This window comes from Vulpes lagopus, chromosome 6 (genome assembly GCF_018345385.1).
Source record: "Vulpes lagopus strain Blue_001 chromosome 6, ASM1834538v1, whole genome shotgun sequence".
Classification (NCBI taxonomy): Eukaryota; Metazoa; Chordata; class Mammalia; order Carnivora; family Canidae; genus Vulpes; species Vulpes lagopus.
In genome coordinates, this window is record NC_054829.1 from 56367180 (window position 1) to 56428127 (window position 60948).

The 60948-nt window shown below is 38.2% G+C and overlaps 3 protein-coding genes, 1 long non-coding RNA gene and 1 pseudogene across 8 annotated transcripts in view; 1 reads left to right on the plus strand and 4 right to left on the minus strand.

The window, feature by feature from the left end:
* The window catches only part of PNN (pinin, desmosome associated protein), a 7518-nt gene extending 37 nt beyond the window's left edge, over positions 1-7481 (minus strand). Inside the window, exons 1-9 of the mRNA XM_041759615.1 lie at positions 7311-7481; positions 6557-6628; positions 6091-6159; positions 5513-5585; positions 5300-5394; positions 5004-5079; positions 3461-3616; positions 3240-3378; positions 1-2554 (exon numbers count right to left, since the gene is read on the minus strand). The exon at positions 1-2554 is cut by the window's left edge and continues 37 nt beyond it. Of these exons, the coding sequence (XP_041615549.1) occupies positions 1050-2554; positions 3240-3378; positions 3461-3616; positions 5004-5079; positions 5300-5394; positions 5513-5585; positions 6091-6159; positions 6557-6628; positions 7311-7423 (2298 nt within the window). The 5' untranslated portion in view covers positions 7424-7481 and the 3' untranslated portion in view covers positions 1-1049. The remainder of the gene's footprint in view (positions 2555-3239; positions 3379-3460; positions 3617-5003; positions 5080-5299; positions 5395-5512; positions 5586-6090; positions 6160-6556; positions 6629-7310) is intronic.
* Positions 7482-9719: 2238 nt separating this feature from the next.
* LOC121493671 lies at positions 9720-10887 on the minus strand. The gene is made up of 3 exons (XR_005988525.1): positions 10446-10887; positions 9943-10106; positions 9720-9777 (listed from the first exon to the last, which is right to left on the minus strand). It is a non-coding gene; the product is annotated as an uncharacterized LOC121493671 (long non-coding RNA).
* A 144-nt stretch (positions 10888-11031) lies between these two features.
* On the plus strand, positions 11032-25820 carry TRAPPC6B (trafficking protein particle complex subunit 6B). The gene is made up of 6 exons (XM_041760004.1): positions 11032-11382; positions 19698-19765; positions 20509-20626; positions 21809-21892; positions 23419-23512; positions 24629-25820. The coding sequence occupies exons 1-6, from the start codon at positions 11302-11304 to the stop codon at positions 24658-24660; spliced, it is 477 nt and encodes a 158-aa protein (XP_041615938.1). The 5' UTR covers positions 11032-11301; the 3' UTR covers positions 24661-25820.
* An 8609-nt stretch (positions 25821-34429) lies between these two features.
* On the minus strand, positions 34430-56651 carry GEMIN2 (gem nuclear organelle associated protein 2). Of its 5 annotated transcripts, XM_041759558.1 has the most exons (10): positions 56480-56651; positions 55998-56082; positions 54329-54418; positions 53222-53281; positions 50081-50194; positions 48119-48163; positions 46484-46552; positions 42289-42399; positions 40060-40118; positions 34430-34839 (listed from the first exon to the last, which is right to left on the minus strand). In XM_041759558.1, exons 1-10 carry the CDS (start codon positions 56647-56649, stop codon positions 34800-34802), a joined length of 843 nt encoding a protein of 280 aa, XP_041615492.1. In that variant the 5' UTR covers positions 56650-56651; the 3' UTR covers positions 34430-34799. The 5 variants fall into 5 exon arrangements, with proteins under 5 accessions (XP_041615492.1, XP_041615494.1, XP_041615493.1 ...); XM_041759560.1 differs by lacking the exon at positions 53222-53281; XM_041759559.1 differs by lacking the exon at positions 48119-48163.
* LOC121493573 lies at positions 34846-38181 on the minus strand (annotated as a pseudogene).
* Positions 56652-60948: the final 4297 nt, after the last annotated feature.

The window sequence follows — 60948 nt, forward strand, 5'->3', positions numbered from 1 at the left end:
TGGCAACAGATACTCCAAATTCATACAAATTTATAAAACAACAAAGTTAATAATCACTTGGTACACTTGTGTGTTATCTTGCTTACAGATTCAAGTGTAGATGAACTTCCTTCATTCTGTAAACTTTCATACAATACTTAACAAAAACTCTTGAGAACACATATATTGGCATGTTTCAGTTAGAGCCAACACAAAAGTTAAGACAAGACCACAAACTCAAAAACCCAAGTTTAGAATATACTTTTCTACCTCCCTCCCCTAGAGAGTGATTATTTTCTTCAATGGATGTATATGCTATATCACACAAGTAGCCCTGAAGACAAACGAATGATGCTCCTATAATCATGAAGAAAATGCCAACCAAATCATACTGTTTTATCTACCAAATATGACTTATATATGAGAAACAGGGGGAAATGCTTAGATTAAAATAACAAGGGAGATTAGAAAAAAATAGTAAATGATTGTGAGAACAAACTATGTTCCCTGAAAGCTGCAAAGATCTGACTATGACAACTCCAAATAATTGCCTAAGGCAAATAAAAGTGAAGAAACCTTCAAAGACATTCTAATCACGTTCAGTATCTAGTGATAAAAGCTGAAAATGATATCAAGAGGGTAATTTATTATACAAGTGTCAACGAGGACATTCCAAAACTAATGAAAGAAATGCACATTTATTTCTACAAAAGCAATGTATGATACAGAATTTGAAGGGAACAGACTTAAAGATTTACCTATTAAAATATACAGATTCTTACTGAAGTGTATAGGATATTTAAAAAAGATGACAAGGGATGTTAATCTTTTTTTATTATTATAATTTTTACATATTTTGGAACCTCACATAATTTTGATAAATAACTCTTACAAAATTATGCAAAAAGTACAAGAATGTCTGGTAAACAAACAGTCTGTATTTTCCAAAAAGATTTTTTACAACATGCAATTCTTAAGGCAGCATCCTCCTTACAAGGAAAGGTAATCCTTTTACTCATCAAGAAATCTTCTGCTGCAAAGAATAGGCTAAGAAAGCCTGGCTTCTTCCATTAACGCCTTTTGTCTTTCCTGTCTGATTTTCGGTCTCTTTCACTTCTTGAAGATCTTTTGCCTGATCGACTACTCTCTGATATAGACCTCTTTCTGTCGGACCGGGAATTCTTATCCTTTGATCCTTTTGTATCTCTACTACTACCACCTTTTGAAGATTTGTGACTTCTTTCTAATCCTGATGTATCCCTTCGTTTCCGATCCACGCTCCTTCTGTGCTTTCTATCTCTGTTATGTCCCCGGCCCCTACTCCGACTTCTACTCTCGCTGCTACTAGTAGTGCTGCTGCTACTATCTCTGCTGCTGCTGCCACTTGTGCTGGAGCTGCTACTGGAACTACTTCGACTACTACTGCTGCCACTGCTGGAACTGCTTCCACTGCTGCTACTGGTTGAGCTGCTACTAGAACTACTACTGCTACTGCTGCGACTTCTACTCTTGCTGGTTTTATTTCTAGCTCGACCTCTACTTCTGCTCCTGGTTTTGGTTTTGCTTTTGCTATCTGAATGTACTATCAAGACTGGCTCTACTGTCACCTCAGTGAGTTTTACAGATTCCACAGGAAATTCCTTCCTCTCAGGTAGTAAATGCCCTTGCTCTTGAATAACCTGAACTGGTGGCTGTAGAACAGCTAATGGCAAAGTCTCAGGTTGAGAGACAGGCTGGGGTTGGAGTACTGCTTGGGGCTGGGACTGGGCCTGGGCCTGGGGCTGGGGCTGAAGTGGAAGCGGAAGCGGAAGCTGAGGTTGTGGCTGGGACTGGGATTGGGGCTGGGGCTGGAGCTGGGGCTGTAACTGTGGCTCAGGTTGTAGCTGAGGCTGTGGCTCAGGCTGTAGCTCAGGCTCAGGCTCAGGCTGAGGCAAGGGCTGGAGGTGAGCCACAGGCTCAGGCTGGGGCTCAGATTCTCTCTCTTCTTTTTCCTCAGGCTCATTTTCCATTTCTAGAGCACTGGCATTCTCTCTCACAGGAGAAAGAGATTTACATTCTTTATCTGGCTCAACTTCAAATTCCATCTCTGGCTCCAGTTCTTTGCTAGTTTCATTTTCTGAAGGTTCTACACTTTCAACTTGATTGGTTTCCATTACCTCCTGCTCAGCAATTACATTTTTGACACTCTCAACCATCTCTAGCACATCCATAACTTCTTCCGGTTGACTATCCTGCTGCTTCTCACTTTCCCTTACCTCAGTTTCCTCCTCCATCTTGACCTCCATTTCCTGTTTTTGTTCCTCCTCCTCCTGCTCTTTCTCTGCATCACTATGAACTATACCTATTTCCTTTTCCTCTTCCTCTCCTGCTTCCTCTATTTCTACATCATTGTGCTGATTACCTGTCTCCTCCAACTCTTCCTCTCGCTGAGCCACCTTACCCTCTTCTTGTTCCGCCTTCTGTTCTTCATTACGCACCACCTGATGCTCTTTTTCCTTCATTGATTGTCTTCTAGGCCTAGCCTCCATTTTATTTATTTGTTCTGCAAATTCGATGCGTCTACCTTCAAATAAAGCTAAAGGATAAAAATTTACACATGTAAATAACACTTAAACTCAGGATTTGACAGTCACAAATTGTCATCAAACTTTATCTAAATGTATTTTTGTAAACAGATGATGACACAACACTGATTATGGCAAATAATTACAAATTGAAATAAAATGACAGAAACAAAGATCCCCCCGAAACCTATATTCTAAGATATTAGTAGCAGGCAACTGTACCACATTAACTGATGGAAAAACAGGACTTTTTTCTTGCCATTTTACTTCATACTGGATGAGAAAGAATAAAACTTTTGAAATAAAATCATTCTTATCATGCCATGCATTAATTTTTCTGATCTCTGAAAGACTAATCATCTAATCACCATCTCAGCAGTGTCTACTCTTCCAAGTGTACTCATTCTATTGATTTATATCAATGTCCACTTTTTTTTGCTTCATTAGCATTTATGTCTGGCTAAAAAGTCATCTTATTTAAACAGGAAATACATATGCATTAAGCACTACCTACATCATGGTTAGATTTCAAGTTAAATTCTACCATCAATCAAATGCCCTTACACTCCTAACTCATTAGCACCTTAGGATATCTTTTTAAAAATCAACTGTTGAAAGAAACACAATTACAGTAAACAAACATGCATGTGTATTTTACCTTACCCAATTTCACTGGATCTCTTCATGTCCACTTACCATTCATTTTTCTCTGTGACTCTTCTATTAATTTTTGGGTAGCTGGACACATTCTTCCGGGAATATAGAACAAATGGGGCTTTGTCTTAGTTCTTATGTATTTAATTATCTTGGCATTATGTTCATTCCATTCTTCTTGCTAAAGAAGAGATAAAAGGTCAGGATTTTGTAAACATGAAGGATTACCAATCTTAGAATTCCAATTCCAAACTACTACTCACCAGCTGCGCAAGCTCAACCTTCTGTTCTAAAAGCCGCAGTTCTGTCTGTTTAGCACGCCTCTCTTCAAACAGTTCTCTCCTCTCATTTTCAACCTGCTTTCTTTCTTCTTCCGCCTGCACTTCAAGTTTTTGTTCAATTTCCTGGCGCCTCTTTTGCTGAAGATAAACAATTATCTTTAAAAACTTATTATACATCCTGATTGCATGTGAAAACATTACAATTTTATATGTTACCTTTATAGGTTGCATATTTGCAATTCAGGATACCAGCTAATTCAAACAAAGTACTAATTCAACCTTAGTACTTAGCATTTGAGGCTAATTGCAACTTTTCTTTCAAGAAACAGGGACTAAAAAGCTTTTCCATGTAAAAATCTAAATAGCAAGGACATTACCCATATTAATATAAGTTTTAGGCAAGGTTCTTTCATAAAACCTAAAAAAAGAAGAGCACTGTCTTTGTTATTTCCACAGTTACTGTTTCTTTTAAATCAAAGATTCTGACAATTAACATCTAATTTTCAAACACTATGCTTTGAAGCCTTTTACACTCCCTAGGAAAGTTAACATAAAAGATGTAATAAAACTTTATTAATCTATAAATTTCCACCACAGTTCTCCTTTGAGAAGCAGTAACTTGATGTTCAACACAAAGGACACAATTTTGTGGCTTTAATAAAAAACCTTTAGAAAGATTGCAGTTAAATAAACTGTGGAAAGCAGGGAAATGTTTAGGTTTTTGCTTCCAGAGTGACAATTATTGTCTGCGTGTATAAATATCTTAAAAGGTATAATCACTGAACTAGTTACAATTCTGAGTTCAACTCCTTTGTTTGAAAGAAAGGATTCTGAAGCCTAAAGAAATGAAGAGTCTTGCCCAAAACCACAAAATTAGGTTGTTGTAGAGCTCAAATAGGAACGCAGGTTCTCCTGACCAGGCTTTTTGCACTGAAAGAGAAGTTCATCCAGTTACTTCACAGGACCTCAAAAACACACCCGCTAAAAATTGAACAAGTTCAGGAAATTTTCTTAAGTTTTTTCTTGGCTTCATTATTTAGGCCTGCAACTCAGTTTTGTTTCTGTTTTTTAAGATTTTTAATTTATTTATTTGTGAGAGACACAGAGAGCGGCAGAGACACAGGCAGAGGGAGAAGCAGGTTCCCTGCGGAGAGCCTGATGTGGGACTTGACTCCGGGATCATGACCTGAGCTGAAGGCAGACACTTAACCACTGAGCCAGCCAGGCATCCCACTACTCAGTTTTGAGAGGTTTTTTTTTTAAATAAGTATTTTTTTAAAATTTATTTATTGAGAGAGAGAGAGAAAGACTGAGAGGCAGAGACACAGGCAGAGGGAGAAGCGGGCTCCATGCAGGGTGCCTGACGCAGAACTGATCCTGGGTCTCCAGGATCAGACCCCAGGCTGCAGGCAGCGCTAAACCGCTGCGCCACTGGGGGTGCCCTTGAGAGCTTTTTAATTCTTTTCAAAGACATGTAATAAACTACTTCGAATACTTAAAGGAAGCAAAGGAAACTATAAAATACCCTTTCAGTAGCAACAGTGGATTCTTGTTTAAATTTCTGAAGAGTGCCCATCAATAAGCCAAATATTCGTCGGTTCCTAAAGAACAGAAAGAGAAAATTACTGGAGTAGGTTCCACTTCCTCTAAGCTCACCACTTCCTAAAAGAAACATACTACAAAATTTAAAAAATGAAAAAAAAAAAAAGAAAAAAAAGAAAAGAAACATACTACAGGCACTTGGACAAGTCTTACGTATAAATTTTCCTAAAATTGCATTATTTGACAAACTTTTTTTCCCCAATAAAAAACTAAAGATACCTTTGCTTTCCCTTTTCATCCATATTTTGATCCTGGATAAGGTCTCTACGTGTGCGCTCTTTGGAGGTAGCTACAACTGAAGACTGCAAAGCTGGCTGCAAGAGAAAACAGATCTTAGTAATTTAACAGGCACATGAAAAGGTAGCACTCCTAAATGTAGGAAGATGGAAACACTGGATTCATCCTGTAACTAGTTATTTTCATCTCAATTACCTTTTTAACATCATCATCCTCTGGGTCGCTTTCTTGGCGTGATTCTCTCCTTGTCCGACGCTCCCCGCCCAGCCTGACGTAGAAAAAGAATTTAAAAGACCACGTAAAATCTGACTTAAGTGCCTACCAAGGACAAATGTTTACTCTTACTATGACTTATTTCCAGAAGTCTCACTTTATCACTCTCTATCCCATATTTCTCTTTCTTCTGGTAGGAAAGGGATAAAATCTGTCACCAATGACCAAATCCTGATCTCTTATTTTCCTCAAGCGGTTAAGTTTCTACCGTACAACACAGAGTAGTAGTACAGACTATTGTTTTTTTTTTTTTCAAACTATTGTTTCAATCTTATTCTTCTCATGATATTTTAGTAAAATTTGTTACTGTTAGTGAAGAACTGAGTTCTGAGGGATTACAGGCTTAGTTCAGTCAAGTACCAAGGAAAGAGACAAGTGAAGTAGTATACTACTCAATTCTAACACTGAACTCAACAATATTTATTTAATACTTGTATTTGTGGCTACCTTAGAAAACAGAGCTTAGAAGTCTATCTTCAGAAGCTTTTCCTCCAACATACCTACTGACTGCCCCTTCAAGGTCTCTCTGTTTGGCTGGGGGTCCTCCTCCACTATCTGAGAATCCACGCCTGCAATTAAAATGTGCAATATAAAGCGACTGGTATTTAAAAAATAAATGACATTTACCTTTAACAAGATAATTTAGTTGAATTTTTAGAAAACCCTTCTAATTATAACAACCTTAAATGGGCATCCACTCCAAGATGCTTTTTTTTTTTTTAGCACTTTTTAAAAAACTACAAAAATAAAGAGTAGACCAAACAAATACTTAATACATTCTTCAGTCTCTAGTTCTGCATATAAATGAAGTTCTGAGATAACTATACAGAAAACTATGGTTGTTCAGTTTTAAACAAAACAAACACAAACACATGGACTCTACTGCAAATTTTGTTTAAAACAATCCTTACTTTGTAAAAATTTCTAGGGTCTTAGCATATAAATTACGTTCTAAGAAAATCTTACCTCAGCAATAAACTACCACGTCCTCTACCTCCACCAGGACCAGAAAGGGCCAGCAATCTGGCTTGGATGGGCCTAAAAGATATTTACAAATCAGTATGAAAATCATGTGTGGACTCAATGTCACCAAATACTTCCACGGATGCGGTACATCACGGAGAGAAAAAATAACCAGAAAAGTTCTAAAAATACGAATCCGAATCCACGTGCTTGAAACACCACAGGAAGTACTATTTTGACTTCCTTGTTTTTTCAAGACCAAGATCACTGAGATCACGTTTGCTTCGTTGCCACTACACACTAACAGGCTCGGACCGGGCTCTAATTTCGCCCACTCCGAGGAAGCTGCACGTGGGCAAGGGGGCCAAAGCCTGGGGGAGAGGCGGCAGGACCGCGTCCCGGGAGGGTCTCTGGGTCAGCACCCGGCCGGGTACCCGGCGGATGGGGAAGGCGGCTTTGTGCTGCGGCTCCGGGCCTGCAGGGCCGAGGGCGGGAATGGGCAGCCCGGGCCTTCCCGCAGGCCAGGAGGACACTCCGGCACCGCCAGGAGCCACGCTCCTTCCTCGCGCGCCCGAGCTGCGAGACCTACGCCGAGGGCGTGGGAGCCTCCCCACCTCATCCAGGACGGGGTTCTACCGCCGCCGGGGGGCAGGCCCCGATGTTCTAGCCTTCTCAGGGCCAGCCGCCCTTCCCGCCCCCAATTCACCCCGGCATCAGAGCTGCCTCTTGGGGCCGGCCTTTCTCACCCGCCTCTCACCTTACGTCATTCGGATCCCGTCCGGTGAGCTTGCGAATATTCTCATCCACGTTCTTTAGGCTCTCTTTGGCCTTTTCTAGCTGCTCCTGCAAAGTTCTCACCGCGACCGCCATCTTCTCTCTGCAGCAGGCTTCGAGACTGCTCTACAGGCCGCGCCTGGCTCCGTCGCGCCGCGAGACGCGAGAAGACTGGCGGCAGGGCCCAGCCAATGGCAGTCGGCGGCGTTTGGCGGCCTCAACCACTCAGCGGCGGCCCCCGTGACTCTGGGCCAATGGAAAGTCTTCTGGGCGGTTGCCTCCCTCCCGCAACCAGCTGCGGTGGCCGGGCTCGGCTTCTAGCGCAGAGCCTCGGCGCCTGGGAGAGTCCCTGGTCCTCCGGGCGCCGGCTCCCGGGCCTGCCCTCGTGGCGCGGAGCGCGCAGCTTTCCAGCCCTTTTAACTTGCGGTGTGACGTGCCTTGTGTCTTTTTAACCACCTAATCCCATCAGAGTGGGATCATTTACCCGATCATTCCCCGGGAGATGATTAGATTAGCAAAGGGTGCGGCCGTGCTGTTGGTGCGCATGCCCAGAGAGGGGTTGGGGGGCGCAGGCGTCCCTCCATTGGGTTAAACCATAATGAACAGAGGGACTTAAAAAATGAGCAACGTGAAAAGGCATTAATCCTAATAGCCAACAATTATTTTTTTCGGTTCTGTATGAAACGTTTTATATGCCTTGACTCTCAATTCAAAGCTTGAATAGAATACTTATTAGTGGTAAGGAAATTGAATCTGGGGATAAACTGTGACTCCCTAGGTCACCCCAGCTGAGAATCACTGTCTGATCTGATGCTGTGCAAGTGTGTACTAGGTGAAAAAAGCGACGACGAGACCAGTGAGACAGGCATTTTCGTCTACACTGGCCTCTACAGCTGGTTAGTTTAAGAGGGGATCTAGAGTAGCGGCCCTATTGTGACTTGTGTGTATAAGAGTGTCCTCTAGCTTGTTATTCTGCTCTGTGTACACAGCCAACGTGTAAACAGTTTTGTTCCGGAAATACATTAGCAAATTACAGCTCACAAAGCATTTCCCCACAGAAAACGATGTTAGGAATAATCGTGGTTATCATCTGTTAGCTGGGGGTCAACCTTGTATCAAGCATTCGTGGGACAACGGTATCTAACTCGACTTAACATCTTAATTTCTCTATCTTTAAAAGTTCCTTTGTTTATCAGCAGTAATCTAGGCTCTGAGGATAAAAACTAGAACAAGAGCGCTGTGGTTCCTGCTTTTGTGGGGTTTGTAGGCTCCTCGGGGAGCAAAAATCACTCATGTACTCATTCACTCACTCACTCACTCACACACTCACTCAGTAGTATTTGCTGAGCGCTTACTACGTGCCAGGCACTTTTCTAGGTACTTGGATGGTCAGTGTGCAATAAAGATCTCTGCCTTCAAGGAGTTTGGGGGCAGGAAAAGTATGGAGACAGATGATAAATATAAGTAAATTACAGGGCATGGTAGAAATGGAGAAGTGCTACGGGGGAAAAAAAGTAAAACTGTGTAAAAGGAATAAGGGTTGATAAATAATAAATTATTACTGATTATAAGCATACCTAGTCTCACTGATCTTTAGTATAACACTATGGTCATAGACTCAACAGATGCATGAGAATGTGGTAATAGTAGATCCTAACCACCAAATGTATAACAGTTTCCAAGGAAAAATGCTTTTAGAGGCAACCAAAAATAGAGGATCTTTTTCTACTTCCATTGAACCTATTACTAGGATCCTAGGCAATTTAACATAGCTTTATGAGGGATGATTAGTGTGGGCTGTTGTGTTCAACATTTTGTAGATGCTCAATAAATATTACTTTCCCATAAATTCCAAAATATTCTAAGGATGCCATGTTATTGTTTGAGAAATCAACCTCAGTAGGTTGGTCATTTGGTTAATCTTTAACCTCAATGGCAGGCTTGGACTCCTTTTCCTTGATGGTGATGATGAAGGGAAAATGCAGTCAGGACAAAAGGGACATGATTTCACAGATGGGAAATTTTGGGTGCTTGAAAAATTAAGATTATAGTTACAAAATAATCTTTGAAATTACACTAGTGTTGTTAAATAACAAAAATTCAAAAAAAATGAAAAAACCAAATTCAACAGTAAAATTTAAAGATATAATTAGCTTTATTAATTGATTCATGAATTAGGCAGCATCTCATCCAGCAAGCAGAGGGGAGCTCCAAAAGGCTACAGAAATGGAAAGATTTTCATAGGTAGGACAAGAAGTCATAAATAGAAAAAGGAATTATTTTAGGACACCTGGGTGGTTCAGTGATTGAGCATCTGCCTTTGGCTCAGGTTGTGATGCCAGGTCCGGCGATCAAGTACCACATTGGGCTTCCTGAGAGGAGCCTGCTTCTCCCTCTGCCTATGTCTCTGCCTCTCTCTGTGTGTTTCTCATGAAAGAAATAAATAAAATCTTAAAAAAAAAAAAAAAAAAGGATTATTTCAGGTGAGGTCACTTTCCTTTGGGGATAAAAGGATCTTATTAAGTGTATTACTACCTCATCTACCTTTAGGGGTTGGAGAAGGCCTCTGGGACAGATTACCTTATTTGTACTGATCAGAAAATTTTGTGACTTACCAGCTAAGACTACATTTCTAGCGGAGGTTGGAACTGCGATTAAGTATTATGCTCCAGTTCGGTGACATGGCCTAGCAAAAATGACTCCATTTTTGGCTTGTGGTTTTCTTTTTAACAGCGTTTTCAAAGGCTTAGGTGGAACATCTGTGTGATGATCCAAAACACTGATGTAAACATCAGAAGGGGCATGTAAAAGAGAAAAGAAAAAAAGCTGCCATAATTCTAATTGTGGAAGATGATTTTAAATTTCTGTGAAAGAATATGGAGAGTTGAAAGGTTATTGTGAACAAAAGAGAAAAATCAATATGTTAACTTGGGGGAAGCATTAAATTAATTGGGAAAAAAACCTTCCTTGTAAATTACTAAGAAAAGAATTAATCACAGGCTAAGCAACATGTTTAAGCTAGAATTCGCCAAATTTAAGAGGTACATACATATGTGTTTGCATCCTTCCTTGTAGGAGTTAAATCCCAACCTGCCATACATTCTTATGAGCTACTTACCACGGTGAAGCTGCTTTTCTGATCTTTGGCACTTTTTCACGGACCTGATCATCTGGTTCTGTATTTTGTTTCAAGTGTACCTTGTTCTTTGCTTACTGCATCCCCCTTAACCCTTATGTCCCCACTCACTGCAAGCTTCTTGGTGGCCAAAATAATTAAATCTTTTTGCATACCCAGGTTTAATCCACGATGCATTGGGATGATTTCTCAACATATCTAAACTTTATAGCCTGAAAAAAAATGATTTATTCACTGTCTTTGCTCTTCATATTGAAGAACATATGGCAGAAGTGCAAGCTTTTGATGAAGCGAACCTCGCCAGGCCTAACACAGGTAGTTAACACCCAGAGGGCAGCGGGCGCGCCTTTGTCTTATTTTACCCGGCTCACACTTCCCTTCCCCCGCCCCGCCCCGCCCCGCCTGTGACGTCACTCGTAAGAGGACGCTTCTCCCGATCTGGGCGGGAGCGGTGCACCCCTACGGGGAAGTAACTCTGTGATCCTAGAGCTGGCGGAATGCCGGAGTAGACGGAACCGGAAGTTGTTTTTTTTCGCCCCACGCCCAGGGTCCGGATAGGATCTCCGCTGGCTCTGTTTGGTTCCGGCTGCTGTCAAGACTGTGTCGTCGGGCCTGAGGGCTTGGTAGCCCTGGGGTGGGCTCGCCCCGGTACCGGGCTCCGTCTTTTCCCAGCTTTGGGGGAAGCGAAGCGAATTCCTGGGTCTCCTAGCAACCAGGAACGGGCTGTGGACTGAAGGAGTCGCGGCGCTGCCGTCTAAATCGCTCAAGCGCCAGCCGGAACCTTTGAGCCCGGCCCAAACGGGAGCCGAAACCCGGCGTTTGGAAGAATAAGCAGGAAATGGCGGACGAGGCGTTGTTTTTGCTTCTCCATAACGAGATGGTGTCTGGAGTGTACAAGTCCGCGGAGCAGGGGGAGGTGGTGAGTGCTGCCACAAGCCCTTAAGGTCCTTTTGCGGTGACACTGTTTCCTCCGCTCTTTCCTTCAACTCTCGTGTCGCCACCCAAGCCCTTCTGAAGTGTGGACAAACTGGTCCACGTCCAAGCATCCCGAGCCTAGAACCTGCCGGCTGTCTTCAGCCAGTCAGCCTTTTCTCTTTCGCATCTTCTGTCTGATACTCTGTTTAAGCGTCGTCGCTACCATGATTTATGGCAGTGTTGGCTGCACAGCTGATTTTGGCGCCCCTCCCTAATTCTGTCACTCCCAGCACTGGGAGCCATCGGCCGGACAGGCCTGCGAGTCTCCCCCGCCCCCCCCGCCCCCGTAACCCTCAGTATTACTGCACGCGCCTGAGTATAGAAGGCTCATGTAGGCGTTACTATAATTAGGAAACCAATCTAATTCAAAAAATAGTTATTTAGTGCCTATGACAGAGGTAGTTTTGTGTTGCTGGGGGGGATAGTAATGAAACAGTGACTCCATTCTCCTGGGAGTTACTTCTAATACGTGGGAATTTTCACTCATTCGTTGATTCATTCAGAAAATACGTATTAATGGTGTGTTGTGAGCCTGACACTGTGCTAAATAAGTCAACCCTCCACTTCACCAGTCATTGGGGAGTAGGGGTTCGGTGAATAATGTACTGGGTAGCAATTTGGCACAGAATTAGGGAGTTGTAACGAATATTATAAACGAGATATTCCAAAGTCATGCTCAGGTCAGAAGCTCTTTTAAATGCTGTTGAGAAAGAGGGGTGGAAAGTGGGGGTAGGGAAAGCATCTTAGGCAAAGGTAAAGGCATAGGGGTATGAAAGAGTGTAATGCATTTAAATACGTTTCAGCATTTCACTGTCACTCGATTGAATGGGCAGAGAGTGAGAAGTGTTGGGAACTGAAGCTGGAAAGAGCCCTGTATGCTGTATGATTAAAGAATTTGACATTCGCAGTGGAGTTTTTTGTTTTGTTTTAGAGCGAGCGAGAGCTGGAGAGAGAAGGGCAGACGGAGAGAGAGAGAATTCTTTTTTTTTTTTAAGGATTTTATTTGTGAGAGGCACAGAGAGAGAGAGAGAGAGAGGCAGAGACACCGGCAGAGGGAGAAGCAGGCTCCATGCAGGGAGCCCAACGTGGGACTCGATCCCGGTTCCCGGGATCACGCCCCAGGCTGAAGGCAGATGCTCAACCGCTGGGCCACCCAGGCGTCCCAGAAAGAGAGAGAATCTAAGCGGGCTCCAGACTCAGTGCAGAGCCCTAGGGGCGGCTCAATCTCATGACCCTGAGATCTTTTTTTTTTTTTTTAATTTTTTGTTTATTCATGAGAAACACAGAGAGAGAGAGAGAGAGAATGGGAGACACAGGCAGAGAGAGAAGCAGGCTCCATGCAGGGAGCTGGACGTGGGACTCGATCCCGGGACTCCAGGACCACGTCCTGGGCCGAAGGCAGGCGCTCAACCCCTGAGCCACCCAGGGATCCCCACGACCCTGAGGTCTTGACCCGAACTTACTCTTAATCATCTGAGCCACCCAGGCACCCCCGTGGATAATTTTTAAAGAGGAGAATGATGTGGTCCATTTGCATTTTAGAAAGATAATCCAGTATTTAGGTTAGAGAAGACCCTTGTAGTGAGAAGATTCATTATTTCAGAAGTCGGCAGAATATGATGAAGAGCTGAATTGTGACAGAAAAGTAGAGAATTTTTTGAAAGTTAGGTGGAAACTCTGGGACCCAGGTATAGTTGTGAGAGTTGAAAATTCTCAGGTGTTTACCTTGAGCAGTTGTGTTGGACGGAGAGGGAAAAGGGGAGAAAAAGATAAAGCATGTATTTATTTTGAACATGTTGAATTTTTGAGGTGTCTGTAGGAATCTGGGAATGGTGTAAACCACAAGAAAGATAGTGTATTAGCCTATGCAGGCTCCTATAACCAAACATCATAAAGTGGGTAACTTATAAATAATAGAAATTTATTTCTAACAATTGCGAAGGGTGAAGAGTCCATGATCAAGGCACCAGAAAATTCTATGTCTAATGAGGGCCTACATCTGGCTCATAGATGGATGTCTTTTGGCTGTGTGTTCACATAGTGGAAGGGGGCTAGCTAGCTCTCTGGGGTCTCTTTTATAGTGGCATTAATCCTTTTTTTTATTTTATTATTATTATTTTTTTAATCCTTTTTTTTAAAATAAAGATTTATTTGAAAGAGTGAGTGAGAGAGAGAACATGAGCAGGGGCAGAGGCAGAAGGGAGAGGCAGGCTCTCTGCTGAGCAGGGAGACTGATGTGGGCCTTGATCCCAGAATCCTGGGATCATGACCTGAGCCAAAGGCAGGTGCTTAACCAACTGAGCCACCCAAGTGCCCCCATTAATCTTACTCTTTTTTTTTTTTAAATAAAGATTTTATTTTTTTATGAGAGACAGAAAGAGAGAGGCAGAGACATAGGCAGAGGGAGAAGCAGACTCCATGCAGGAAGCCCAATGCAGGACTTGATCCCAGGACTCTGGAATCATGCCCTGAGCCAAAGGCAGACACTCAACTACTGAGCCACCCAGCAGTCCCCCTTCATTAATCTCTTTCTTAAGGGCTCCATCGTCATGACAGAATCACCTACCAAGGTCCCTATTTCATAATACTATCACATTGGGGGTTAGGATTTCAAAATAACTTTTGAGTTGGGGGGACACAGTATGGCAGAAAGGCATAATGCATTTGGAGATACTAGAAAGATACTAGGAAGAGTATTGGAAATGAAACAAATATATTCTTATTCAGTTCCATCTGTAATAGAGATTTTTTCCAAGTTCCACACTTTTGTCTTCATTATCATCAATAACCAATAGTTTTTTTTTTTTTTAATTTTATTTATTTATGATAGTCATACAGAGAGAAAGAGAGAGGCAGAGACACAGGCGGAGGGAGAAGCAGGCTCCATGCACCGGGAGCCTGACGTGGGATTCGATCCCAGGTCTCCAGGATCGCGCCCTGAGCCAAAGGCAGGCGCCAAACCGCTGCGCCACCCAGGGATCCCTAACCAATAGTTTTTAATGTTTAGTATCTATGCTAAGTGATGCGTAGCAGGCATTTGCTCTTTATGCAAAGTTAGCCTGCCTTTTACTCTTTTCCCAGAGAATAATGACCAACACACCTCTTTTACTCTTTTATCATTAAACCCCTGCTCCCCCACTATGATGTGTACAATCAGTTCTCTTTGTTCCCGTCTCTCTACTTTCCCTCTTTCAACTTTTAGCCTGGAAAATCTTTTTTTTAATCCTTTTCTTTTCCAGTGGATTAACCAAAATACCTATCATAATCATAATTGACAATATTAGGAGATGTGCTAGTCATATAAGGAAAAGGAAATCTGTAAGTTTTGAATCATTTTATCTAAATATAACTTTTGGGAAGCCTGGCTGGCTCAGTTAGTAGAGTGTGCGACTCTCTTTTTTAAATTTCTTTAAAGATTTATGTAAAGACTGTAAGAGCATGCATAAGAGTGGGGGTAGGAGGGATGCAAAGGGAGAAGGAGAGAGACACTCAAGCAGATTCCATGCTGAGCGTGATCCCACAACCCTAAGATCATGACATGAGCTGAAACCAAGAGTCAGACACTTAACTCACTGCACCGCCCAAGTGCCCCGACTGAGCATGCCACTCTTGATCTTGGGGTTTAAGTTTGAGCTCCACACTGGGTGGAGTTTAAAAATAAATCTTTAAAACTATTTAAATAAACTAAAAATATAGTTTTTCCTATTGTACTTTGTTTACAATGGGGAATTGAAAGTGTATATAAGCAAAAAGGATTTTAAAAGGTTAATATGGGGGCACCTGGGTAGCTCAGTTGGTTAAGCATTTGCCTTTGGCTCAGGTCATGATCCCAGGGTCCTGGGATCAAGCCCCACATCTGGCTCCCTGATCAGCGGGGAGCCTGCTTCTCTCTCTCTTCCCCCTGCTTGTGCACTTACTTTCTCTCTCTCTCTCTCTCTCTCTCTCTCTCTCTCTGTCAAATAAATAAATAAAATCTTTAAAAAAATTAATATGGGAGTGTTGATTAGAATCCATTTTGGAATCTAGGTGTACAAGAGTTCATTGTATTAATGTCTCAACTTAGGTGTACTTCAGGTTTTTTGTAATAAAAAGATGTAAAAGAAAGACATAATCCTGACATTAAGCAATGGTTTTTATTTTATTTTATTTTTTTAAGATTTTATTTATCTATTAATGAGAGGCACAGAGAGAGAGCAAGAGCGGCAGACGGAGAGGGCTGGCTCCATACAGGGAGCCCGACGTGGGATTCAATCCCAGGTCTCCAGTATCAGGCCCTGGGCTGAAGGCGGTGCTAAACCGCTGAGCCACCCAGGCTGCCCAAGTAGTGGTTTTTATATGGTTTTTATATATCTTTCCAGAGATGAAGTCATAAGTTTTGTTATTTATTTATTTATTTATTTGTTTATTTATTTATTTATTTATTTATTTTAAGGTTTTATTTATTTATTCATGAGAGACACAGAGGGAGGGAGGCTGAGGGAGAAGCAGGCTCCATGCAGGGAGCCCAATGTGGGACTCGATCCTGCCACCCTGGGATCACGCCCTGAGCTGAAGGCAGAAGCCCAATCGCTGAGCCACCCAGGTGTCCTTGAAGTCATAAGTTTTAAAGTGAAGTAAAGAACCAGTATTCTCACTCTCCAAATCAATGATTTTTAAACTATGCTTGGAGAGGAATTAAATCTTTAAAAACTGAATAATTGGGCATTTACCAATTTATGGAGAATAGATTCCTTAAAAAGGTGAAAATATAAAATATTCTCAAGTTTAATTTTTCTAAAAAATGGTAGCCACTAGTGAGTATTCACAGATACCAAAGTGAGTGAACAAGTAGCAACATTGGGCTCATGTGATCAATAGTTAGGATATCAGAATGTTTATATATAATCATATTTCCTGCTGGTCAACATACTCCTGGGTGATTGTACAAAGACCGGATTGTTCCACAAAGGCTGACGGGTTACTTATTCCACCTGAGCATTTTTTTTTCCCCACCTAAGTATGTTTTGAAGTGAGCTGGAGAGTAACAGAAAAATGAATGATTGTGATAAGTACAATAATAGATTTATGGGCAGAGTGTTATGACAGCATAGGGCCCAAAGGAGTGTCAAGGAAGGCTTTTGGGGGGATATGATACTTTTTGCTGAATTTAAAGGATGTACGGTCTCTGGGGCGCCTGGATGGCACCATTGGTTGGGTATCCTACTGTTAGTTTCAGCTCAGGTCAGGATCTCAGGGTCCTGAGATAGAGTCCCATGTCAGGCTCCCAGTTTAGTGGGGAGTCAGCTTGAGATTCTTTCTATTCCTCTCCCTTTCCCTGCTGCTCTCTTTCTCAAATAAATCTTTTTAAAAATGTATAAAGTGGCACCTGGGTGGGTCAGGTCATGATCCTGGGATCAAGCCCTGTGTCAGACTTCCTGCTCAGTGGGGAGTCTGCTTCTCCCTCTGTCCCTCCCCCTGCTTGTTCACTCTCTCTCTCTCTCTCTCTCAAATAAATAAAATCTTTTTTTTTTTTTTTTTTTTTAAAAAGGGGATATATGGTCTATGGAACAGCATGTGCTAAGGCATAGGGGCAGAAGAAAGCATGGAACTCTAGAGTTTTTGCAGAAATTTCAGAGTGGTAGAAGGAGAGATGTTTGTGGATATGTGCCATTAGTGATTCTGGTTAACTAGCCAGGATCATTTAAGGAAAGGCACATGCCTACTAAGGGGTTTGAACTTTATTTTGAAGAAAGGGGGAGAGGGTGCTGAAAGGTTCAGTAGAGAAATAACATGATTTGGTTTTTAGAAAGTCTCTACCAGAAATACAGAAGATAGAAATCAAGGGAAGAAGAAACTAGAGACAAGGAGATCATTTGGAAGGCTCTAACTGAAAACCAGGAGAGAAATGAGAAGGGATGAAGAGAGAAGACAGATTTTGAAAGCATATAGATGGTAGGCTCCACAGGACTGCAGTGTGTGTGGAAGGTTGGGAAGAAAGGGGGAAAGAAAATGGAAGTTTTCTGGTTGGGATTGCCATTAAAGTTAGGGAATTTTAGAGGCCTCACAGGCGAAGGAAATTAAGATAATATCATTTTTTAAAAAGATTTCATTTATTAATTTATTTATTTGAGAGAGAGAGATTGTGGAAGTGGTGGGGGGAGGGTAGAGGGAGAGAATCTCAAGTAGACTCCCTGCTAAGCAGTGAGCCCAATGCAGGGATTGATCCCACAACCCTAAGACCACAATCTGAGCTGAAACTAAGAGTTGGTCGCTTAATTGACTAAGCCATTCAGGTGCTCATCTAATTTTTTTTTAAAGATTTTAATATTTTAAAAATTTTATTCATGAGAGACACAGGGAGACAGAGGGAGAAGGGTGCTCCCTGTGGGGAACCTGATGTGGAACTCGATCCCAGGACCCCAGGATCACAATCTGAGCCAAAGGCAGATGCTCAACCACTGAGCCACCCAGGTGCCTCTAAAATTAAGTATTGTTAAGTAATCTACTGTTAAGTAATCTCTATACCCAGTGTGGGGCTTGGATTTACAACCCTGAGATCGAGTTGCATGCTCTACTGACTGAGCCAGCCAGGTACCCTGAATATCATTTTGAATATGCCTAATTTGAGGGGGCAATGGGACCTCTTTATAGCTATGTCCAATAAAGTTTCTACTATAAAAGCACAGATTTAGTAGTCACAACCTCATTAGAATACATGGTTCCTTAGAAGAAAGTTCAGCAAATAATGAGGCCTATGGTGTATTTAATGAAGACTAACAAACTTTAGAATATATAAATATCCCTGCTATCTTGGAGCTGTATTCTAGCAGAGGGTCAGGATGGAGGGACATGGATCATGTGAAATTAGTAAAATGTATATAGTATGCTAAATGGTGAAAGAAGTTCTTTGGAGACTAATTAAGCAGGGAAATGGGATGGAGCATCAGAATGACTGTTAGGGGGCTTTTTTTTTTTTTTTTTTTTACTTTATTTTTAAGTAATCTCTATACTCAACATGGGGCTTTAGCCTAGAACCCAGAGATTGAGTTGCATGCTCTACCCAGTGAGCCAGCCAGACCTCCTACTTTTAGAGAGCTTCTAAAACATAGATTACTGACCCACACCTACAGTTCTGATTCAGTAAATTTGGTTTCAGAATTGGTGATGCTAATGTTACTGGTCTTGGAGCACAATTTGAAAATGACCAGAATAGAGAATTTCTGAAGGGGAATAATGTTGCAGTTTTAAAGAAGATAGTTAAAATGAGACCCACTGATATGGGTGGGTGGGGTGATGGGTGAAATAGATTAAGGTGATTAAGAATATACTTACTATGATGAGCACTGAATAATCTATAGAATTGTTGAATGATTTTGTACACCTGAAAAAAAAAAAGAAAGAAAGAAGATGGGCTTCACTGAGATAGTGACATGTGAGTGAAGACTTCAAGTGAGGGAGTTGGTTATGTGGATATCTGGAGGAAGAGCTGCCTGTACAGGAGCCCTGAGATTGGAGCATGCCTGGCATGTTTAACGACAGCAAGACCAGTGTTGCTAGAGCCGATGTGAGTGAAGAACAGTAGGAGATTGAGGCCTGAGAGAAGAACTCTGAATTTTACATAGCTTTGTAGGTGATCCAGAGGATTTTGAAAGTCTTCATCATATGGGTAGTATTTAAAGTCTAAAGACTGGATGAGATTGTCAAAGAAAGAGCAAACCAACTGCATAATTCCTGGCATAGGAAGATAGGGTCATCAACTAAGACACAGAACTGGAAAGCTTACATGACTCTGAAGCAAGCAACAACAGAGTTTAATAACCTCCCAAAGGGAATGACTGATGGAAAGGTGAAACTTTGACTTCGTTTTTTATAACTGAGAAGAGAAGTGCTTTATGAAATGATTAGTACTAAGAAAACTCAAATATAACTTGTAATTCACTATTTCTTAGAATGTTTTAGTGAGGGTGCCTGGGTAGCTCAGTCTGTTAAGTTTATGCCTTCGCGAAGGTCATATCATTATCCCAGGATTCTGGGGTCTAGCCCTCCATTAGGCTTCTTGCTCGGCAGGGGAGTCCACTTCTACCTCTCCCTCTGCCCCTCCCTCTGCTCCTGCTCTCTCTCTCTCTCTCAAATAAGTAAAATTTAAAAAAATTAAAAAAGAATATTTTAGTGAAAAAAGTGCAACCACTTACATTAATATTTTTAGTCAGCATCTTAAAACAATTTTTAAATATTTTCTGGCATTCTAAAAATATTCAAAACTATTATTTTTTAAAATAGGAAAATGGACGCTGTATTACTAAGCTGGAAAACATGGGGTTTCGAGTGGGACAAGGATTGATAGAAAGGTGAGCAGTATGGATTTGAAAATTTTCTTCCAGGTAGGTTATAAACAAAGGTGATCCATTTCAAAAGATTATATAAAATTTGAAATACTTTAATTTTAATTCCTAAATTTTATTTATTCTCTATTCTTTAATTCACATTAAAATTTCTTTTTAGGTCTGTTGCTATTTTAACTCAGTTACCTAACTTTCATGTTTTAATATTTGAAGAAAATGTATATATATATTTTGTATTTTAGACTTTTTTCCTAAAAACTTTGGTGTACTGAGACAACATCTAAAATTTAGTTACATTTTCTATTTGAGGTCTAGTAGGTTCTTTAACCTAAATGGATTTTTGTTTAAATGCAAGGGATGGAAATGCTTTAGAGTCTAGATTTATGCATGTAGTAATCTTCTAATTTATAGATGAATTCATAAAGTGTTCATTTCTCATTATTTGAATAGCTGAATCTGGTTATGTTTTATATAACAATACCATGATTATGCTCAGCCTTTTTTTTTTTTTTGACATGCTAGAATGAATTGTATGGTACCTAAAATTGCAGCTTATTGTTAGACTAATTTTAGCACCATAATTACATAACAATGTGAATTGAAATGGGATCTTTTTGCTTTGTTCTTATTACTTTATGACTATCAGTTAATGTTCAGTGCTGTAATGGCATTTCAAAATTAGTGAATAATGTGACCCTCCTGCTTTCTTTGGAGGAAGAATACTGATTACTTTTAGTTGGTCTTTGTAGGTTTACAAAAGATACTGCAAGGTTCAAGGATGAGTTAGATATCATGAAGTTCATTTGCAAAGATTTTTGGACTACAGTATTCAAGAAACAAATCGACAATCTAAGGACAAATCATCAGGTACTTAAACAAATTAAGGCTTATTTTTTAGGTCCTTTAACTTAATATAAATGTTCTATTTTAGTCATTTATTATATTAAACTAAAAATTTTTAGTCACCTTTGAAATGTTTCTTTTATGTGTTAATACATCATTACTTTTTTTCTGTAATAGGATATAGTGAATAAGAACTAAGAGACATTTATCAGTAATGATAGCTGTTTCTTTCTCCCAATTAAATAACTATCTTAAGTTTTAAAAAGTTGGGTAGCCTGGGTGGCTCAGTGGTTTAGCGCTGCCATCAGCCCAGTGCATGATCCTGGAGATGTGGGATTGAGTCCCATGTCAGGCTCCCTGCATGGAGCCTGCTTCTCTCTCTGCCTGTGTCTCTGCCTCTCTCTGTCTCTCTCTGGGTGTGTCTCATGAATAAATAAATAAAATCTTAAAAAAAAAAAAGTAGCAAATGTAGAATGATAAACGTCTAGGATTTGGTTCCTTAGTTATTAATGGTTCTTTTCGCAGAAACACAAATATGTCACATTTGTTTTTAGAGTAATTTCTAAAGTTTACAAAGTATATTTAACTTTTTAAGCAACTTTTGCATTATTTAGTTGCTGTCATTTTTCTCTTCTTAAAATAATTTGTTGATACAAGATTTAATAGATTACATGGAAAATTGTGCATTGAAATAAATTTAATTTGTTTTATAAAACTCAAGGAAATATTTAGAATGGATTTGGCATTTTGATTAAGTATTAGAAAATGAAAAAGATGTATTAGTAGCTACCAGTAGTTTCATCTTTTAACATAACAATATCAGTCTTTGTAAGTATTGAAATGCTAATGAGAAGTGACTGATTATTAGCTTTGTAGGTATGAGCTAATAATATATAACTGCTAATTCCACCTGGACGTGTATTTCTGATTCCTTTGCCACTAGTCTGTGGGTTCTTTAAGGGTAGGAACTATCTTAGGCATCTTTATATCTTTAGCATCTTGAAGCATTCAATAAATATTAGTGTTATAAAGTTCTGAACAACTTTTCAGCTTGAAAACTGTAAAATTCCTTCATTTAAAGAAATTTGACCATCAGAGAGTTTTAATAACTTTAAAAAAACTCTTGAATTGTTTTGAAGGGAAGAGATCATTTTTAAAGACTACAGACTACACTGACTTTGGATATGTTTTCTATTTTTCAAATAGGGCATCTATGTACTTCAGGACAACAAATTTCGTCTGCTTACTCAGATGTCTGCAGGAAAACAGTATTTAGAACATGCATCTAAGGTATTTAATGGAATAGAAGATTGGAGTTTTCTTAGGGAAAGTACAATGCCAACAACAACAGACTTTTGAATTTGGAATAGGTTTTAAAGTTGTTCTCTTTTGTTTAAGTACTTTTTTATGAAATAGGAGACGGGTGTTCATGTGTTCATCATATTAAAATAAACTGTATTAACCTATAGCTGAGTAGGTTTATGATATTATAACCAAATGCCACTGAAATGTAAATTAATGTTAGATTCTTGAATATACAGCATAGATATATCAGAAAAGATAGTCAAGTTTACAAAACTGGCATTGTGTGAAAATATTCACCTCACAGTATATTTACAATCTCCTTTAGTTAATTAAAAAACAATTTTTTAATATCGTCAACATTTTTTTTCTAATACATGTTTTGTGTTAAGTATAACACATGTTTTGTGCTCCTGGATTTTGTGTGGTTTTTGTTTTTATTTTCAGGTAGGAATCCATAAGTAGATCAGGTGTATTAAAGAAAGCTGAGGTTTTAATGTAAGGGTTTCTTTGAGGTGATTAAAATATCTGGGTCAGTATAACCTATTAGTTATCTGTAAAAATTTATCCATACCTAAATTATCTAACAAAAGCATTATTAGTGGGAAGAGCATGGGCTTCAAACCAAATAAATCTATATTTTAAACTACACAATTTACAGGTTTGTTTGACATTGGATAAGTTACATAATCCCCTCTAGACCTTAATAAGATTGGTTATCATAGCGCCTATATTATAAGTAATCTCTAAAGTCTCTTCCAGGTCAAAATTTCATGACTCCAGATCTACTTACTGATCAGTACTCATTTATGTAAATTAATTATAAACTGATAATTTGTTATTCATAGATTTATCATATTGAATATCATCTAATACAAAAATGTACATAATCAAAAATTCCTTGGATTACTTAATTTTTTACTCCTGTTCTTGGCTGGCTTTCTCTGCTGTACCTTAGTCCCTTTCCTTGTTTCCATTTGATAGGGTTTCTCAACACTTCACTGTTGATATTCTGAACTGGATGATTCTTTGTTGTAGCAGATTGGCTATAAGTCTGAAGAAATCATTATTCTTGATTGTAGAAAACAGAAACCAACTCTGTTTAGGGGAATAAACTTACAGAATTGATGGGAAGGCTCAGAAAGCAGGCAAGAACTGTAGAAGTTGACCCTTAGGGAGGGAGGGTTAGAATTCTTTGCATAGCACTGATGACAGCCACCTTTGCTGCTTCTACAACTAATTCTAATATGTTTCTAGTTTGTTTTTTCACTCTTTCTGGATTGAGAGTCCAGGGCTGGAGCACCTTAAGTCATGTGTCCATGTTTTAGTTGTCAATAAGCTGGGAAATTGTTTTAACAATCAGAATTTTCAGTAATTTGAGAAATTCTTCCACAGTCCTTTTTTAAACAGCAATGACTTATTAATACCAAGGTTTAACTAAATGTCATATTTTTCAGTAGCATTGCTATCTTAGTAGATCCTTAATATTCTTTACATTTTTTTGTTCCTTTCAGTATTTAGCATTTACATGTGGCTTAATCAGAGGTGGCTTATCAAACTTGGGAATAAAAAGTATTGTCACAGCTGAAGTATCTTCAATGCCTGCTTGTAAGTTGAATTCACATTTCTTAAAAATGTTTTTAATGGGGGATCCCTAGGTGGCTCATCAGTTTAGTGTCTGCCTTAAGCCCAGGGTGTGATCCTAGAGTCCCGGGATCGAGTCCCACATCAGGCTCCTTGCATGGAGCCTGCTTCTCCCTCTGTCTGTGCCTCTGCCTCTCTTTCTCTCTGTGTCTCTCATGAATAAATGGGTAAAATCTTAAAAAAAATGTTTTTAGTGATTATTTTTCAAGTCTGGTGTTTGTTTTTATTAACATAGAGAAAATTTAGAAAGCTAAAGCCATTTTGTTTTACTTTTATCAATTTTAACATTTAATATATGTAGTATGCTTATATTCATATTCAGACTTTTAAATTCATAATGGACAATGATTTAAGAAAGTGTGCTAACATAATCCAAATGTATAAGACAATGTAGTGATTCTTTTATGTAGGTATTTAGTTTTAAAGATTTATTTCTAAGAGGTGGGGGAAGGGCAGAGAGAGAGAGAGAGAGAGTCCCAAGTTGACTCTGTGCTCATTGGTGCTCAGTGCAGAGCCCAAAACAGGGCTCATCCCACAACCCTGAGATCACAACCTGAACCAAAACCAAGACTCAGATACTCAACTGACTGCCCCACCCAGGCACCCTGGTGATTCTTAACTTTTAAAGGAAATATTTCTGCATTACTCTTTAAGATAGCAAATTTTCCTATAGCATTGAAAATGTCTTTTTAAAAACAATTTTCTAGAATAAAGCTAGATAAAACCAACTAATCTTTTATCGCTAAACTCCTTTCCAAAGATCTTTTTACCAAAGCTACCAACCAAAAATAAAATTGACTTGAGCATCACTATATTACCTTTCTATTTACACTGATAGTCAGCGGTGAACTACACAGGTAGGAATCACAAAGAGAAGCAAAGACACCTATTCACAAAACAGATAATCATCTCATAAAAATGAAATGGACTTTGTTGAGCATTGTGAAAAGTGTGAAAAGTTGTTTGACATAGCAAGTTTCTTCATTGAAATCACTTTCTAATAGGACAGAAAAATTGATGTTTAGGCTTGTTTTCCTTGCACCTAAAATCAAGGAATGATTTTCATTTTTCTTTTTTTAGGTAAATTTCAGGTGATGATCCAGAAGCTATAAAACATACTGAAATGCAAGGCAAAGCTTCAACAGTGTAAAGAGATAAATTATTCACGTATAAAGTATATCAAGTAGCAGTGATTTAATTACAATATTGGACATTTGTATTGATATAAGCTATTTGCTAACTTATGTAATGAAAGATGCACTCTTAAGCAGGAGTAAGGTTGTATTTTATTAATTTAACACAAACCTACTTAAAGCAGATAGACATTCTAAATAACAGATTTTACTGAAACTATTCAGAATGAAAAACCTGATTTCAAATATCTAAACCCTAAGATGTAGGACCCTTATTTTAAACATTCTTATTTGCTTATAGTGGTGTGTATGTAACCACAGACAGAGAAGCAAAACTCAGGGTTTGATAAATTAGCATTAAGAAAAGTATGCATCAATCAGAATCATTTTTGTATGATTCATTTGTAAGAATGAACAAATTTTGGTTTTGCTTTATGAATTTTAGTTATTTAAGAAAAGCAAACAATACACTAAAACAATTTTTATTTTATTATAATTTATTTCTATTAAGAATTTTTATGCCTATAAGGATTTTATTATATACATTGTATATTATGTGTGTGTGATATATACATCCTATCTGCCTAAATTGCTTAAAAAGGTCATTTTACTTTAACAGAACTTAGTCCTTAATTTTATTAGAATTCAGTCCTTGAGAGCTCCATCGATGTAATAAAAGTGAAATATAGATTAATTTAAATGTGAATTCAGTGACTCCAAGGCCAAAGAATATTAGGTATTTGAGGAAGGAATTTTATACTTCTGTTACAGTCTTGACTTTCAGCCTCTCTCCCCATGTGTAGAAGGGCTGTTTGAAGGTTCCTTATCTTTATTCCCTAATTACTATTTCCTAAGAGCAGAGGGATGGGCAATTGGATTAGGCACACCAACTTTCATTAGACCATATCTTTTCAGTGGGTTGGGGTCAGTGCTCATATAGTAACATTTGTCATCTCCTCTTCCATTTGATGATAACTGAGAGAGAACAAGCATGAAGATGAAAGCCATCATACTGAGGATAGCAGGGTGCACAGATAGAAAGCACCTTAATTGTGATTCCGAATTAACCAATCCCGAACTGCTTTTCCTTTGGACTTTTTGTTACATGAGATAATAAATTCCTTAACTTGTTCAATCTACTTTTGGTTCTGTATTTTGTTACTTATAGCCAAAAAGAAATCTCTTGTAGTTGAGACAAGGGGACAGTTAGGTTATATAAGAAATAATATGGGAGAATTGAACTTTTTTTCTCAGGAGGAGGGAAGAGAAGAACTTAAAGGTTTGCATGTGAAATGATAAAACTATAGAGTACTAAAGAAGATAGATAAGTTTTATGATCTTATGATAGTATGACAATGTACATATAGTTAACAATACTGTATACAAATTTAAGAAAGTAGATTTCATGTTACGTGTTTTTTTTTTTTTTGCCATATACACACAAAACTTGACAAAAAATTTTAAAACCATTTGCATGGTAGAGAATACTATGAAAATGTTAAAATAGGGAAAAATATTTGTAGTGCATACCATATTCTCCATAAGTGAATATCTGCACTTTAAAAGAGCACTTATCAATTTGAAGCACACATATCCTTTAATTCAACAATTCCATTTCTATAAATTTAACCTAAGAAAATAAATGAGGGTGAAGGTGGTCAAAGGGTACAACCTTCTTATAAGATGAGTAAGTTCCAGGCATGTAATGTACAACATAGTGACTTATAGTTGACAGTATTGTATATTTGAAAATTGCTAAGAGAGTGGATCTTAAAAGTTCTCAGCACACAAAATATAACTGAGGTGATGGATGCATTCACTGCTGTAATCATTTTAACAATAGAAATGTGTATCAGCTCATCATGGTGTACACCTTAGAAAAGTGTGTTATATATCAAGTATATCTCAAACTGGGAAAAATGAGTATACAAACTTGTATGTATAAGGATTTTCACTAGTTAAGTGTTCATTGATAGTGCTTGATTAAATTATGGTACTGGCATAAGGAAATACTGTACAGCTGGTGAAAAGGATGAAATCTACATGTTTTTCCATGTTTTTATGTACATGGAATGATATTAATTGGTGTTAAGGGAAAAAATTTGTTATCGGATACTTACTGCACATACAATGTATATACATGATTGTGAATCTCAAGACTGAAAAGTTGCAAGTAAATTGTACAGTAGTAGATGGAAATTTTTTACTTTTAGCTTTATATCATTTGGGTTTTTAAATATCCCCACAAAAAGGATATTTCTATTTCTGTTTGAGGTGAGAAATCATGATAAACCAGTGATTTTTAAGCTTTTTTTTTTTTTTTTTTTTTTGAGTCCTAGGGTTTACAGAGTGACCTTGACTGACAGTTGGGTGGGGGCAGGGCATAGGCCTAAAGCTAGCAGAAGTCAGGAGGGTCACCTAGCAGAGGCCTTGGGTTAGGAAGAAAGGCATTATAGAGAGTGCCATCTGGAGAGAGGATTTAGTGTACATCAAGATGCGCAGTGCCACAGAGAAGAGATTGTTTACTATGTGAAAGAAGCCAGTGAGGCAGATCATCAAGTATTTAAGCCACTTGTGCTGAGGAACCATGTGAGTCATTGTTTTCTTGTCCAAAAGGGGAAATCTGTGGGTCATCAGCTATAGATCTCCTAGCAGAAGGAATGCTTCTCCCCTATCACACAAAGTTGTATCGAGCCTCACCGAACTACACCCTTTGGATAATAACCCCTTCTTTGAAGCAGGAGTTCTTGGGAGGAATGTTGGAGAAAATGCTCAGGACTCATACCTGGGATGCAATAGGACAGTAATGAAGGCTCATTTCCTCATGGTATAGGGTTTGTGTGTTTGTTTTAATCTTTTGGGGGCCATGGACTACTATTAGCAGTGTATTGATGTTATGAACTCCGCACAATGCACCCGGGCTGTCCAGATTTTATTTATTTATTCATGAGAGACACACAAAGACAGGTGGAGACACAGGCAGAGGGAGAAGCAGGCTCCCTGCAGGGAGCCTCATGCAGGACTTGATCCTGGAACTCCGGGATCACGACCTGAGCCAAAGGCAGATGCTCAACCACTGGGCCACCCAGGTGCCCCTGTTGCCTATATTTATAACTGAAGGAAATGCTAAGTAACAGAAGATAGTAAAAATAGAGATGTAATTTTTTTTCCCAAACAAGTTCATGGACTCCAGGTTAAAAACCTATTAAAAGGGATAAAATTATAAAATTGATGTAAATATTGAGATAATCTATAAACACAGTGCCTGTTGTGTGTATATATGGAAATAAAGAAGAAAAATACCACACAGGATATTCTGGCTTATAAGCCTTTTGCAATTGGAAGGTAGTTTAGAGTTCAGTATCCTTTTGCATTATTTCATTAATTATAGTCATAAAGGGCCCTTACTGAATAGCACACCTGTTTTATTTATTTATTTATTTATTTATTTATTTACTTATTTATTTACTTATTATTTCAAAAGATTTTATTTATTCATGAGACAGACAGGCAGGCTCCCGGCCAGGAGCCCCTTGTGGGACTCTATCCCAGGACCCCAGGATCACGACCTGCACCACAGGCCCTCAACCCAGGTGCCCTGCATACCTGTTTTAAAAGCATATATATGTTTCAAAAGTAGAGAACTACCATATAGGGATGCCTGAGTAGCTCAGTCAGTTAGGTGTCCGACTTGATTTCGGTTCAGGTCGTGATTTCAGAGTTGTGAGAGTGAGCCCTGCATCAGGCTCCATGCTGGGTGTGGAACCTGCTTAAGATTCTCTCTCTTCCTCTGCCCTGCACCCCCCCCCCCCAAATAACCCCCAAAAACCTATATGAATGACAAACTATGAGCAGATTCAGTCTGGTGAGTGCTTGCTTTCTGGTTCAGTTTTTGATTGTGTCCTCACTTGGCAGAAGGGGACTAGCTAACTGGGGTCTCCTTTATCAGGGCACTAATTCATGAGGACCGAGCTCTTATGATCTAATAATCATTTCCCAAAGACACTGCCTCCTAATACTATCACCTTGGGGGTTATGACTTGAATATATGCATTTTGTGGGGACATAAATAGTCCACAGCAGGACCCAACTGCAATGATGAAAGGAAACAAAATCCTAGATCCAAGTTTACCTGGTGAATTGTTTCAAAGTCCCACAAGAATATGGCTGTAGAATGGGAGTTCACTCAGGCCCTCAAACTAATTGCAGAAACGGGGATTGGCACAATTTTGGGGGTCATCAGAGTTAAAGAAACCGAGCAGAATCTATAAAAGCTTTTCTAATCAGAGGGAAGAGAGAGTGAGCATGCTCAGGCACACCTGCGTTGGGTGCGGGGTGGCATGAGGGAGAGGGGGACAGAGAGAGAGAGAGAGAATCTTAAGCAGGATCCAAGGCTCAGTGTGGAGCCCAACTCGGGGCTCGATCTCAGGTCCCAGAGATCATGATCCAAGCTACAACCAAGAGTCAGATGCTTAACCAACTGAGCCACCCAGGTGCCCTTCAAAGTACTCTGAAAAATGAATATTGTGATCAAATATATTTTGGAAACCCATCCTTTTTTGTAGATTTGTTTTTAAAGATTTATTTTAGAGGGAGAAAAGAAAGAGTGCATGCACAAGTGAGAAGGGGAAAGAGAAGGGCTTGATCTTAGGACCCTAAGATCATGACCTGAGCCCAAGGCAGACACTTAACCTGACTGAGCCACCCAGGTCCCCCACTTTTATAGATTTTTTTAATGCACATTAAGGGCATGTTACAGGTTCTGAAGAAAAAAAAAAAGATCAGATCAGCCTAATTTTGTTTAACCTAGTATTTTTTTTAAAGATTTATTTATTTATTAATGAGACACATACGGGGGGGGAGGGGCAGAGACACAGGCAGAGGGAGAAGCAGGCTCCACGCAGGGACCCTGACATGGGACTAGATCCTGGGTCTGCTGGGCCACCTGGGCTGCCCTTAACCTAGTATTTGATCACAAGATTTTTTTCCCCAGAAATACAGCACACATAAATCAATAATCTAGGGTACCTCTGGGAAACTTTTTTTTTTAAATTTGGTAATATGTATAGCAAAATATAATCTTGGCATAAACACAGGTCAACTTGAACTTTCTCCATAATTTCTAAAACATTTTTTCTCTTTGTTCTCAGATGCTAGAACTGATAAACTGAACCACTTTTAATCTAATTCAGCCTGTAACTAGGCTTATTTTGCTAAGATACCTGGTGAAATAATCTTATTTTTAAAAATTCATAGGAATATAAACTTAAAAACATCCCAACTTTGTAAATATATAATGTCCCCCTAAACAAAAGAATTATTTTTTTATGTTGAAAAAAATACAGGTGCACATCTATTTTCTCACTGCTCCCACCGACATGATTACACTACCATTTGGTAGCAGTTATTTTCAAAATAGTTACCTCCAGGGACGCCTGGGTGGCTCAGCAGGTGAGCATCTGCCTGTGGCTCAGGGCATGATCCCAGAGTCCCAGGATGGAGCCTGCTTCTCCCTCTGCCCGTGTCTCTCTCTCACTGTATCTCTCATGAATAAATAAAAAATAAAATCTTAAAAAGAACAAAAACAACTACCTCCAAATTTTACATTTAAAATGTGTACGGGATCCCTGGGTGGCGCAGCGGTTTGGCGCCTGCCTTTGGCCCAGGGCGCGATCCTGGAGACCCAGGATCGAATCCCACATCAGGCTCCCGGTGCATGGAGCCTGCTTCTCCCTCCGCCTGTGTCTCTGCCTCTCTCTCTCTCTGTGACTATCATAAATAAATAAAAAATTAAATAAAATATATTAATAATTTATAATAAAAATTTATAATTAATATATAATATTAATATATTAATTATAATTATTAATAATAATAATATAAATTTATAATTAATATAATAAAAAATAATAATAAATAAATAAAATGTGTAGTTTTGGGGATCCCTGGGTGGCGCAGCGGTTTGGCGCCTGCCTTTGGCCCAGGGCGGGATCCTGGAGACCCGGGATCGAATCCCACATCAGGCTCCCGGTGCACGGAGCCTGCTTCTCCCTCCGCCTGTGTCTCTGCCTCTCTCTCTCTCTGTATGACTATCATAAAAAAAAAAAAAAAAAATTTTAAATGTGTAGTTTTGGGCAGCCCTGGTGGCGCAGCGGTTTAGCGCCGCCTGCAGCCTGGGGTGTGATCCTGGAGATCCAGAATCGAGTCCCGCATCGGGCTTCCTGCATGGAGCCTGCTTCTCCCTCTGCCTGTGTCTCTGCCTCTCTCTCTCTCTCTCTCTGTCTCTCATGAATAAATAAATAAAATCTTAAAAAAAAATAAAAATAAAATGTGTAGTTTCTTGGGGCAGCTGGGTGGCTCAGTGGTTGAGTTGGCTCAGGGCCTGATCCTAGGGTCCTGGGATCTATTCCCACATTGGGCTCCCTGCAGGGAACCTGCTTCTCTGTCTGCCTATGTCTCTACCTCTTTGTGTAGCTCTCATGAATCAATAAAATCTTTAAAGCAAAATATGTAATTTCTCAATGAACTTAAGGCTTTCTACCTGTTAAGAATTGGAGAAATTTTCCCTTCAGTTGCTCATTAAAATCAGAAGATACTTTTGTGAAAGGCTTGATAAGCACTAAATATTGGTAGTCTGCATACTATATCCTCAGTGGCTTAAAATGTCTTTCATATGTCTCTACAATCCTAAAAAATAGCCTATGCCAGATGAGTCATTATAAACATGAATTTCTCAATTAACTATTAGAGATACTATGGCTTGCTGGAAAAGAGGAGTAACTATCTTATAGTAATTTATACCACTTGTCTTCTGCACATGCAAAATTGCCTTCTTTTTTTATGTTATTTCGTCCATAGGAATTCTTTTCTTGTGTGAGTAGTGTGCATAACTATATGTTCAGCCACTGGTTACAGAAGAAATGTAAATTAAAACAATAAATGACATTTCAACTTTATTAAATCAGCCTCCAACTTCTTAACTCCCAAGCATCAAATCAGCAAAAAATGTGAGGTTTTGACACAGCTAGTTGGGGTACAGGCTGGAAATCTAAGACAATGCTGGCTGCTTAGTCAATATCCACTTTCCCCTTTTCTAACAGAACCCCATTTTTGGCAGCAGTGGCAAGGTACTCAGCTAAAAAATTATACTTTCTAGCTCTCTTTACAATTAGTGTTATAGAACACTGGCAAATGATATATACGTTGAGGATTTCTTGTAATATTTTGCTCCCCTGATATAGACAACAAAAAGGAGTTATCCTTTCTGGAATGAGGCAAGAGATAGAACAACCATATCATGACTAAAAAGATGAAAGCTACATACTAAAATTGAAAATCTGGATGTAGCCCAGGGCATTTAAGATATTGTAGAGCTGCTGCACCAAGTCCTGAACTACTTAAATCATAATTTTTATGAGAAACAAAAATAAATCCCTAATTTTTAAAACTTCAGTTAAGGGGTGCTGGGGTGGCTCAGTTGGTTTAGCATCTGCCTTTGGCTTGGCTCATGATTCCAGAGTCTAGGGATGGAGTTCCACATAGGGCTTCCTGCTCAGTGGGGAGTCTGCTTCTCCCTCTGCCCCTTACCCCACTCATGTTCTCTCTCTCAAATAAATAAATAAAATCTTAAAAAAAAAAAAAGAAAATGATTTAAGAAAAAGTTTTGTGTAATAAAGCATTTAAAAAGAAACGTATTGAGCTTCAATGGAAAACACTGGATTGGATGCCTGGGTGGCTCAGCAGTTGCACACCTGCCTTCGGCTGGGATCCTGGGATCCAGGATCGAGTCCTGCATCAGGCTCCCCGTGAGGAGCCTGCTTCTCCCCCTGCCTATGTCTCTGCCTCTCTCTCAACCTGTGTCTCTCATGAATAAATAAATAAATCTTAAAAAAAACCACTGGATTAATTTTGTTGCTATGAAAACATTTGTCGTTTAATCAAGATTATCGTCTAATCACATAGATCAATGGAACAGAATAGAGAACCCAGAAGTGGACCCTGAACTGTATGGTCAACTAATATTCGATAAAGGAGGAAAGACTATCCATTGGAAGACAGTCTCTTCAATAAATGGTGTTGGGAAAATTGGACAGCCACATGCAGAAGAATGAAACTGGACCACTCTCTTTCACCATACACAAAGATAAACTCAAAATGGATGAGAGATCTAAATGTGAGACAAGAGTCCATCAAAATCATAGAAGAGAACACAGGCAACACCCTTTTTGAACTCGGCCACAGTAACTTCTTGCAAGATACATCCATAAAGGCAAAAGAAACAAAAGCAAAAATGAACTATTGGGACTTCATCAAGATAAGAAGCTTTTGCACAGCAAAGGATACAGTCAACAAAACTAAAAGACAACCTACAGAATGGGAGAAGATATTTGCAAACGACATATCAGATAAACGGCTAGTTTCCAAAATCTATAAAGAACTTATTAAACTCAACACCAAAGAAACAAACAATCCAATCATGAAATGGGCAAAAGACATGAAGAGAAATCTCACAGAGGAAGACACGGACATGGCCAACATGCACATGAGAAAATGCTCTGCATCACTTGCCATCAGGGAAATACAAATCAAAACCACAATGAGATACCACCTCACACCAGTGAGAATGGGGAAAATTAACAAGGCAGGAAACCACAAATGTTGGAGAGGATGCGGAGAAAAGGGAAGCCTCTTACACTGTTGGTGGGAATGTGAACTGGTGCAGCCACTCTGGAAAACTGTGTGGAGGTTCCTCAAAGAGTTAAAAATAGACCTGCCCTACGACCCAGCAATTGCACTGTTGGGGATTTACCCCAAAGATTCAGATGCAATGAAACGTCGGGACACCTGCACCCCGATGTTTCTAGCAGCAATGGCCACAATAGCCAAACTGTGGAAGGAGCCTCGGTGTCCATCGAAAGATGAATGGATAAAGAAGATGTGGTTTATGTATACAATGGAATATTACTCAGCCATTAGAAACGGCAAATACCCACCATTTGCTTCAACGTGGATGGAACTGGAGGGTATTATGCTGAGTGAAGTAAGTCAATCGGAGAAGGACAAACAGTGTATGTTCTCATTCATTTGGGGAATATAAATAATAGTGAAAGGGAATATAAAGGAAGGGAAAAGAAATGTTGGGAAATATCAGGAAGGGAGACAGAACATAAAGACTCCTAACTCGGGGAAACGAACTAGGGGTGGTGGAAGGGGATGAGGGCGGGTGTTGGAGGGGAATGGGTGACGGGCACTGAGGTGGACACTTGACGGGATGAGCACTGGGTGTTTTTCTGTATGTTGGTAAATTGAACACCAATAAAAATTAATTAAAAAAAAAAAAAAAAAAGACAATGAGATACCACCTCACACCAGTGAGAATGGGGAAAATTAACAAGGCAGGAAACAACAAATGTTGGAGAGGATGCGGAGAAAAGGGAAATTGAACACCAATAAAAATTAATTAAAAAAAAAGATTATCGTCTAATACTAAGGACATTTATGCAATGTCTTTTGTTCAAGAGTCAAACAAGATTTTATTTTTTTTAAAGATTTTTAAATTTATTTATTCGTAGAGATGCAGAGAAAGAGAGAGAGGCAGAGACACAGGCAGAGGGAGAAGCAGGCTCCATGCAGAGAGCGTGACGTGGGACTCGATCCCGGGACTCCAGGATCATGCCCTGGGCTGCAGGCGACGCTAAACCGCTGCGCCACTGGGGCTGCCCCTCAAACAAGATTTTAATAACCAAAACACATTCTCAATAAGAGTTTATTAACAATGAAACAGCACCAAGGATCTAAGTAAAATTTCATCATACAGTTTCTGTACAGGATGTTTCACCAATAAATGGCACTCAATTTGTCTTAAAAGCATGTGATTACAGAAAATGGTTTAAACTGTTCATCAAAAACTGGCTGGTTAGGATTTTCCAAAGATACTTCAGATACTCAAATCAATACAATTTATCTTCTGAATGTCAACTTGAGATGCACAGTTTAAGATGAAGAACCTTCAAATAAGTTGAAGATATGATGCAATTCTCACTTTGTTGTCACTGTGCATCTTCAGACTCCGGCTGCCTTCATCACAAGTATCTTCTACCCCTGAGAGACCAGCTACTTCAAGATGGTTCATCGGCTAAATCACGTTGGTCAAAATACCTAGCAAAAAAAGAATTTAGTATATGCTTAAAAATATTAATAGCATTTCTACTTATAATAGCAAAACACCACAAATAACCCAAACACCCATCAATAAGAACACTGGTTGAATAAACTATGGTACATCTATACAGTGGAAGACTGAAGCTTTTTATAAGAGCATTTTTTTTTTCAATAAAAAGGAATGAGGAAAATACACTGCTATAGTGTGACTTCTGGATTTATTATGTGAAAAAAAAAAAGGTACAGAACAGTATTTTAGTAGGCTACCTTTTGTAAAGGTGTGTGGAAATGCAGATATATTTATATATACTTGCTTATCCTTTTAGAAAGAAACAGAGAAACAGTGACTAGAAGGATAAACCAAAAATTAATAAAATGGAAAACTACAGAAGGGAAAAAGGCTAGAGAGGATAAAGATAGGTTCTAAAATATTTTAAATGTACCCTGAATTAAAATTTTAACTTTGGAACAATGTATTTTATATAATTACAAAAGAAGATTAAATAAAAAAGAAAATCACCAAACCTGACCAAATGAATCTTCTCATATGTCAAGTTGCTGGCACAACCATTTAAGTGATCTTAAATGTGATGTTCTGGTATATGTTCCTAGTGAGATATACGAGAGACAAAAAGAACTGCAAAGAATTCTTAAACTGATGTTTTACTATAAGAAATACTGTTAGTGTATTTATTCTGAAATAATTATGTACATACTGTAGGATAAAGCCAGTAATTGTTAATGTTAGAAACCAGAATTTTCAGCAGAGGAGGAAAGAAACATAACATTAAAGAAAAATGGTGTAATCTTAAATTAGGACTGAAATATCTATTTGAACTCATGATTTCATTTTTCTCATTCTAAAAAAAATACATACTTCCTAGCTCTGGTTATTGAAAAGGCCTAAAGGCAATAACCAACTTAATAATAGCTAGCTTCCTCAATGTCCAAACTGTGGGCTCTAAATACCATTTCCTACTTTAAAAGAGGAATCAGCACTCCTGGAAAAAAGACTGATTCCAAATCTGGGGCCAGAAATGTCTACGATCCCAACATACCTGAAAGTAAGAAAGCTATAAAAGACCACCAGGGTTATATAAAACAAAAAGCATAGGAACTGACCTGATGGGTTCCTATTAGCCAAAGATGAACAATCTGAGCATCAAAAGGAATAATGACTGCAATATCCTTTTATCTGAATGCAGTGATCAACATCACAATAAAAGTGGGACACCTAACAGCACCCATAGTCTTGTCAAACAAAAAGACACTATATATAATAATCAAGCCTTCAGACCAACCTACTAGCTTACAGAAAATATGGGGGATAGATGAACACATCAAACACCATCATGAAGATAAGATATAGCTGTCAAAACCAAAATGTGGGAAATTTTACAAGTCAAAGGACTGTTTCAACAAATAAATGGCAAAGAGATAAACCCAGGAAATTGACGGCGACATTCAGGAGACATATCAAACTAAAATAATGAATGTATTTTACTTGGATCTCAATTTCTTTCTTTCTTTCTTTTTTTTGTTTTCGGGGTTTTTTTGGTTTTTGTTCTTTTTTTTAACAACTTTATTTTCTGCCAACTTTATTTCCACTTTGCCTTTGTGGAAGAGCAGCTTAAGAATGCTCAGTGGTTGTTCTTATGCATTCAGTGGCCTGAGCAGTGGGAGCCGCAGACCAGTCTTCAGGGACAGGCTGAGCACTGTCCTGTGACCAGTCTGTGACTTCAGGTTGAGTAGCAGTGAACTCAGGAGCTGGAGCAGTCCATTCACCCTGCAAGTTCTTCTTGGTCACAGCCTTTTTAGCAGTAGCCTGCTATTCCTTTTCAATGTCTTCAGGTTCTCTGTAGAAGTAGAGATCAGGCATGACTTCGCATGGGTGTTCCCGGGAAATGGTGCCACACATGCACAGAACTTCCCAGGCCAGTATCTGCCACATCAGACCAAGTGAGTGAGCTCCCTTGCTGTTGCAAGGGATGGCACTGTCCATATTAGTGCAGAGGAGAGTCTGTGTTACACAGAGTGATGGTAGGCAGGTTAACATAAGACAGTTCTGTGAGAGGCTGTGGTCAGCCCTAGGATCAGTAACCACCACAAGTCTTGGCTCCAGGAAGGCTGTCTGGATCTGGTTAGTGAAGGTTCCAGGGGTGAAAGAGCCAGCAGTAAGGAGTGGCTCCAGTAGCAGCAGCAAACTTCAGCACAGCTCACTTGTTAGTATTTCTGTCTGATTTGACACTGACATCAGCCGAGTTTTCACTGGCAACAATGACATGAGCTGCCAGCAGAAGCTTCTCCCAGCTTGTCTTCCAATTTTTTTTTTTAAAGTAGGTTCCACACCCAATGTGGAGCCCAACATAGGGTGTGAACTTCCGACCCTAAGATCAAGAGCTAAGCTGAGATCAAGAGTTGGACACTTAACCGACTAAGCTACCTAGGTGCCCTGCTTCCGGTTTATGATGTAGATCCTATCACTTTTCTCTTTGTAGATGTACTCTTCCATTTGGAGGTCACAGTTGGTGACACCTTAGTGGGTTCCTGCTGTAAGGAATTTGAGGACATCCTCCTCCTCCATTTGCAGGACATCAAGGGCTCTGGACATTGTGAAAGTTTCTCTAAGTTACTATGGAAATGCAGAACCACAGCATATGGATGGACCCCTTCCCTGGGTAGTGTGGAAAGGAAAAGGGTTAGACCCCAATTTGAACAATTCAAATGTAAAAAGACATGTTGGGGACAATAGAGGAATATGAAACATGAACTGGGTATCAGATAATATTGTGGAGTTGTTATTAAATTTATTAGGTGTGATACCACTATTAGAGTCACGTTTTTAAAAGGTCCTTGTCACTTAGATATACTCAAACAGGAGAAATGACATGTCTGAGATTTGTTTAAAATACATAAACAAAAAAGATGAGACAAATGAAACATTCTGGTAAAGTTAATAAATGTCAAACTTGGGTAATGGATTGCTTGGGGCAGGAGAGGGGGAAATGTTATTCTACTACATTCATAAGTACTTGAAAATCTCCATAAGAAGCTTAAAACATTTTTCATTGGTAAAATAATTAAGCTATTAGATAGATAATGGCTATTAGATCCCATGTGAATGGAATTCTAATCATTTGAGTAGGTATTTCTATCAATTAGTAGTTTTTGCTTTTAAGCTATCAAAACAATACCAATAACCAAAAATACAAGAGACTTATAATAATATCTGATACTTATATTAAAATGACTATTGCAAAGAGTCAAAGCCTATGTTATCTTTTTTCAAACTTGCTGGAATCTTCTGCAAGTCTTCTTTTCTTCCTTTCTTTCTTTTCTCCTTCCTTCCTTCCTTCCTTCCTTTCTCCCTCCTTCCTTCCTTCCTTTCTTTTTTTATAAGAGAGTGCATGCTGCATGAGCAGGGGCAGTGGGGGGTGGCAGAGGGAGAGGGAAAGAGAATCTTAAGCAGGCTCCATGCCTGGTGTGGAGCCTGATCCAGGGCTCCATCTCTTGGCCCTGGGATCATGACCTGAGCCAAAATCAAGAGTCACATGCTTAACCAACTGAGTCACTCAGGTGCCCCTCTTCTGCAGATTTTCTTAAGTGAAGCCTATAGTCTAAGAAAATTTTCTAGCCTAGAACTTTTCTTCCATTTTTATGTAACGTTTAGAGGAAAAAAAAGAACCATGACCAATACACTTAGATATTTTTTTTTTCTCACCATTGCACATTATAAAATATCAGTCAGATGATATAAGTCTCTGGTTCCACTCAGTACTAGTTTACTGAACCTTAATTACTTCATGTTTCTGAACCTATGTTTTCATCTGTGAAAGTAAAAGAAAAAACTTGGGAGTTGCAAGGATAAAGACCCAGTAAACACAGCACTTAGGGCTCTCATTTAATCCTTATTACCAAGAGATCTGATAGGTTGGTATCAGTATAGTCCATAGATCAGCTCTGGAGCAATGCTGCCTGGTTTTGGAACCTAGCCCTACAATTTACTAGCTTTGTGATGGCAGGAAAATTATTTTATCTCTTCCTGTCATAGTTTCCTCATCTGTAATTGATAATAGCACCTATCTCCTAAGAATTAAATGAGTTCCTATTATGAAGCACTAAGAAAAATGTTTGACACAAAATGCCTAGTTAAGGCATTAATTATCACCAGTAGCATAATTATTGTAGATTGAAAAACTGTATGTTGAACACGTGTGTACTCTGAAAAAGTATCTTGTTTGAGGAAGGACAATGGACATAGATCATTTACCTTCTCAATATTTAAATATATTATAAAGCTTTAGAAAGGTATTGGCATTAGAATAAAAACACTGTACAAAAAATACCAAGTCCAGAAAGAGACCTAAAATAAACATATGTGCATGTATATGTGTAAGTATAATACATACATATGAATTCAGAATATGAGAAGATTTTCAGATAAATTCAGGTGGAATTTCAATGTAAGAAATGAAATCAAATGAAATCAAATACATACTAAATGAAAATAATGTCCTAACTGAAAATGAGTAAAGAACACAGAAAATTAAAAAAAAATTTTAAACAAAATGAAATGTTCTCTACCCTCATGGGTAATTAAACAAATGCAAATAAAAATAATTTGTAATTTTTATTATTAGAATGGAAATATTTATATCAACTGAAAATACCCAGTGTTGAACGGGAGGTGGGCTGTCTCACTGACACTTTCATGAATACAGAAAAGTAGGTATTTCTGGAAGGCAAACTGTTAATAAATATTTCAGTTTTTAAAAGTACATGCATGGGGCAGCCCGGGTGGCTTAGTCAGTTTAGCACCAGCTTCGGCCCAGGTCGTGGTCCTAGAGACCTGGGATCGAGTCCCACGTCAGGCTCCCTGCATGGAGCCTGCTTCTCCCTCTGTCTCTCTCTCTCTGTATCTCTCATAAATAAATAAATAAAATTTTAATAAATAAATAAATAAATAAATAAATAAATAAAATAAATGTACATGCATGCCCTTCAACTTATTTCTAGGAGTTTGCCCTAGAAAATAATAGAGCTGTAATTTACAAGAATCTATACTGCAGCATTACTTATAGAGAAAAACTAGAAATATATGGAACTGTAACACATATAATATTGTTTTCTTACAACTCAATTTCCTCTGCTTGAAAATAAAAACAGTACTTTCCATTAATAACACTATTATAAAGCAAGGAGCCAAGGACTACTTACCTGCTAACCAAGCAAATTAATAAATTCAAAGCAGGAACACGCTCATCATCTTTGCTGTCCTAAAGGAAAAAAAAAGAAAAGAAAAATATATAGTGTCCTCTTTAATATTTTTGAAACAAATTTCCTTTTAAGATGTAAAACATGAAAATTTGGGACGTGGTTGAGTGTCTGCCTTCAGCTCAGGGCGTGGTCCCGGGATTCCGGAATGAGTCCCACATCAGGCTCCCTGCAGGAAGTCTGCTTCTCCCTCTGCCTGTGTCTCTGCCTCTCTCTGTGTCTCTCATGAATAAATAAATAAAATCTTTAAAAAAAAATGAAAATTTTATTAGATAATAATAATCACATGGAAGTAGAAAACCTTAAAGAAAAAGTAGAAAACTATAAAATTAACACTTGAGAAACATCTGACATGATCTTTTAAAGAAAGGTCCTCAACAAGGAAAAGAAAGAAAGAGTTGAAGGTTCAAAGAGAATAACTTGGGGGAGAGGTTTTTCCTGGCTCCAGGTAGGGAGCAAGAAAAAACCCCTATGTCCTAACTGCATAGTAATGAAAACTATATAAAAATATTTATGCATAGTAATGAAAACTATATAAAAATATTTATTTTATTTTAAGATTTCATTTATTTATCCATCAGAGACACACAGAGAGAAGCAGAGACACAGGCAGAGGGAGAAGCAGGTTCCATGCAGGGAGCCCGACGTGGGACTCGATCCCGGGTCTCCAGGCCCTGGACTGAAGGCCGCAGCGCCAAACCACTGAACCACCGGGGCTGCCCTATAAAAATATATTAAAGGACTTACAATTGATGAGTGAAATCCTGGCTTCTAGCATAAGACATATCAGAAAATACTCCAGCAGATCAGGGTTCTCAATTATGATGGAGGTAGTGACTGAACTATACATTTTATTTTATAAATGGTCTTACAGAGTATGAAATTTATTTTTTGTTTTTTATTTTTTGAAATTTATTTTTATACATTTCAAGGTATAGCCACAATAAACTACTAATGTTATGACACAGATGTCACATATTAATTCAAACCTGGGACACACTTCCATGACATTAGTGTACTCAACTCTGTGTCAAACACTATATGGAGCAAAGCTGAATAAAACATATTACCTGCTAATAGCAGAGAAGATGAAATATCTGTATTAACTTTAATGAAAGGGAAAATGTTTTAAGTGCTTATAAACAAAGAAAAACAGAGGATGCAGAAATTCTTGTTAATTGTCAGGATCGGGGGATATCATAGAAAGTGATGGGATATGAGCCAGATTGTGAAAAGTAAATGGTATTTAGATGCAGAGTGGCAGAATGAAGAGGCACTTCTATAGACGAAATAAAGTCTAGGAACAGAACATGGGAAATATTTAGTGAGTAGCAAGTACATTTTGCTTGGAGTGCAGGCCATAGGAGCTAGTTTGGTCTATATCAGGGCTGTTTAACAAAGACATTTTTGAGTAGTCAATACAGAACGAATATACATTCTGTGGAAGGGATAGGAGCGATGAAAGAAAAAAGAATCCCAAGTGGACTTAATCTGGCATAAAATTTATATTGTGATGCTGCAAGCATGAGTTAGTGAAGCGTCTGGAGAAATTCAAAACAGTCATCATGCCAGAAACTTAGTTGACCAGTCTAGCTTCTTATTTTCCCTTACTCTTTAGCAAAGGAAGCTCACTTTTACCTAGGCACACTGCCACCCAGCTAAAAGCAAACATTTCTCATAGTTCCTTAATGCCCTGTGACTAAATTCTGGCTAAATGAGCTATAGATATAGCCAGATGTGCTTGCAGAAACTCTGGGAAGCTCTGTTGGAGGATAACTTTCTCTTCTTTCTAGTTCTCGTAACTTTCTCTTCTTTCCAGTTCTCGAATATAATGGTTGAAACTCCAGCAGCCCCCATGGACCATGGCATGAGCTTGACAACAGAAGCCACATAAGACAGAACTCAAAGGCCTGGGTTACTGCCATCTTGGTTTGGTTTGTTCTGTCCACCTACAGACTTCCTTTATCTAAGAAAAACATTTCCATTTTATTTAAGCTACTGTTATTTTGGGCTTTTAAATTTTTTTTTTTAATTCTTTGAAATTATGTGGCCAAATCAAATCTAATCTTGACTAATAAAATATTTCACATTTTCCTATTTCAATGGAATCCTTTTTTATCACCACATAAACTGATGAGCGCTTTCAATGTGAAATAGTAAGTGGTAACTTACCACTAGGAGCCTTACTTCAGAGCACCTTCTTGCAAGCTGCCGAATCAGTGAATGAGCCTCAGGTAATAAAGGTTTTTCAAGACAAGCCAATAAAGCATAAAGCCACCTTCCCTAAATAGGATTTTAAAAAGTAGTAAGTAGCAAATACTGTACCATAAGTTTAACTTATTTTTTAAAATGTCCAAAGTTGCTCTGCTTATTTGCTATAAACAAATTCATGTAACATTAACTGTATTATGTTTGGATCATTTAGATAGCCAGCTGATATCTTTTCTTTTTACTACAGACACAGATCATTGGACACTTCACAATACCTTTAGTCCCAAAGAGTTCATTTCAGAGATTCTTACCATAATTGAAGTCCTAACTCATAGGTAGAAAACTACATTAAGATGTGAATAAATCCTTACAAAAATTAAGATTCATTTTTTCCTTTGTCCTTTAGGCAATACACAAGTAATTTTATAATGCTATACTTTGCCCCTGTGTTTATACAAAGGAACTATACTCTAGATGAAATAACGTTCTGAGGGGCACTTGGATGGCCCAGTCAGTGGAACATGGGACTCTTGATCTCAGGGTTGCGAGTTCAAGCCCCATGCTGGGTGGAGAGATTACGTTAAAAAAAAAATCTTTAATAAAAAAAAAAAAAAAATCTTTAAAAAATTATGAAAACATGTTTTGATACTTCTGTAAGTACCATGGCAAACTAAATCTATCCCTATCCTCTTTTTTTTTTTTTTTTTTTAAGTAGGCTTCATGCCCAATGTGGAGCCCAATGTAGAGCTTGAACTCATGACTCTGTCACTGCTGGTTTATTCTTTCTTTCCTGAAACTCTGTGAGAGTATAATTATAGATATACCCCCAGGACCCAGTCTAGAGTTGGAACACAATAGGAGCTTAATTAAAATATTTGTGGAATGAATGTTCCATTTTGGATGCACCATAATTTATTTAACCAATTTCCTATTGTTAAGCACTTATGTTTAATTTATTGCTGTTATATAAAAAGTAGTGTGATAAATATCCTTGAATGTAAGTTTTACAGCATCTCTGATTTCTTGGGCTAAATTCTTAGAAATAAAATGGTGGTATCAAAAGGTATGTATATTCACACATAATATTTCTGAGATATATCAGTAAATTGTACCCCAGAAAAGTTGTATCAAATTGTATTTCCACCAGCAGTGTAGATGACTGAGTTTATTCTGAGCAACACATCACTTTGGAGAAACCTAAAGAATATTAAAACAATGTTTACATAGCAATTCACGCAACAAACTAAATTAGCTCCTCAAGCTACCCCAAATCAGTAACACTTTTCCTTAAACAAAAGATTCACATCTAGGTTTCTTTTATAAATAGTAAGTAGAATTCTCTTCTACATCAAAAAAGCTATTTTACATTTAAACTTGACTCAAATTTTTGAGGCTGCATTTACTATATATAGCTGGCATACAGGTATTCAAATGGTGCTTAAACCTCTACTGACTAAGACGTGTTTATACTGAGAGGCTCCTTTTCTCAAAGTCAGTGAGCACAATGAGGCAATACTAACATATAAAAAAACTCAAAATAGCTGAAGGTATTCCTTAATACCTTCACATCTGGATGAAAAATATGCTTATATTTCTCAAAAACAAAAATTAAGTAATCCCAAGTAAAGACATTTAAAAAAAAGAGATCCATTTTACTTTTGCCAGTTTATGACAGGCAAACTTTGTGATACAGGTTTTTACTTTATACACTGATATTCTCAATAGTAGAGTTCTGGTAGTATGGTTAATTGGATAGAGGAAATGAACACTGTTGATTCAATGTTAGACTCAAAGGATTAACTAGGTTAAAATTTAGTGAATCAGTTGTCATTGGTTCAGAAACACTTCAATGGTTCCTCTGGCAAATATAGACACTTTTTGGTCACTCTCTCTAATTAACAGGAAAACCCAAACATCAATGGGTAATCCTCAGATGATTAAAAAAATAAATAAAAAAAAATCTTATAACACACAAAGAGCTAAAAAGATAAAGATTAAAGGAAGAGAAGTAGAACAGGTTAGGTAATATTGCTAGAAGATTATTATCAGAGAGAAAGAATGAATATAGAATTTAAAGTTCAATATCCAGATGCCAATGAATAAGTAATATGAATATGAACAAAGTTATCTATTGGAGGTATCACAAATATACCAACAGTGGGAAAAATATTCAGTTTTACTGATATTCAAGGAAATACAAAGTACGTTTACTTTGGAGTACTACTATAAAATCACTAAATTTGAAAACAAACAGAAATTATAAATGTTAGATTGAACCATATTGAAGGCTGATGATCAAATGTTTTTAACCTACAAAAATGGTAAATGCACATGATTTAACTTAAAGTGGAGTTGCAGGGAAAAGTAAGAATCCTTTGCCAATGGCATTATTAACTGGTTCATTCCTTTTGGAAAGCAATCTAGCAGAATGTAATAAAAGCTTACAAAATCTTGATCCAGTAATTCTAACAATATCCTGAAAAAATAATTAAGTAAACTATGAGACATTAAGACAATGGAAATTATGTGAATTACATTATCATAGAAAAATATATATATTTTGTATATACCTATAAATATATATTATATATTAATATTATATATATTATATGTATTTATAATATAAATATATATATATTTATATAAAATGTGAGCTAAAAAAACCCAGAATGAGTTACACTATTTAAAGACATGTTTGATCAACTGAATCAGAAACACTGACTTTATCTACCTATTTATTTACTTTTATTTATTTACTTTTTAGGTAGGCTCCACCCCCAACTTGTGAATTTAAGCTATCATTCAGAGCTTGAACTTACAACCCTGAGATCAAGACCTGAGCTGAGCTCAAAGGCTGGATGCTTAACCATGGCTTTGAAATCCAATTCACAAAAGATTATCAAATACCAGTAATAGCAAGCACTGTGTGCCAGGCATTACTCTAAGGACTTTGTATATAGTAACTCTTTGAATCCTCCAATAACCTACGAGCTGTCATTTGCATTTTACAGATAAGGAAACTGGAGCACATAAAGATTCAGTACTTGCTGAAGGGGATACATAATCCTAACTGGTGGAACTGAGATTTTTACCCCAGCAATCCGCTATACTCTTAACTATGCTCTACTGCCCCTCTATAGTTTTATATTCACAGCTCATTTTTCTCCTTCAACAATGGGTCAGTTTGGTGGGCATTACATAAATGAATTACCTGCTTAGTCCCCTAGTAAGAAATTTTATTATTCTTTGAAGTTAGATTTAATTTTTAGAAACATGTATTTTTTACAGTTAAGGATATTTCCAAAAGAGAGTGCCTGATTCTCCAAAGCTCCTTGTGAAAGCCTAAGATATAATCTTTGCCCTCCAGAAACTTAGAGTCTGCTGGGAAAAATAAATACACCAACACTGCAATATAATGTACAAGTTTTTAAGCCTGCCACTCAGCCAAGAGGCTTAGATAAGTCACTTCATAAGTATAATGTTCATATTATCACTAGATTCTCATTTTTTGGTTTTATATTTTATTCTTTTAAATCTCTACTATATAACATATATATTTAAGTGGAAAAAAATGAATGTTTAAAATCACTGTTTCTGGGGAACCTGGGTGGCTCAGTAGGTTGAGCATCCAACTCTTGATTTAGCTCAGGCCTTGACTGATCTCAGGGTCAGGAGTTCAAACCACATGTTGGGCTCCATGCTGGGCATGGAGCCTACTTAAAAAACAGACAAACACAACACACACACACACACACACACACACACACACACACACACACAAAGAAAATGCATTTCAAATTTCTTTAAGCCAGTACTACTCAAAATGGGATCTCCAGACCAGGTATCAGTTGGTGACCTATTTGTTACTGGACTACAATGAGATAAGTTGCTTCTCCCAGAATATAAATCAACTCTTTAGTTGACTTTTTTCCAAGGAAAATCTTTCTCAATGAAGGAAGTAGTATGTTGATATGCATTCTACTGTCAATTCTTTATTTCACTTCAAACAAGCATAGTTTGCATTGTACACATAGTTATACATACAGATATAACAGATATAATATACATATATAATTACCTTAGAGGTATACTTCATATATAAAATAAGTATATGTAATTTTGTCTACATTATGAAAATAAAAAGATGCAATACTACCAATTCTGGAGTAAAGTCTCTTTCTCCAAACCAATTACTCAAATATTCCAAGACACTAGTTACTGTTGCCTAAAGAAAAGGGGGAAAGGGGGGTGGAAGAAATGTATTAGTAATAAAACAAAGACAAGTTCAACATAGGTTTCATTAAGTTTAGTTAGAAAGCAACTCTAATTTTTTTTTTTTTTTTGCAACTCTAATATTTAAGATGGTCCCATTCTTTAGACTTCCAGAGAAAACTGTGACTGTATTTAGTAATTTGGTTAGGTGCCTCACTCAGTGAGAAAAGGCTTTTAGGACAAATATTTTTATGTACTTTCAAGTATCAATATATTGGTTTAAATCCAAGGATTTAGTCTGTACTACTAATTTAGTTTATAAATGCCTGAAAAATTCCACATGCTCTTAAAAATGTCTTTGCATAAATACCTTTAAATTATTTTCATTGAGTCAAGGTAAAAAATCTAAAAAGCAAGTTAGCTGGAGAAAGATCTGTTTTAAAACTATATAGATAGAATTTATTAAACTGTTAAAAATATTCTCTCACTTCTTCAAGTATAGTTGGACACTTAGAAAAATCACTCACTGGATTTAGTATGCCTACTATAGTATTTTTTTTTAATTTTTTTTTAAAATTTATTTATGATAGTCACAGAGAGAGAGAGAGAGGCAGAGACACAGGCAGAGGGAGAAGCAGGCTCCATGCACCGGGAGCCCGACGCGGGATTCGATCCCGGGTCTCCAGGATGGTGCCCTGGGCCAAAGGCAGGCGCCAAACCGCTGCGCCACCCAGGGATCCCTACTATAGTATTTTTAATGCAAACAAGTAAGTGAAACTATTAGCCAATATATGATTTACAGCAGAGTATGACCCTTAAAAATTTTATCTTCCAAGAGCACCCAATGCTACGTGAAGGCAAAACAATCAAATTTTTCATTTGCTCTTTAAATGGGTAACAGAAGGGCAGCCCGGGTGGGTCAGCAGTTTAGCGCCACCTTCAGCCCAGGCGTGGTCCTGGAGACCCGGGGTTCCAGTCCCACATCAGGCTCCCTGTGAGGAGCCTGCTTCTCCCTCTGCCTGTGTCTCTGCCTCTCTCTCTCCTCTCCGTGTTTCTCATGAATAAATAAATAAAATCTTAAAAAAAAATAAATGGATAACACAATTCTTCATCCTAAAGGAGTAAAGAAGCTTTTGATCCAAGAAATTATATGTATCCTTCTTAATGGGATGTGTAGGACATCTGGCACTAGAAATAGCAATCTAACTTTAGTTTTACTTCAAACTCCAGAATCTAAGACTTAAACTGAAATGTATACAATTGAATAGTTTAGCAACATAATTTAGTATGAGCCCTGGAATTACATCAAATTGGGATTAAATCCCAGTGTTGCCGTTAGAACTTGCTGAAAAACCATCTGTAAGTCACTTAACCTTCAATTTTGTTTCCTAATCTATAAAAAAAATGGATGTTAATAATAATTCTCCATATACAGTGGTACTGGGGATTAAATAATAACTGTTAAAGAGGTTAGGACAGGGTCTTAACATACTGAAGTATTCAATAAATGTATTCATAAACTCTCATGCACGTTGAAAACAAAAGTATACATAGACCCTTATTATTAGATGGATTTTACCTGATTCATTCTGCTAACGATACTAAGCAAGGGAGGAAAACCAATCTGAAAGAAAAATGAGACTGAAATTTACTAAATGGTATCATAAAGGGTGCTTCATTGTTTTCAACTGGTGAATTTCTTATCACACCATTATTTAAAAACAAAAAATGAATAATAGGAAATTCCTTCATTACCCATTATAATAAAAACATTCCATCAACTATTATGTTGATTATGATATAAAAAATATGTTATATCAAAAAGTATTTTGCAATTTGAGTATATAAATTTAAAAATAATGACGGGGGGGTGCCTGGGTGACTCAGATGGTTAAGCGTCTGCCTTCGGCTCAAGTAATGATCCCAGGGTCCTGGGATACAGCTCCGTGTTGGGCTCCCTGCTCTGCAAGGAGCCTGCTTCTACCTTTCCCTCTGCCTGCTGCTCCCCCTGCTTGTGCTCTCTGTCAAATAAATAAATAAAATCTTTAAAAAAAAGACTTTAGTAATTAAAATGTTAAAGTATGAAATTTCTTAAACTGACACTATGATACCATTGATATTATAACATTAACATGTTGTATACACTTTTTCAAAATCTTCAGCTAAAGCTACTATTTTCAGGAATTAAGGGTACTTAACTGATTTTTTTTCAAACCTAATCTGATTCAATTAAAAAAGTACTTTAAAGTTTAATGCTGGGAGCACTCATTATGAAAATAGCACTGACGGAGAGAAAATTAAGAGGACATGCATTAACCCTGCCTCCTTAAATTGTTCTTCCACATGATGTATTTGACGTCTATATATTTTGTAATAACAAGCTAAATAAGTTTTGATTCTTTGTCAAATTAAAACACATTTTGAAATGTAACATCCATTAAGGGTATTACCCAAAAAACAAACAGATTTTAAAAGAAATGGGGCCAAATTAGTTCACTTATAGATCTGAATCTATTTATACCACACCACCAAGCGTAAGAGTGCCTATTTTCCCAGACCTTGTTAACAAAGTGTATCAATCTCTTTTGCCAATGTTATCTGAAATGTAACAGCTCAATGGAGTGATGACTTAACTTGGGCATCCTCTGATATAACAAGAATTTATATTTTTCTTTCTGTGAGCTATTTACATTCTTTGCCTTTTCTGTTTTAATTAGGTTCTTGGTCTTTTAGTGACTTTTGGAATCGTTTTTTGTTTTTTTAAGTAGGGTCCATGCCCAATGTGTGGCTTGAATTCATGACCCTGAGATCAAGACCTGAGCCAAAAAAAAAAAAAAAAAAAAAAAAAAAAAAAAAAAAAAAGACCTGAGCCAAAATCAAGAGCTGGATGTTCAACCTACTGAGCCACCTACGTGTCCTGATTTTTAGAGCTTTTACATTTTTTGGATGAATTACTTTTAAATGAGAAAAACACACATGGTGGGGACAAAAAGCCACTGGCCACATAATTTATGGTCAGAATAAAGCCATGGGAAATTTAAATATATATCTTCAACACTTCATCCCCAGAATATGAATTCTACTAAGCATTTTTAAGCATCTAATTGTGTCATGTTTTCCTGACTACTCAAAAGTCATAACCCATGCTTAAACATTAAAAAAAAACACACAAAACAAAACCCTGAATTCTATCTAACTCAAAAAATTATCACATAACTAAAATCTAAAAGATATGAAGCCCACCTAAGAAGTCACAGTACATTGTTTCAGAAACCAGGCTGCAAATTTTTAAGTTAAAGAGCCAATTAGCTAGGCCATAGGTTGGCAAACATTTTCTGTAAAGAACCAGACAGTATTTTTGGCTCTGCAGGCCATACATTGCCTTACTCACCTAGTATTATTTTAAAAAACACTCTTAGCTCTATACAAAAACAGGCTTCAGTCTAGATTTGGCCTAGGCTGTAGTTTGCAGAATCTTTGTATTAAATCATACACTAAAAGTAGAACCCTTTTTGTTTTGTTTATCCATATTATCACGTACCTGCACATAATCGATTCCAGGACCTTCACTTGTAGCTGGTCCAACAGCCCCTTCAGCGCATAACCTTTCACCCAAACAAAATTTTTTCCAGCCTTCTTCATCTTCGGATTTTGGCTAAAAGAAAAAAAAAAGAGAATTTACTTCTTTCTTTTTGAAATATTTTATTTATTTATTCATGAGAGAGAGAGTTGGAGACACAGGCAGAGGGAGAAGCAGGCTCCACACTGGGAGCCCAATGTGAGACTCGATCCAGGAACCCCAGAATCATGCCCTGGGCCAAAGGCAGGTGCCAAACCGCTGAGCCACCCATGCGTGTCCTTTCTTTTTTTACACTTTATTGAATCATGAAAAAGAAGTGAAGTCCTCCATATTCCCACCACTTCAACAGAAATATAGTACCTGCTATGGGCTGAATTTTGTCCCCTCAAAACTCTTTTTTTTTTTTTCCCCCCCTCAAAACTCTTATGTTGAAGTCCTAACCTCCAGTATCTTAGAATGTGATTAGGGCCTTTATAATGGATGTTAAAATCAGGCTTTTAGGGTGGGCTTTCTTCCAATCTGACCGATGTCATTATGAGAAAAGGAAACTTAGGGGCACCAGGGTGGTCAGTTAAACGTCTGACTCTTTGGCAAAGGCTCCGGGGGTGGTGACTTCAGGCCCCAAGTTGGGCCTCTGCCCCTCCCCACCCCACCCCTTGGCATGGTCACACTGTCTCTCTCCAAAATAAATAAGTCTTTTTTTTTTTTAAAGAGGAAATTTAGACATAACAAGAGGCAGTAGTGTTGCTTGTGCACATAGATGAAAGACCATGTGAGGACACAGCAAGAAGATGGCTACCTGCAAGTCAAAGAGGCCTCAAGAGGAACCAAACCTACAAACCAACTAATACCTTGATCTTAGACTCCTAGCCTATAGAACTGAGAGAAAATAAATTACTCTTTGCTAAAACACCCAGTCTGTTTTGTTCTGGCAGCCCTAGCAAACTGATACAGTGGTCAAGTGTTACACATTTTGTGGGACGTGCTTAGTTTGGATCACCCTTTAATGGACACTGACAAACAAGGGTTTGTTCAAGAGGATGATAAAGATGGAAACTGGTAGGGAAAAAAATGCACTAAAAACACTTACAAAAATGAAGGATGTTTATACCAGGAAAGGAGATGGGATTATATCCTTCACCTACTTAGAAAGGCAGTCCAGTCAAAGAGAGAAAAGATTTATTCTACACTTCTAAATGCAGGACCAGTGGGGAGAAGCATTAACAAAACAATTTTTATTTGTACACAACACCTCGCACATTACTTTGTATAGATGTAGTTTTTCCCTCTGAGGATAAATAGCTTTCATTAGATTGTCAGGACAAACATGAGACCTCTGAAAGTGTAAAACCTATGTACTAGAGCACTGTATATGCCCTTTCCCTTTACTCCATTAGGTCAGAGACTATTTCTATTTTAGGTAACACTGAATACCCTGATTATTAAATATAGCAGGTGCTTAATAAATGATTGAATAAATAAGTAAATGTTTATATTTACACGGTTGCTTTAAATAAAATGTCAGAGTACTTTAAAAATTTTTCATTTTAGGGATGCCTGGGTGGCTCAGTGGTTGAGCATCTGCCTTTGGCTCAGGTCATGATCCCAGGGTCTTGGGATTGAGTCCCTCATCGGGCTCCCCACAGGCAGCCTGCTTCTCTCTGCCTATGCCTCTCTCTCTCTGTCTCTCTCTGTGTCTCTCATGAATAAATAAAAATCTTTAAAAAAATGTTTTTTTCATTTTATTATTTACATAATATTAACTTTTGCCATGATGAACGTGCTATTGCTTTTAATACTCCACTGTTTTGATGGATCATAATTTATTCAATCATTAGGTCATTTACATTTTTGACAAAATTATATTGTTATAATGTTATTGATCCAGCTTCTTTTTGAATTAGTAAGCATGTCCCCAAAAGTCCTTATACTGAGCAAGAAAAAAATGTATCTACTTACCTGCCCTCCTTCCCTCTGCCCCCTTTTCCCAGGAGGCCTCACAGCACAATGAAAAGCTTTACAACCAAACTTTGGTTTGAATCTTAACTATATGAGTTAAATGATCCTGGGCAAGTGATGTTAGTTCGTTTCACACTCTCCCTAGAGCAGAGCTTTCAAATGGTATGGAGGAGCAAGTAGAGTCCATATACTGAATCTCACAGCTTTCAACTTGTAGTCTAGGGCTATGCAAGCAGCCTCCTCCATTTATCCTAATGTGTCACCATGTAAAAGATATTAGGAAGCACTGCCTAGAGGAAGCTTCTAAAATCTGAAATCTATGAACTACCTGAAACTATGAACAAAACTGTGTGCCCCGTTGCACACAATTTTTTCCTTTGAAGATAAATAGCTTTTATTTGATTTTCAGGAAGATTATGAGACTCCCCAAAAAGTTAAAAGTATTGTCCTGGAACAATGTATACATCTCCTCTCCATCTCCCTTTTTAAATTCAGTAGTTCAGATATAACATATTTCCTTAAGTTGAAAATATATTTAAGCTGATAAAGCACAGAAAATACTACTTTTTAGTATGCATGACAAACTTTACTAGGATGTCACTGGTTTTGGCACCATTACCTCACGAGGAAAACCCAATAAGCCTTTATTTGATCTTTTTGTAAGTACTGAAAATGCATTTATTTTATAAAAAAGCAATGTCTAGAACCCTTAAAAGTTTATAGAGATCTAACAATTACCTATCCAAAGTCTCTCAAGATGCTATGAATTAAAACTGCCATAAAAATAACTTGCAGGGCAGCCCTGGTGGTTCAGCGGTTTAGCGCCGCCTTCAGTCCAGGGTGTGATCCTGGAGACCCAGGATTTAGTCCCACGTCAGGCTCCCTGCACGGAGCCTGCTTCTCCCTCTGCCTGTGTCTCTGCCTTTCTCTCTCATGAATAAATAAATAAAATCTTAAAAAAAAAATAACTTGCATTATTGATTCTATACTTTAAAGGTTTATATGATGAAATTGTTTTTATTAATGGTCAATGAAAAAGAACAAAAATAACATAGACTAAGTGAATCTTTAAAGACTGGTAGTAAATATGGACTATTTCAAATGGGTACACACTGTACAACTTAAACAAAGAAACTTACATACCATGGTCACGTTACTGTCTAACTGTTGTGATTTCCAGTGACTTCTATGTCTGATCACACTCTAAAGGAAGAAAAGTTAGGCAAGTGATCTTCAGAGAATGGATAACTGAAAAGAAATAAATTGTGCAATATCCTAGTAATCTTGAAACTTGGGGGGCAGCCCGGGTGGCTCAGCGTTTTAGCACCGCCTTCCACCCAGGGCCTGATCCTGGAGACCAGGGATCGAGTCCCATGTCAGGCTCCCTGCATGGAGCCTGTTTCTCCCTCTGCCTGTGTCTCTGCCTCTCTCTCTGTATCTCTCATGAATAAATAAATAAAATCTTAAAAAAAAAAAAAAAAAAAACAACACTTGGAAAACATGTTTCCAACTGTATTATGTCTCATGATTATAATTTGGTTAACTGATTCATAGATATTTTAACTTTATCCTTCAGAATAAGGAATCTTAGGGAGCCTAGGTGGCTCAGTTGGTTAAGCGACTGATTTTAGGTTTTGATTCAGGTCATGATCTCCTGGGTCATGGGATGGAGCCCTGAGTCCCAAGGAGGGGCTCCTCCAGACTGCAGCTCAGCACTCAGCAGGAAATCTGCCTAAGGATTCTCTCCCTCTGTACCTCCCCGCACTCATACTCCTGCCTGCTTGCATGTACTTTCGCTCTCTCAAATAAATAAATCTAAAAAAAAAGTATAATGAATCTTATTTTTCCAACTACAGTCTAAGAACAGAAATAATTCTTGAGGGAGAGAGGGGTTTAATTTTTATTTAAAATTCAATTAGTCAACATATACTACGTCATTAGTTTCAGATGTAGAGTTCAGTAATTCATTAGCTGCATACAATACCCAGTGCTCATCACATCATAGGCCCTGTTTAAAGCCCACCACCCTATTACTTCATCCCCCCCACCCCCCTCCAGCAACCCTCAGTTTGTTTCCTATAGTTAAGAATCTCTCACGGCTTCTTTCCCTTTCTGATTACTTCCCATTCAGTTTTCCCTCCCTTCCCCTATGATCCTCTGCACTGTTTCTTATATTCCATATGAGTAAAATTAGAACTGTCTTTCTAATGGAAGGGGTTTAATTTGATTAAATGATTAAAGTACGCTCACCTGTCGAACAGATGAAAACTGTGCCACTTGTTGTTGTTGCCACTGAAGTGTGGGAGAATATCCTTCAGGAGCAGGTTGACATCCTGAAAGCTAGAGATCAGTTCATAAATATTAGAATCGATGTTAGTGTTATAACTAGAACCTCATTCCTCTGCAAAGTAAAAGCACAACCAAGATGAAGAGTAATAAAGTAAATGACTAAGGCTATCTAAGAAAGATACTGTACTCTGCAGATGCCAAAAAGTAGGCCTTTCACTTTACTATTTATGTCCAAGTTTGAACATTAGGAAAAGATCCTTGTGGAGTCACTTCAATAAGAGCAATCTGGAATGGTTCATATTTGGAGTTTCTAAACTAAGAAATCTAAATTATATGAGCCCTGAAGACATAATTTAGTCCTACCTTTCTATAAGAAGACAATTATTTGAAATGAGGAGATACAACCCACATAAAGAATTTGGTATTGGCAGAATGTACTCAAATAATCTAAGACATTTGACTTTACAAAGGCTGCTTCAGCTTCCTAAGACAGCACAGTAGGTCAAAATACTGCCTTGAAATACATATTGCCTTGAAATAATAGCGTGTTTTTTAAAAGCTAAGTAGATAAGATATTCTCATCCATCAACTAAAAATTTCTGAAAATATGTGAAACATTATAGCATCTGAATTAAAATTTCATAAGAGGAAAAGGACCTATCACAATTTAAAAACTGCTGCTCTCCTTTGACCCTAGGTTAAATAATACGTCCTTAGAGAGACTTTCTGTGACAATTTTAATTGTCAACAGTACAATTGTAAACAAATAACCTCGTTACTTATTGGTCATATACAGGTTAATTTTCTTCATATCAAGTCAATATAGGTGCGCCTAGGTGGCTCAGTGGTTGAGTGTCTGCCTTTCATTCAGGTCTTGATCCTGGGGTCCTGGGATCGAGTCCTACATCTGGCTCCCTGTAAGGAGCCTACTTCTCCCTCTGCCTGTGTCTCTGCCTCTCTTCTCTGTGTCTCTCATGAATAAATAGATAAAATCTTAAAAAAAAATGGTCATAATATATAATTACTTTGTTTGCTTGTTTACTCTGTATTCCTCAGGAGAATGTAAACTCTGCCAGGGTAGGGATTTTTGTGTCTCATTTTCTATTGTAATCCCAGAGCCTGGCACAGCCTAGTCACTTCATAAAAAATATGCTGGCTAAATAAATGAACAAAAATATTCAAGGTGTGCAAGTAACTAGAAAAATGTAAGACACCTGAGTTTCTATTCTTAAAAAACAAAGCCCAAATTCAGAACATCCAATATTACACTAAATAGCATTAAACACCAATCCAAGAATAATTATGAACAAGACTGGAAAAAGGTTCCTTAAAAATAAAGAATAACGTAAGTAACTTATTTAGAGTCCTTTAGGATTGGATCACAGCCCTAAAGTATGAGGAGTCTCCACGAATGCCAGGGTTACTGGAAACCGCTCTGGGGGCAGTAAATGCCAACTGTCCTTTTGAGGGTAAAAGTCCAAGCTAATGTTTGATGTCTCAGGAAGTAGTCAAATCTTACATAAATCATAAAGATACTACGGGATACCATAGGAAGGCCACTGAGCTTTCCATTTAGTCGGGGGAGAGGAGGAGGAAGGGGGAGAATCCCCTGCTGGGTAATAAAACTCACAGAAACATTCACACTTTGCTTCCTTTTCAACTTCTTTGGGTCAATTTGGGCTACCACAACATCTGGACATTGAGCTGCTTCGATCCTACAAATAAGTAATAAATGCAAGAAATGTGATTAAGGCTGTGCTTTGTTCCTGTGCAGTAAAACGAGCGATCCATTCTACAGTTCTTCACGAAATCAGAAAACAAAAAAAACAAAAAAAAAAGGAAGCGCAATGGACGTACTACACAGGGTTATTTCCGAAACTAACTGGAAAGCAAGGAAATCCAAAAGCACACATCTTGACACAGGTAAACAGAATTACGTTCATAAAAACTCGCCCAGGTAAAGATGCCATCAAGCGATCTTGATTCGACCCTACCTCGCGTGAAATAGGGAACCGCAACAGAGGCGGGGCTTTGTCACACTTAGTAGGGGGCGAGCTGTGCCCGGGGGCAGAGCGGACGAGCAGCCCACCCGCACGGGGCCAAATCACTCACTGGACCCGCCTCAGGTATTCCTGAGGCGTCCTCGGTGGGACGGAGGGATCAAAACTTTCTGTCAAGTCGCACGGTTCCACGGGCAACAGCCTGGGCATCAACTCTTCCACTGCGGATTCTGCGGGCATCCACGCCATGGTTTTTAATCCCGCCAGTCCCCCTTGGCGCATGCGCCAAGTGCAGGTCATGGCGCAGGCGCAGAGGTAGGCACCTTAAGCGCGGAGTCTAAGGAGGCGGAGCTTAGGCAGTGTAATTGCGCTTGAGGAAGCCGGCGGGTTGTCCCAGACTTGAGGCTCGGGTGGCGTAAGGGGACGGTGAAGTTTAGTTCCTTGCAGAAGTGGTCCTGAAGTGTGTCTGCGTGTTTCCCTCCGTTCTCTCTCCTAAGGCCAGGGTAAACACTGAGGATTATTAAGCTTTATGCATCTGCAGTAGTAAGGGATCCTTGGATATTTTTTGAATTAATGAACAGTGTTATTGTAATTACCATTTATTGAGCTCTAGATTTTTTTTTTTTTTTAATTGTCTACAAGAAATCCACTTCATTTATTTGAGCTCTTAAACCTCTGGTAGACATGTCACGTATGTTTCCTCGTTTAGTTTTTACACCAACTCTTTGAAGTAAGTGGTATTGTCCTGGTTCTGTAGGGGAGAAAATCGATATAAAGAAGGGTTAAGTACTACAACTGTGACTTTCACTCCCACAGTGAGACAGGGGGTAGAAGAGCCATTTCCAACCCAGATTTATCTGATGCCAAATGAATGAAAAATTAATTTTCCAGAGAAATTTCTTGCACTTGGCTACTTGAAAGATCACTTTGCATTTGCTGGAAATGAATATTAGTCCTTGAGTAGCCATCACTTTCTTCTTCTTCTTCTTCTTCTTCTTCTTCTTCTTCTTCTTCTTCTTCTTCTTCTTCTTCTTCTTCTTCTTCTTCTTCTTCTTCTTCTTCTTCTTCTTCTTCTTCTTCTTCTTCTTCTTCTTCTTCTTCTTCTTCTTCTTCTTCTTCTTCTTCTTCTTCTTCTCTTTCTTCGAGAGAGAGAGAGATCTCTTTGTTTAAATGAGTAGTGAAAGGATAAAGCTAATGCCAATACCCAAAAGTTACCATGATTAATCTTAGGGCCAATCTTGTGAGGTAGGTACTATTATCTCCATTTTACAGGTGAGGAAACATGTCAGAAATGGATTAAGTAACTTGTGCTGTGCGACATTCCAAGGAACAATGAAGGTTATATCTGATTTCTAAAGAAGCTCTGAGTAAATATAATTGACTTTTATTTCCTAAGATTATGTTTATTTTTAAAGCTTTTTTTTTTTTTTAAAGCACTGCCTTTAGCTTGCAAGGATTTGATTTCAAAACCAGAATGTAACTTTCTCATTTGAAGATAAAGTGAGGACAGTTCCTGGGTTAAGACCTAAAGGAATTTGTGCTTATGAACAGTAAGTAAACAATTGGGAGACTCAGAAACACACTACTTGACTGCAGTCAAACTAGAAGGTTATTTGGTTAAAAATGTAGTATTTAGTAATGACTTTGTATGGTGATAGAGGTGGAAACTACACTTATGGAGGTGAGCATTAGAAGTTTGTGTGTGTGTGTGTGTGTGTGTGTGTGTTTAACTGATTTTGGAAGAAACAAAATTAAAGAGAAATATGGAAACTCTTGCCCCCAAACATTTTGGTAATAATAAAGAAAAGATTAGAAAACGTAAGTGATGACTTCATTTCTGGATTTTCTTACAATTTTTGTGGAGGAGGAGAAACTAATTTGTTAGCAATTTCCACCTATTTTTTGGATAAAAGACAGGTAATTACCTAGAAGACTACCTAACAAAGGAACAATGCTTAATGCTGGATTTCATGTATAAGTAGGTGGCAGAATTACACATAGATGAAGAAAAAAAAGGAGAAGAACAGTGGGATGGAACAAAGGTTGTCCTTGGAAATAGTTATTTTCCAAAAGAAGAGGAGAGTAATAAAGTACATGAATGATTTGAAATGGTTCTAAAATTTTGAATACACAGGAACAAATTCATTCAGGAAAGAGGAAAGTAAGTTAAAAATTTTAAGGGTTGGGGCACTTAGGTGGCTCAGTGGTTGAACATTTGTTTTTGGCTCATGTCGTGATCCTGGGGTCCTGGGATCAAGTCCTGCATCGGGCTCCCTGCATGGAGCCTGCTTCTCCCTCTGCCTGTGTCTCTGCCTCTCTCTTTCTTTCTTTTTTTTTTTAAAGGAGGTTTTTCTTTTTTTTTTAATTTTATTATTTATGATAGTCACACAGAGAGAGAGAGAGAGGCAGAGACACAGGCAGAGGGAGAAGCAGGCTCCATGCACCGGGAGCCCGATGTGGGATTCGATCCCGGGTCTCCAGGATCGCGCCCTGGGCCAAAGGCAGGCGCTAAACCGCTGCGCCACCCAGGGATCCATGCCTCTCTCTTTCTGTGTGTGTCTCTCATGAATAAATAAATAAAATCCTAAAAATTTTTTGGTAAGGGTTGCTTTCTGCTAGTGTAGTGGAGTAAGAAAGCTTTGTACTGGGAGAAAAAAAGGGAAGGCTTCAGATATGCCCTATTTTGGAGGCTGTGGCATGGGAAAGCTGTAGGTTAGATATTGTAGGAGAGGCATAATTTCTCCTCCACACTCTTAGGGTCTCTGGCTAGGCCTAAAAATTAAACTGACATAAGACTCCTTAATAGGAGAAAAGCATGCAAATTTTCTTTAGTCTTTCTTTCTTTCTTTTTAAAAAAATATTTTATTTTAGGTCATCTATCTATATATACATATACATATATATATAAATATTGGCCATTGTCCATTTGTATATTCAGTCTCAGCAGGTAGAGGAAAGAGTTTGTTCAGGGAGTTATTACTAGAAGAAATAGGTCATGCTGGAAAAATTGGAAGGAGGTCAATATGGCTGATGCATAAAAGGTATAAGGAGTGAATGGTGCTGGACAGGGTTGTGAGAAATGTAGTTGTATATAGTTATGTCTAGAGAACCTTCTTACTGTGTGCTGGGGACTGTCGATGCCCTCCAACCAAAGACTACCAGAACACTCCTAGAGTCACATGATTATTGACACTGGGGTATGTCTCAGAAGAAGGATACTAAAACTAACTTATCATAGGATTTGGGCCTTGGTGATTTGCGGATGGTTGAGCTTTACTGTCAGGAATTGGGTATAATTCTGAGTCTGACTGCTGGTTCAAAACCTATGGGTGATTTTTCATGCTTGACCATAGCAGTTAAAAAGGCTTTCCCTGGGAAGGCTTCACAGGGGGCAACTGCCCTCCTCATAGAGACTTGGTGCACAACCCGTGCATTGCAGTCTCTGAAGGGAGTTGCAATTAGATTCAGTCCCTCCTGGCTGGCCATGCTCTTATGCATAGTTGCATTCCTAGCCAGATGTCTTTATTTGGAGATCTCCTTATTGGGAAATTTACCCACTCTCTCAGTACCCAATACTTTACTACTATTACCACCCTTTCTTCCCAACCCATCACAACAGCCTTAGTTCCCCATAAATCTGCAGAAAACACTGGTTAGGGACTTCCTCAAAAGTGAGATGATCCCCAAGTTTGCACTGATCCACCTGACCCTCAAACAGTGGGAGTGATTAGAGGCTTCACTGTTAATTCTGTTTTGGCTCATTGTTGCTTTAATTGCCTACTTTGACATTTAGCTGCTCAATTCTTTCTCTAGCTCATTTGAGCATACAGATTCTGTGATTATATATCTTAATACTTCTTATATAGGAGGTAAAAGGGAAACTAATGGTATAATTGGTAAAGAAGAAGCAGTACTCAAAATAGGTCAGGGAGATATTTGGTCATTTTGTGTCTTGGACAATTTTCTTGATTTGTCTGAATTCAGACACTAATACAGAGTTGTCTTGTTTTCATCTTGATCCTTCAGGGATACTAAGTGGCCTTGTCTGATGTTGGTGTGCTGTGAAATGGTTTATATTCAATAGGAGAATGGCAGGGCCTTGCTGTAAGTGCCAGCCAGGACAGCTCCTGACAACAGCTAGGCACAGTTGATAGAGTGAGGCCCATTTCAGGCTCTTAGAATCTGCTTTTCTTTCTCAGGGCTAAACATTTTATCTAGATTATTTCATTTAATCCTTACAATGTATTGTTACCCTAAGTGGTAGGCTTACAATATCTTCACTTTCAGATGACAAAACTGTGGCTCAGAAAATGTTACGGGACATGCCTAGCTCACACAACTAGGAAGTGGATGGAGTTGAGATTCTGTCCTGGGTGGTCAGACTTAATGAGCCATTGTTGTAAATCACTGTTTCACAAGGTACAGCTCAATAAAAATAAGTAGCTAAATAGAGCCTTTATGACCTATTGGTCACAGGGTAGAGAGAGGCAATAAAAAGATAGATACAAGGAGAATGTAGTCTTTTTTTTTTTTTTAAGATTTTATTTATTTATTTAAGAAAGAGAGCACATGGGGCAGAGA

Coding starts and splice junctions, on each gene's coding strand:
- TRAPPC6B (XM_041760004.1), top strand. CDS start 11,302: ATGGCGGACGAGGCGTTGTTTTTGCTTCTCCATAACGAGATGGTGTCT. Junction 11,383..19,697: donor CCGCGGAGCAGGGGGAGGTG/GTGAGTGCTGCC, acceptor TTTTTAAAATAG/GAAAATGGACGCTGTATTAC. Junction 20,627..21,808: donor ATCTAAGGACAAATCATCAG/GTACTTAAACAA, acceptor TTTTTCAAATAG/GGCATCTATGTACTTCAGGA.
- GEMIN2 (XM_041759558.1), bottom strand. CDS start 56,649: ATGCGCCAAGGGGGACTGGCGGGATTAAAAACCATGGCGTGGATGCCC. Junction 54,419..55,997: donor AGCAAAGTGTGAATGTTTCT/GTGAGTTTTATT, acceptor ACTGATCTCTAG/CTTTCAGGATGTCAACCTGC. Junction 46,553..48,118: donor TCGTTAGCAGAATGAATCAG/GTAAAATCCATC, acceptor CCTTTTCTTTAG/GCAACAGTAACTAGTGTCTT.